Here is a 72,089-nt window from a genome sequence, read left to right as displayed (position 1 = left end):
ACAGTCGGCCGAAATCAAGGAAGGACTCCCCAAAGCGGGGGAAGAACTGTGGCTACCCCTGGGAGAAGCCGGCCTCCGAGAGAGAAAAAGGCGGCGAGAGGTATAATTTATTCAAATCTCCCAAGTTTCATCAAGCAACCGACTACTCTGAAATCAGGCGGCTTGTTTTCTGTTTTTATGCCGCGTATTAATTAGGGTCTACTTTGCAGATGCCCCTCTAGAGCCGGACCTGGTTCAAATGGCCAAGTCCATGCTGAAGGCCATCCCTGTTAAGGACAGGGAGTCTGTTAAGGGAGTCGGCACCCTTAACCTTGAAGCCATCCTGGCTCTCCTTGCTGAGGTATACTTAGTAAAAAGTTTCTCTCTTTTTTTTATTTAAATATTTGCCTGGTCGCCAATAACTGACGACTGTTTTTGGCCGAGTGCAGTCTATGCTGCGAGTGTATGGTCTCCATAAACCCATCTCCGAAAAGAACACAGAGGTAAAAACTGCGAATGCCATGACCGCCTCTGATTTTGACAAAGCTATGTTCTAGATAGCTCAAAACGAGATTATGACCAATGACATACTGTATCACCAGGCGTCCGCCACTTTGTAGGTCAAAAAGGACTTAGAGGCTGTCAAGAAGAAGATCTTAGAGCTAGAGAAGTCTGTAAAGGACCTCCAAGCTGAGATAGCGCCTCTTAAGGAGGCGGACAAGGAAGCCGAGGGACTCCGCGCCCGGGTAAATAAACTCAAGGGCAGCCTGCAGAATCAAGAGGCTGACCTCACTCAAAAGCTTAATGAGAAAGCTTGCTAGGAGAAGATGGTCATTATCCAGGACATGATGGACGATTGCAGCGCCATTATGAAGATGACCTAGGCGGCCCTCTTCCCAAAGTCCGTATATGAAAAATGAGAGAGCCAATTCGCCGCATGTACTAATCAATACAACAAGAAGATCATGGAGCAGGCAGACGGCGAGGAGGATGCAAAGGATGAGGCGTCTGACTCCACTTCTGGGGAGTCGGACCAGGAAGAGGATGACAAGGGGAGGCGAATGCCGAGGAAGAGCCGCCGCAGGAGGAGGCGGATGACGAGGATCCAAACCAAGCGGCTACCGACACTGAACGTCCTCCAACTGCTTGAATTCCCATTTTTCTTATATGTCAACTTTCTTCGGCCCGTGTGCCGCTTGTTCTGTATCATTACCCGACCAAGGGGTCGGGGTTTATTGACAATTTCAATTTTTAACATTTCCTGTTGGTCTCCTGGCCGATTGTTAATATTAAACATCCGGTCGTTTTTGCTGGTTTCTCCAAATTTTGAAGTTTTTGAATTTTTGCTTTTCATGAATTTTGCCAAGTGTATGTAGCTTGCTTCTTGTTTTCATGAATGCTTTATATACCGACTGTTCTTGGCCCTGGGCAACTAGCACCTGGTTTTCAAAGGTGAGTTGATTGACTTGGAATTTTTGATACTTTGGGTATTACTAATTCTAGGTCAATCAATCACTATGGTGATTGCCCCAAACCAGGCGGTCAGTCGGCCATTGCCCAGGCGAATACCTAGCATAACTCGGCTTTCGGCCTTATAGTAAACCATAGTATACTAAGTTTGTACTTAGTTTATTTTATTGATCCTAAATAGTCCGTCTGCTTGGTGCTTGTACAGAACAGGCGCTAATCTGGATGTTTTAAATCAAAGTAGCTTCCACGGTGTTGCTAAGCTAAATAGGATTAGTGGCCGAATGCCGTCTGTTTATTACAAGGACAGGCGGCTTCATTCGTACTTTTTAGATTCCATTGTAGGTTGGGTGAGTGACTATGATTTAACTTTTTGAGGTTAATCAGTCTCCGTCACTTGAACTTGAGTAAACAAAAGAATCAGTCGGCCGTGGCCGCATGTTGTTTTTCTGTTTACAATTTTTAGGCCATTGATCGTTTCTCGTATGGAAACAGGCGGCGCTTGGAATATTCAGCCGTAGTAGTCGCCTGTAGGTTTACAAGCGGTTACGGCTTGCTAACCTTTAGAAGGAATAGTGGCTGAATACCGTCTATTTGCCAAAAAAAAAAGCGGTTTGGTTCGCATCGTTTAGGTTCATTCCAAGGTTGCCAATGTGACTATGAGTTAACCCTTTGGGTTAATCAATCTCTGTCACTTTGATTTGAGTGAGTAGAAGAAACATGCGGCTTTGGCCACATGGTACCTCTTTATTCGCCAAGTTTTGCTTAGCTATTTACTCAAATTATGCCAATTGTATTGTCCCAAGCAATAACAGGCAGTTTCTGACTTAGATTTTAACTGACTATCGCGTGTTCGCAGTAAAGCGGTACGTTTATCTTTGTCTCAGGTCAAACGACTGCGAGGTTGTCTTGGAGACACTCGGTAGGGCTGTTTGTTTTAGGTTTATAGAGTATTGTGCCACCCAAATGGGAGATGCTCTCTGCGACGAATTCACCCAGATGGATGTCGCCGGACGCCTGCTCTTTTTTGGGACAGACGTATTAGTTTAATTTCATAAGGATCATCCGGCCATGGGCCTTAGGTTGATCATCCGGCCTATGGCCTCATTAGGTTGTTCAGAGAAGAACAGTTTGCTAAGTTGTCTAGACTTAACATTTTTACTCATGCGAGAGTAAGTGATTAAAAGAAATAAGGCCGACTGTATACAGGCGGCTTTCCCCATTGAGGAGACTTGCAAAAAACTGAGGAGACTTGCAGGAAATAAGGCCGACAATGTACAGGAGGCTTGCCCCAGTTAGCTTCTTCGTCATAAAGCATGAGTCAAAGAGTCGGCTCATAGTGCTCAATAGGCTGAACAACCTCTGCCCCATAAACCATGAGAAATGGAGTTTCACCAGTCGCCCATTTTTCAGTCGTCCTGATGGCCCATAGAACATGCGGTAGCTCGTCAGCCCATAGAACGCCAGCTCTTTCAATCTTCTTTTTTATTCCATCAGAGATTAACTTGTTGAAGGCTTCAAACCTGGCCGTTTACTTGGGGGCGGCCAACTGATGCAAAACAGTGAGAGATCCCTTGGTCTCCCAACCAGTTCTTGAGAGCAGGCGTCTCAAATTGAGGTCCATTGCCAAAGACCATAGACATGGTTACCCCATACCTAGTGATGACATTTCTCTAAATAAAGGAGATGACATCTTTTATTTTAATGCCTTTGACTGCTCCGCTTCTACCCACTTGGTGAAGTAGTCGACTGCTACCAAAATATATTTCCGTCCACCTGTAGCAGGCGTATAGGGTCCCAGAATGTCCATGCCCCATTTGGCGAATGGTACTGGGGCTATGGATAGCCGTCAGGTCAGTGGCCGGACGATGGATGAGCTTGCCAAACCTTTGACATTTGTCACATTTTTTCACCATATCCATGGCGTCTGCTTCTAGGGTAGGCCAGATGTAGCCTTGCCGTCTGGCTCTCTTTGCTAGGGTCTTGTCGCCTATGTGGGAAGCACAGAACCCTGAATGCAAATCTTCGAGGACCTCTCGGCCCTTTTCTAGAGTAACACACTTCAAAAGAGGTTGAAGATATCCTTTCTTGAAAAGTTTCCCTTTATGAATTTTAAAGTTGGACGCACACTTTTTCATTATGATCATCTCTGGGTAAGTATCCGGCAGGGTGCCGTCTGTTAAGTATGCCCGGATGCCATCCATCCAGGTTGAGCTTCCATCAAGGACTCCAATGGGTTCCTCCTCAATGCTTCTTTTTTCCATCACTTCCCAGAAAACAGACCTTGGTGTGTCACAAGAGGCGAATGATGCTAATTTGGAGAGAGCATCCGCCTGATTGTTCTCAGACCTGGGCACCTGACTTAGATGAAATTCATCAAGTGTCCCATCCTCTTCTTTGACCGCCTGTAGATACTTGATCATAGCTGGATGTGTGGCTTCATAGTCACCATGGTATTGGCTAACGATCAATTGTGAATCAGAACAGGCATCCACTCTCTTTGCCCCAACCGCCTTACACATGCGGATTCCGGCTAGTAAGACTTCATATTCAGCCTCATTGTTCGAGGCCTGGAACTTAAAACGCAATGCATATTCATATTTGTCCCCTTCAAGAGACTGACATATGACGCCTGCACCACAGCCGTTCATTGTGGAGCTCCCTCCACATATACCTTCCAGAGTTGGTCAGGATTTTCTAGATCAGCCGGCCTAGTCATTTCAACAATGAAGTCGGCAAGTGCCTACCCCTTCACTACTTTCTTTGGCTCAAAAGACCATAACCGGATGTGCCAAGAAGTAGAGTTTTAGCTTCTTAACTGCCATGAAGAGGGTCAGGCCAAATTTTTCAACCATGGGGTACAGTAACTCAGCATTCTTCAAGACATGGCTGATGAAATAGACAGGGAGCTGGCAGCCGTCTCTTTCAGCAAGAAGAACGCACTGAGAGCATGATCAGAGACGGCCAAGTACATGTATAACATTTCCTTTGAAAGGGGGCTGACTAGCCTTGGCAAAAAGTGCAAGTGTTCCTTCAACTTTTGGAAGGTCGCCTCTGCATCCGTCCCCCATTCAAACATAGTCTTCTTCTTGATTGCTTGGAATAAATAGAGGCACTTATCGCCTGACCGACTGAGGAATCTCCCCAATGCCACCAGACAACCTGTTAATTTTTGAACTTCCTTTACAGTACGGGGCGACTGCATGTCTATGACCGCTTGTATTTTTTCTGGATTGGCCTCTATCCCCCTTTGATCAATTAAAAATCCGAGGAACATCCTAGACTCAACACCAAAAACACATTTTTTGGGATTGACCATGACCTGGTGCCGCTTGAGTGTGGCGAATGTTTCTCGGAGATCTATAAGATGGTCCGTCTGAAGTTTGGATTTGACTATCATATCATCAATGTACACCTCAACATTCCTTCCAATTTGATTAATGAAGACTGTATTAATCATTCTCTGGAAGGTAGCAGGCGCATTCTTCAAACCAACCGGCATCACAGTGTAACAGAATAACCCCTGATCAGTGACGAATGCCGTCTTTTCTTGATCTTTCTTCCATAAGGGTATCTGGTGAAAGCCTGAATAGGCCTCCATGAAGCTCATCAAGGCATGGCCGGCTGTAGAGTCGACCAGACTGTCGATCTTTGGGAGAGGAGAGTTATCCTTCGGACATGCCTTGTGTAAGTCTATGTAATCTACACACATGCGCCAGGTTCCATTCGGCTTCTTTACTAGGACAACATTGGCAACCCTATTAGGGAAGTAGCATTGCCAAATGAAACCAGCATCTAACAATTTTTTCACCTTGGCGGCTGCCGCCTAGCTTCTTTCTTCACCATGGTTCCTCTTCTTTTGCCTTACCAGCTTCTTTTTGGACGGCTAGATCTGGGCTAATGCCTGGCATCTTGTCTACTTCAAAGGCAAAGATATCTTTGAATTCTTTTAACAAGTGGTGCAAGTCTGCACCGAGTTTAACAAAAGCAATCGTCCCAACCTTAGCAGTTTGGTCAGGTCAAGAGTCATCCAGGACGATGTCCATGTGTTCACCAGTCGGCCGGGGACGGAGTTCATCTGGCCTTTGACCGGTTAGTGATTGCTATTGCCTGTTTTTTTTTTCTCGGCCACCATTTGGTTGGTCTTTCTCTTCTTGCCGGCAACTGTTGCAGCAGGCGCGGCTTCCTTGACTTGGTCTGGGTCAGTAGTTTCTCCATTGGGGCCGGTTGCGACCACAGTGGGCTTAACATCAGAGAGGTAAAACTCCCTGGCCATTTTCTGGTCTCCTCGTAGGGAGCCGACTGTTGTATCATCCTTCTCAAACTTGAGAAGCATGAGAGACGGAATGATAACAGCCTTGGATTCATTTAGGGTAGGACGCCCCAAAATCATGTTGTAGGCCGTCAGTTCTTCAACAACTAAGAACCGGGCCACCATGTGGCGTCCTTCCCCTTTCTCGCCTAGACGAATAGGTAAGTCTATTCGACCTACCGGATGTACCACACCACCCCCAAATCCTACTAAGGGATGAAAGACCTTGTGCATACTCTCGGGCTTGTACCTGAGCTTGGTCAGGCAGTTGTGACTGATGAGATCAGACGAACTCCCGGTGTCAATGAGGGTCCGGCCAACTCTTTGGTTGGCCACTTTCCATTCGATGACAATAGGGTCATCATGCGGCCTTCTGATTTTGCCCCTATCATCCTTAGTAACTACAACTTCAGGGAAATAATCCTTGGACGCCTGCCCCTCATCGAACGAGTTGATGTCGAGCTGTCTGATGTAGTCCTTGTTACCCCGGATTGTTGGGCCGCCTCCAGCGAAGCCGCCTGCTATTCTATAGATCGGGGTTTCATTAGTATCCGAACTTTTAGCAGAGTAGGGCTTCTTTTTGGGCGGCTGCCCAGTGTTAGTTTGTAGGGTAACTTTGGACCTCAGAACATAGGACTTGAGTACCCCTTTGTCAGCCAGGTGATCCAGCAAATGCTTGAGGCTATAGCATTCGTTGGTGTCGTGGCCAATCCTCATGGTAGTGGCAGTATTTGTTTTTGTTCCGATTTTTGGCAGAACCTCTCATGGGGGCCGGCTTCTCAATAAAGCCCCGGTCCTTAATCTCCATGAGGATGGAGTAACTGTCTTTATTGAAATCATACTTCGGGGAGTACGTCTTTGCTTCTTTCTTTTTCTTCTGGGATGGCTGTTCAGTAGCATCAGCCACTCAGACTTCTTTTCTTTTCTTTCCTTCTTTCTTAATCGGCTGTGATGGCCGACTCTCTCTCTTGTCAAACCTCTTTGAGTCTGACTGCTTACTGATGTTACAGAGCTCAGTCGCCTGTATATAGGCGTCCGCCTCCATCAGTGCCTCTTGGAGGGTAGCTACCCTCTTTCTGACGAGGTCGAACTTGAAGGTCGATCTGTCTTTCAGACCTTTGAAAAAGCCTGTATAGGCCGCCTCATTAGACAGTCCTTGAATCTAAATTTTCACCAGATTGAACCGCCTGATATATGAGCGTAGCCCTTCCTTATCTCCCTGCTGTATGGCTCCCAAGTCAAGACTTGTTTTCTTTGCAAGGATATTCATTGAGAAGTTTGACGCGAACAAATAGGCAAGCCTCTTGAAATTATTGATGCATCCGGTTGGCAGGTTGCCGAACCATTGCTGGGCGACGCCCTTCAACGTGGCTAGGAAGCATCTACACCATGTGGCATCGTCCAACCCTTGAAGATACATAAGGTTGGTGTATGCCATCAAGTGGTCTTCTGGGTTGGAGGTACCATCATAAGTGCCTACCAACACAATATTCATCTTAGCCGGTTGTGCGGCCTCAGTTATATCCTTGGAGAAAGCTGAAGGTTGTTCCCTAAGTCTTAGCAGTCGGAGCTGTCAGTCCAAGGGCTGGACATTATGTGCCGCCTGCCCCCCGAAGAGGGTAGGCTGCATATATGGTTGTTCATAAAGCATGTATGGCTGTTGAGGTGCATACGGGGCCGCCTGGAACATCTGAGGACTAGAGTGAGTGGACATGCCGCCTGTCTGGTCCTCTCGGTTTGATTGAGAATACCTCATTGAGGTATTCTGAAAGCTGTCATTAAAGTTCGACGTTGAGGCTGACTCTGACAGTTGCATATTCTTCTTTTGCTGGATTATCATCCGTGCATCGGTATACGTTTTCTTGGAACCATCCGACTGTACATGCCGGATGGAATTCCTCTTCCCTGGCTCAGGGAATCGAAGTCTGGCCAAGTTTATCAAGGGCTTTTGTCCCTCCCTTGGTTTAGGGTAAGGAGTGGCCTCTCGGTCTTTGACCGGCTTATTCCTCCCAGAATTAAAGGGCTTCTTGGCTGACTGTTCCTTGGTAGGGACAGCCGTCCGTTTATCAATAAGATCCTTTATCTCCCCTTTAAAACTTGTCATGAGAGTCATTAGCTCGTTTCTAGTGATGGGGGTGGATCCTTCAGCCACCTGGAGCTGACCATTCGGCTGGCCAACTGTTTCACTGGGCCCTGCCTGGTCAATGTTTCGTTCCCTTCGGTAGGACAGATGCGCCGTGTTCTTAGGGACCCGTCAGGGGCCGTGTGGGTGGCGACTTCATATTCGTCATCTGTATCCTGGTCTGAGTAGACCTAAGCATCGGCCATAGGCTGTTTCTCATTAAGAGGCAGTACAGGTTCTTATGAAGTCATCTCAGAAGTACTCTCCCCACATACGGCGCCAAATGTTTCGGGGTTTTTTGATGTCTTGCGGGAGAGTTACAATTCCAAGACCGACCTTTTGGACGCCTGTACCTGCAAAACAACGGAGACTCCTGTGGGTGGGAGTTCCGCCTCCAACGATCAAGTTACAACGTGTTTGAGGAGTAAAGTGCGGAAAGTAAAGGGTCTCTCTTGGACTCCAAGAGAGTATCTACAATGCGTAATTGCTCAGTTCGAGGTGTCAGGTGTCTGACTTTCTTTGATTGTGAGTTAATGTGTATGTGAATTAATTGTTTCTGAATGATGTTCCTCAGAGGGAACATCTCCCTTTTATAGGGTGTTGGAAAACGTGCCTAGTACTAGGTTTTAGTAAACCTAGGACTGACTGGGCTTTGCCTAGGAATTTAGGCCGTTAGAGGCTAGTTTTCGGGTTGGCTATCTGTCTGCCATGTGTCGTGGCCTGATTGGTCCACCCTTGACCTCTCATGAGGTGACACGTGGCGGACTCTTGTTGGTCCACATAGCGGTCACGTGGCAGAGCTTAAGTGGTCCACGTGGCGGGGAAAAAATCCCCTAATCACTTCTAGTAGAGGTATGTTCACCTCAACCTTGCGAAAAATGTCTAGGGTCTTTTTCTCCTTTTCATGCTCTTTTTCTTATTCTTAGATGATAACCTGCTAGGAAATGGAACAGAAGAAGAAAACTGATTAGTATTAGGAGAAACAACATCACTTACCTTAGGGAGCTGCTTATCTTGCTCTGGAACAATAGTTTCCTATTCCTCTTGGTGTTCTGCCAGCCCTTCAATCTTTTTCGCTGGGATCTCTAATTGCTTGCCACTTCTAAGTGATATTGCACTTGCATTCTCCTTTGGATTTTTCTCTAGTTGACTTGGCAACTTGTTAAAACTCTGAGCTTGGAGCTTTCCTACTGTGTTAGCTAACTAAGAGACTTGGTTCTCTAAGTTCTTTAGACCACTTCTTGTCTCTTGCTGAAAATGCAAAGTGTTGTCAGCCATTGCCTTCACGATATCTTCGAGAGACATGCTACTAGATTGTGGCTGGGAAACTTGCTGATTTTGAGGTCGCGGCTGATATTGTGGTTGCTGATGAAAACCAGGTGGAGGATTAGATGCTTGTTGTTGCTGGAAAGCTGGTGGTCCGAGGTTAGAGTTGCCTGCCTGCTGCTAAGCATTACCATATCTCAGGTTTGGATGATCTATCCACCCCGGATTATAAGTCTGAGAAAACGGATCTTGACGTCTTTGCTACTCCTGACCACCACCAATAGAATTCACTTGTTCTTCTTTCATAGTAGGGCACATATCGGTTGGGTGTCCTACCATTGAACAGAGGCCACATGCTTTTTCTTGCCCTTTTTCGATCATTACTCGCTCCACTAAGGAAGTGAGTTTAGCTACTTGTTGCTCGAGGTTAGAACTCACCACTTCATTAACTTGACGTACAGAAGTGGATTTGATATTTCGACCTCCTCGATACTGAGATTTTACAGCCATGTTTGCAATCAGTTTCTTTGCATCTACGGGTGTTTTGTCAACAAGTGCTCCACCACTTGCTGCACAACTAAATTCCTGTCGGTGTCCCTGAGTCCTTCGTAAAACTACTGTACTGATAATATCTCACTGATCTGATGGTTTGGACAACTATCACATAGTTTCTTGAAACGTTCCCAGTACTCATGAAGTGTCTCTACATCGTCCTGTCGAATCCCACATATTTCATTCCTGATTTTGGCTATCAAAGATGCTGGAAAATATCTTTCTGCGAATACTTTTAGCATTTGATCCCAAGTTGTGATGGTTCCAGCAGGTACTTCAAACAACCACTCCTTAGCAGCATCACACAAGGCAAAAGGAAATACCTTTAACTTGAGTTGGTCGAGGGTGACCCCAACCGATTTCATCCCCGCACATGCTATGTGAAATTCCTTTAAAAATCTGCTAGCCTCATTCATGTGAACTGAACCCAAGGAGTTAGTATTACAGAAGCCTGAAAATGTGGGAAGAGCTCTAATCAACCCCGGCTTGATCTCAATTTTTGCATCATCATCTACTATGCACAATAAATTTGGATCAAACGTTGGAGCTGCAAGCTGCTTTAGTGTTTGATCACCCATCTCAAAAATATATTCACCCTCCTCTTCCGAAAATGAACTTTCACTGTGTGGTAACGGAATATGACGAGCTTGCTCCAATATTTTAGCACGAGCCCTTTTAGCTACAGGAAGAGTAGAAAAAGGATGAATTATAAGTCTCTGAATCCTTGCTGCAAAATTTCTCAATCTTTGATGTTTCAATTTTCTGTCACACATATAAGAACAAGGAACTAGGTGACAAGTTAGTAAGAAAAGTTAGAAAAACACAAGAAATAATAAAATAAAACGCCAATACCCTGGCAGCGGCGCCAAAATTTGGTACGACTGTCGCGTGTCTACCAAAAATAAACCTAACTTTGACCTCCTAAAAATGTAGTAGGGTAAGATAGGGTCGATCCCATAGAGAATTAGATATCAAATTATTACTTGTGTGTTTAGAAACCCCTGTTTTGAACAATGACTATGATCTAATATATAAAACTACGAACTTGAAAATAAGCTAAGTACGGAGATGTAAAATTAACAATAGGAATAAATATTAAAAATCAAGAATGACAAAATAGGGATCGGGAGATACAATATAGCATTGGAATATCGATTGATCATCGAATTATATAAATCATGTTTTATCTCAATGTTAGCCGATGAACACAAACAAACATTCAACACTTCCCTTAATTGCAAATAAACCAAACAAGATGTTGGAGTATTGTCTAACTAACTAACAATCAAGAACAAGCTCTATAGACTCGACTAATTAGCAGCATTAATAACTAGGAAGTAGCTAACTTAAGCCACAAATCTCACGAGCTCGGATTCGTGCAACTTAAAGGGCTGATAATCATAGGCATCGGACAAGCTTCAATCACCCATCAAACACCTAAGTGCTATTAAGGAATATTAATCCGGACAATTACATATCACAAATCAATATTCTAGCAATTAAACTAGCAAACTATACTAAAGATGGCCGGTCTAAAATATAACTCAACTAATTCATACCAATACAACAGATTATCACTCCAATCAAGATATAAACATAATAAGCTCAAATCATAACATTCTTATTCTCACAATACAATAATCCAATGTATATTATATCTCCGTACCCACGACTAATCTAGCCTGACATACTGAAAAATGAAAGTATAACAATGGAAGCTATATAAATCATATTGCTTAAAGAAAATAAGGAGATAAATATAAACAAGTAAATGAATCTAATAATACTTGAAACAACTCCTTAATCCGATAATACTGAAATGATGAAAACAAAATTAACTTAGTACCAAATCACCAACTATTGAAACACTGCATGCACAAATCATAAATTCACAAAGGAATCTAGAGTAATGAATACCAATTTTTCTAGAGTGAAAATTAGCGAAACAGCCACGAACAACCAGCCTTAAAAGCCGAAGCAAAGCCTCTGAATTCCCATAGCAAATGAAGGTTCTCCGTCCGCTGCTTCATTCCACCGCTGCTCTGCTACTTTGCAGCAGCTTCGCTAGCCCAGAAAACAACCCAACCACCTCCTTCGCTGTTCTTCGCTATTCTACTGCCCTGAGTTCTTTTCTGATTTGTTGTTCAATTTCGCTGCCCAGAATTTCCCTCATGAGCTTAATAATCTCCTCCCTAAAAATCAGATTGTTCCCCCAAAAAATACGGAACTAAATTCCTTCTAAACCGAAATCAGCTTCCTCCTCCCGATTCGACCGCCCTTTGGCTTTACTCTTTAGATCTTCTTCTATCCCGAATTTCTTTCCCTCATCCTCATCTGATTTCATCCTTATTTTCTATTTTCTTGATAATTCAATCCCCAAATATTTTGCAAGGTAGTTGCTTTTGCCAGTTTTGTGGTAGAAGAATGCTGAGGTTATTTGTTTTGAAATATGGAAGTAGTATACAACTTCAATGGCCCACGATTATTTGTCTCCTTTTGGCCCAAGTATTTGTAATTTGCAATTTGATATTAATATCTTCCTTCCTACAGACAAATAAATAAAATAGTAGTAGTACGTGTATCGGGAAGAAAATTACTTAATATACCATTAAACCATTAAATATCAATATAAAATCGAGAGTTTAATGACATAAAATAATATACTTTTATGACTCTATCATAAACCTATCTATTACTAGATTATTTTTTTGTGGGAATATCCAGTAATAGATTTGTATGTTTTAATATTATTTTTGTTAAAAATAAGATAATCAAATATTAATATACGAATTAATTTTTTACAACAAAAAACCCATGCATTGCACAAGCTAAAAACTAGCATTGGTTAAAGTAAGTGTAATGAATAGTGTCAAAACTCCCAATGAGACACTAAAAAAAACGAAGAAAGTAGATAATAAAAACCAATGAGTGGTTTTTCTTGGTAAAAGTCAAATTTTCATTTTTTTTTAATTTTTAAATATTAGCATATGTGAAAAATAACGACACAACGTGTGCATAACAAACTAATTACAAATTTACGAAGAAAAAAAAATCCATTCAAATTTCTACCTTTCACATATTTTGTTGGACTTTTTGGAAATAACCACCTACTCCCTCCGTGTTTTAATAAGTGCTACACTTACCAACTGTGGCCGTGTTTTAATAAGTGTTGCACTTCCTTTTCTTGGAAAAAAACTACATTTTAATATTATATATCTCTCTTCTCATGGTCCCACCTAAACTCACTAATACTTTTTTTTTATTATTTCTTTCCTATCACATTCATCACTTTTCAATAAAATATTAACCCCATTATCTGTCTTTTACAATTTTTTAATAACCTAGCTACACCACTTACCACTTATTTTATTTAAGTCAATTAAATTGCCTAAACCTATGTGCCGGTCAAAGTGTAACACTTATTAAAACATAGAGGCCGGGAGTACCATTATTCTCGTTTTAGTAATAACCAGCACCAATTTTATTTTATTTTTTTGAATTTTACCAACAACTATTTAAAATAAATATTGTATCTTCCTATCAGATTGCCTAAAATCTCCTACATGACGTCATTGTGGGTTCCACCTATGGATTTTTTCGATTTTTTTCATTTATCTACCTTATGTTATTCAGTTTCTTAATTAAAAATCCAAATTATACAAATAAAGCAAAAATGAGGTACCTAATTTATGAAATTGGGGCTAGTTGTATGATGGCGTTCTTCACTTAGGGTTTTTAAATGGAATTAGAGTTTTTTTATTTTATGATTAATTCACAAAATTGGGACTAGTTTGCATCAATTTCATGTATTATGTCTTTAACAACACCAAAATAGATATTATTGTTTAAAAATTATACTTAATTATTGTTATGAAGAAATAGGGTTCATATATATTATATTGGGGGTTTTCATAAATTCAATCGTTTTCTTAATTATGAATTATAATCCTAAATTGAGCATATATATTAGTTCAATATTTAGTAGTTAGTGAATGTAGATATCGCATAATTTTGAAAATTATATCATTTTGAAAAACTCCACAAATTTGAGATAAACCCTAAACCGAATTTGAGATAACCACAAGTTATCATCGTGAGCTTGGATTATGTTGAATCAACTAAAAAATGATTTCCCCTAACCCAATTTTAATGTTTATTGAAAAAAAACGCAATCGAACGTGAGAATCGAGGCCTCAATGGATAAGAGCAATACAATGACGTCATGTGTGAGGGATTGGGCTATTTGGTGGAAAAATTTAATGTTTTTAGAAATAGCAGGTGGTAAAATTCAAATAAAATAATTAGTGGTTATTACTAAAACGAGATGAATAGTTGGTAGTTATTTTCAAAATAATCTATTTTGTTAGCGGTGTGGTTTGATTAATATGAGAAAATACAAGTATCTCTTCTTGATATACATTCAATGTATCTCAAGAGGTTAAAGTTATCTTTTCAACTAATAAAATAGGGACTAAATGTAGTTTTACTTTCTCTTTCCCTTTTTTTTTCCATTCACACCCATTCCTCAATCTTTTTCTCTCTCTTCGCAAGTACTTCCATTGAAGCAGCCTTTGAGTTTCCTCTCCACCTATTGAAGCAAATTCTAAGGTAAGATGATTGCAATTTTTTTTACCATCGTCGAATTAATTGTCAAACGCCCAGTTAATTATCAAATTTCAATTTCACAATTTAGTGGTAATCGCTGATCATAGTATTTCAATTTCTTTATCTAGTATATAGCAACTTCAATGGATGAGGGAAAGCACAAGAAAACGAAAACCACCTACCCTTAGGGTTAATAATGCCCTTAATTTCTCCATTTTTATTAGGGTTTCATTGAATTCGACGGTGAAGCCGCTGAAAATGATGGGATGGTGTTGGTGTATGTTGTTGTGTTGGGTTGTTGTATGAGATCATGGTGAAGAAATTGTCATTGTTATGTTGAGAATGCATGAAGAAGGAATGAGGGGAGGAGGAAGAAACTTAAGAAAGGAAGGATGAAGAGGGATGCAGTGGGTCCGTGCGCATCCAAATAAAAATAATAAAACAATTAAATAATCAGTGCGCACGAATTCATAGGCACAAAATAGAAAAATATGCCATTTGAGATACAAAAAACAAGCTCAAATAATGTGGAAAATAAAAACCTTTTATTTTAGTTGAAACTTGTTAATAGTGCGCACGAATTCATAGGCACAAATAACAATCTTGTTTTATTTTAATTGAAACTTTATCTCTCTCTAGTTTTTTCTCTCTACCTCTCTCTTAGTTTTCTTCTTTCTTTTATAGTTTCCATGGAGGAGGAACCTCCTCCTCCACCTTTAACTCCATTTACCAAAGATCTAGATAAGATTAATCATTCAATTGTGGATGATGTTTCTTCCCTTAGTTTTAGGGAAGTTGTTGCCTCCTCTTCGCAGTGGTTTGACCAGGCCTAAAAGATTGTCGAATCGGCAAAAATCTGGGATGATATTGAGGATATACCACTAGATGAAAATCTAGCGGTTCAGTTTTAGCAAAAAAAAAACTCTTTCTAAACTAAGACAACCATGGAAACTTACTCTAATGGGAAAATCTCTTGGAATCAATGTTTGCCTAGGATTTATGGCGAAACAAGCTCAAATAATGTGGAAAATTAAAGGAACTTTGGAGACTATTGGGTTCCGATGTCTTCTTCTTCCGTTTCTAACTTCAAGATGACTATGAAAGAGCTTTCTTTGGTGGCCCTTGGTTCATTTTTGACCATTATCTAATGATTACCAAGTGGAAACCCAATTTTCGTCCTAAGTTGTCAGAATTTATTACCATGACAGTTTGGGTTAGAGTTCTGGAATTACTGATGGAATATTATGACAAATAAGCCTTTTCTGACATAGCTAAGGTGGTTGCAAAACCTATTCAGGTTGATTATGCAACGGACGGATTAACTCGAGGCAGCTATGCTCGAGTTTGTGTGGAAATTGATCTTCAAAATCCCCTTATCACCAGGATATGGGTGGGCGGTGATTGGCAAGCGGTGGTTTATGAAAATATAAACTCCCTATGTTTTGGGTGTGGTTGTGTGGGCCATGATAGAATGCATGTAACACATTTGGTCCTATTTCATCTGCTACAGATGACAAGTGTCATCCTTCTCCTAAAGTGCAAGATAAGAATTCCAACTCAATTGTTCATCTCAAATTCAGGCTAATTCTACTTCCAATCTAAACTTCAACTTAGGCCTGGCCCAAGCTCAAATGGGTGAGCATTCTCAATTTGGGCTCTCTTTGCAAGATTCTGATGAGGTCAAACATGGTCCTTAGACCCTTATCACCAATAAACGAAATAAAATAAAATAAAAAAGCTAATAATAATAGTAGAAAAATTGATAATAACAATGTTAATTTTTTTTCAGAAAAAAACAAAAACAACAATAATATTGGTAATATGTTGGCTGAAGAGTCCAAAGCAGGAAGTTCAAAAGTTTTAAATAATGCTAGTAATGAAAAGGCTGAACAAATTATGGTTTGGAAACCAAAAATAAAATTGACAATGTTGTGCTTGGAAAAAATAAAGAAATTTAAACTGTCTCTACTATTCCCAAAGAGGGTAATGATGACTCTGATAGTTCATTTTCAAAAGACAAAGATCTTTTAGCTTCTTTAAGTGAATTAATCAGACATGCAAGATCCTTTTAGCTTCTTTAAGTGAATTAATCAGACATGCAAGCTCTTCTATTGGTCAAGTTAGTGATATGGCTATTAATATCCCAACTTTCACCCCCCATAACACCTCCTTATATTCTTCCATTCGTTCCTCTTCTCAAACCCATTCCAAAAATTCTCTTCATATTTCTTCCTCTTCTCAAATCTCCTCCAGCCATGCAACCTCACAAAATTCCCACATCTCCCTCGAAACAGCCCAAGAACGCCATGATTCATTTGAATTAGATGCTGGAAAACTCAAACACTATCCTAACCAAGATTACCCCAAACCAGCCCCACCTCCAAGCCTCCAATTCGCTCCCTCCCTCTCAACCCTGATGAATCACATTTATATAGGATTTATAGGCACATTTATACTAGTTTTATAGTTGCTTTTTGGGTCTTTTGTCGCTTTTTAGGTCGCAAATGCATAAGTTGTTTGTTTTATACTCTATTACGCCCCGTTTGTGTTTTTCTTAATGTTTCAGGTGATTTAATAGTCACATGGTGATGAGTGGCATTTATGCCACCGTTTCACCCTCTTTCATTAGAGAATTCCCCCGATTTGCCACTTGTTTATTCTATTTTAGTTACTTTAGCTCCCTCTCGTGTTTTCCCTTCACTTTTATCTTTTCTTCCATACCTTTTATTTGTGTGTTTTGATAGCTTCTAGCACTCGTGGGCGAATTATGGATTTCTAGATGGAGTGGAGATGCTAAGGAAGCTTGCCAAGGAAGTGGAGATGCCAAAAGGGAGAAGGCGCGCTGATACGCATGGCCGCAAGCGCGGGGATCTTAGCCGCGGGCGCGGACAGGGAGGTCCTGAGCCAACGCAAGTTTCTGGAGATGGCTGGGAGATGGCGAGCCGCGGGCGCGGCGCAGAGGCCCGCGAGCGCAGCGTTAATGTCCGCGGGCGCGACAGAGAAGACCCGCGGGGGCGGCATTTTCCCCCGCGGGCGCGGCTATCTGGGTCTGGCGAACTTATTACCCAGCTTGGAGAGGGCGGGACAGCCTGTTCAAAGAGCCCTCTCCCTTGCCCATTTTCCTCATTATAGTGGAAGACTATAAATAGTCTTTAGCTTGAGTTTTTCAATCATTCACTATTCCATTGGCATCAAAAACACTTGTAGAGAGAGAAAATCCATGTCTTTTAGAGAGAGAAAACATTAGTCTTCAAGATTCAATCTATGTAATCAAATATTCAAGCTTTCCTCTAGATTGTTGCAACAACTTTGATGATTGGGTAATCCTTCAACTTTTATAATAGTAATCTTTTCTCTTATTTCTCTAGTCCTTAGTTTTATTGTTCTTATTCATGTTTTCCTCATAAATATCCATGCTTTATTAGTTCCTTTGATTTCTCTTTGACTTAGAATCATGCTAGGTTGTATTAGGATTGAATACTTGTTTAGTTTAGTTGTCATGACTATTCCCTTCTCTCTAGCTTAGCCTTTTAGCTGGGGAAGGGGGCGAAAATCATGTTTATGCGAGTCCCTATTGATTATTGTTTGGATTTCACCTTGAGTTGATGATTTGTGCTTAATATGCTTGGAGTTATTGTGTGCACCTATAACCCCAATGTTTTAATCTTAGATTAGATGCATGAGAATGATCTAGTTTAGGGTTGATTGATTTCGTCAACTTGCTTTGAGTAGTTGCATGAGAGTGAATTGCTTCAAGTAGCTCAGAGTTTGAATTCCTTGGTGTATTTTCTTATTGATTTTCATTAGTGTCTTGTTGGTCATGATTGGAACCCCCTCTCCCTAGTGCTTTTTGCCATTGATATCACTATAATCTTGTCCTTTGTTTTCATATAGAGTACCTAGTTCAATCCCTTCTTCTTTAGTTTAACTTAGTCTTGTTTTTGGTAATTAGATTGATCATAGAAATCTTCAACATCAAACCATAATAACCCCTTTTTGTCACTAGCAATTTATCCTAGACATCGTGTTAATTGTGCTCAACCCTTGTTTCCTTGGGAATCGACCCTACCTTGCCACTATCTAAAGTAAAATTGATAGAGTTAGGTTAGGAGATATAAATTTTAATTTTGATCTAGGATAGTAGACCAACGACCTATTGTCCCCCGATCACATGGACACTTTTGAAGTGTTTAGAGTTGATTCAGATGATATTTAGATGGAAGTTGATGAACTGAGTTTATTAATCGAAGATCCCATGTTCGTGTATGTTGATTTTGATTATTATGTGCATGAGGAATGAAAATAGCATCCACAAGAGTCGCTACGCACCTTTCGAAGATGAATTTGAGTTAGAAACGGAGAAAAACAATGGTTTATAAAGTATCAAAAATGACCACTTCTCACTCTTTTGATCATAACTTGACTTCTACAGATTTCATTGAAGCGATTCAGATTGCATTGGAAACCAGACTTGATGATCTTCCAATGATAGGTCACACGCTCCAAGAAGCCTCCTGGAACAGAAGTTATAGGTGTTTCAATCCAAGCAATGCAATCAGCGACAAGGTGTAAAACCGCAGAGCTGGTTGCGCCTCTGTCTCGCACCCACTCGAAGCTACCTGATTCTACTACCAGGCCGCAGCTAGGCCTGCGCCTCCAGGTCTGGTCAAGCAGCCCTCAAAGCCTCGAGTGCTTTGTCGTCCCACATCATAACAAGTATTCGTGCCACACATCTTCTATCATCCATAATATTATTGCAGCTTGTGTAATTTATATTTTTTTATTTCTTTTCTTTAATTATTTTTAGATTAATTTTAGGATAATATTAATACTCAAGGGATTTTATTTTTTCCATTATGCCTTTTATACCTTTTATTATTAGACATTCGTGAGTTTTCACTTGAACCCTTTCTCATGGCATCTCCATGGATTTTTCAATGGATAATTCTTGGGTTTATTATTTTAATTCATTAAGGTATTTTTTTTACTTTCTTTTAAGTATGGTTTCTTTATTAGATTTAGTTTTAATTATTTAGTTCATGCTAGAGTAGTTTATTTCTAGGGTTTGGGAATTCATGTTTATGTGACGAATCTTGATTGATATTTTTGATATTTTAATTATTGATTTCTCTAATTGATAGTGTTTTATTGTTAATCTTGCAACCTGATCAATTGTTTGATTAATTATTATTAATGAGAGTTTGAATCGAAAGATCTCACTTTTAGAGACTTACCTACAATTAGCAATTCTGATTATGTTAGCGACCGAACTACATATGTTGAATTGAAAGTGTTAAGACCTGGCCGTAGGCTTAGCAATGGATCTAGATACTTGATTGATTAAATTGTTAATGGTATTTTGATAGATTTAGAACTATATGCATGGTGAACCATAACCCTAGGCTTTTTTTTATTGATTTTTATTCTTATTTCAATTTAGATTATATTTTAATCCCAATTTCGTGACATAGTTTAGTTTCTTCAAATCCGTAGAAGTCAGATTGAATACCATCTCCCTGTGGATTCGACCTTACTTGCCCTACTACATTGTTACTTGGTTTTGTTAGCAATTTATTTTTGACAGGTGTACGACAACCTATCAAATCCCAAGCACCGAATCTGAGCATCATAGCAGTGGGTTCGGAGCTATTGAAACTTTAGTACTGGAAGCAGGTTCCGACCTCATCTCTCTTCTAGATCTCTTTCCAAACAAGGGCAAGAAAATAATCACCAACCAACCGACATGTGCACTCAAAAGGCTCCCTTCTCCTCCCTCGCCTCCAATAGAGAACTATCCTAGAGTCACTTCTAATCCCAATAAAAATGGAAGTCGCACCTTTAACCCTAGAAACACGAGGTCCCGATATGGGCATTCCCAATCGAAGGCTTGTGATGTATGTGACAAAACAGGGTATGGTGGGTGTCCAAGTAGGGGTGACATTCTATAAGAACCACAACTAGTTACCGGAAGTTCACGCCCTTGTGACTCCGATAAGGTTGGAAAATCTGGGTCTAATGGGTCATATGGAGCATTGGAGGGATTGGGATGTTTACTTCCTACCCCCGAATGCCGAGTCGAATGATATCCCTTGTGTTACTCTGCAACGTCCACTCCCAACCCTAAATATGAAGATTATCATATGGAACGTTCGTGGAGCCACTAAGGATGAGTTTGTGCCACATGCAAAGCATTACATTGACGTTTATCATCCTTGTATTTTCATTTTACTCGAAACAAAAACTAATTCCATTCGACAAATACAAGTGATGATCCAACTAGGTTTGTCTGATTTTAAGGTGATTGAAGCTAACGCTTCTCGTGGTGGTATATGGTTGTTTTGGAAAAGCACGGTTGATCTGATTTTTTTTTATGATAAGGGGAACCTTTTTCACTCTCTTTTCCATTTCAAGAATCATCTTGTTGTTTCTGATCGCGAGGTTTTAATTACCGGAATGCATGCTCCGAATGTTCCGAGGGAGCGTCATGCTCTTTGGAACAACATGCAAGAGTCGATCCCTCCACCTAGTACTCCCTAGTTACTACTAGGAGACTTGAACGAAATGACTTCGTAGAGTGAAAAATCAGGAGGTAGGGTGTTTTGGCCAACCCAATGCCGTGATTGTGTGGATTTCATGGATGCGACCGGTTTGGTTGATTTGGGTTATCATGGTAATCTTTACACTTGGTCCAATGTTAGAGAAGGTATAACCCTAATTCGTGAGCGTCTGGATCATGCCCTAGCCAACATCTCTTGGTTGGATGCCTTCCCTCACACTACGGTTCATCATCTCCCTGTAGGACTTTTTAGGTACCATAAGCTGAATTTCATGAATCACATTCATACGCACCTAAATCAGGATCATATGCATAATACACAAGCTAAGAATCACATAATTATACCTTTGAAGCATGAATTCCACGTAGCTATTCGATCGGCAAATCAGAAAGAGAGTAGAGCCCCAAGCGTGACTCCTCTACTTGGTCCACGGGATTCGAACAAGCGTCCACCAATACTATATTGGTTGAGTGAAGGGAAAAACCGCGATCACTACCTTTGACGGACAACCGACCACCACGACGAACCACCACCACCTTGCACACGCCGGCGCCGAGAGGGGAGGAGAGAGTTGTGTGAGAGAGGGAGTTTTAGAGGGCTAGGTTTCGTGTTTGCTAATTAGGGTTTCACAAACTAACAGTCAGATTGTTCTCTTGGAAAAACCTAGGCACCTAGTCTACTTATAATCCTATTATAATTAGACTAGGTTAGGAAGCCTATAAAGCTCCAAACTCCTCCATATGGCCGACCACCTAGGGGTTGAGGCCCATCATGGGCCTCGTCCTCTAATGCTTGATCTAGGCCCTTTGTGTGACCTTATAGGATCCGTCCGATTAGGCTTTAGCCTATTTTACTAGCCCAAAGATCGTTAGTACCTCTAGCTATGATATAACGACGACCCAAACGGACAAACTTAATTATCTCCATAATTTGATTCATTTATATATCTAGTAATTGCACTTGACGAAGACATAAATCCTTCACTCCCTCTTACTCATTCCAATCATTGTCCTATCATTGTAGATATTTCTAATTCCCCCTTGCATGGCCCCTTCCCCCTTAGAAGTAAAGAGGTGTGGCTTTAGCTAGCATCCATCTTTCGCCGAGTTCTTTGTGAAAAATTGGACTAATCCTAATACTGATTTTCTGCCGGGCCTAGATAAATTTAGTTTAAATATCCAAAATTGGAATAAAAATATTTTTGGTAGTCTAAAAATTCAAAAAAAAAAAGATTGTTGGCTAGGTTAAATGGCATTCAGATTTCCCTAGGTAATCGGCACTTGGATTTTTTGTATAATCTTGAAAAATATTTATTGGCTGACCTTAATAATATTTACAAAAAGGAACGTATTATTTGGGCTCAAAAGCCGGTATTAATTGGTGAAAATATGCGGATCATATACTAAATATTTTCATATTTTAGCCAAAATTTAATATATATATATATATATATATATATATATATATATATATAAAACAAAGGGTAAAATTCTTTGCTTGAAAGATAATGATGGGAACTGGGTTAATGATAACAAAGAGCTTAAGAATCTGGTAGTTAGTTATTTTCAAGATCTGTTTGAGTATAAACTCACTATCACTGATTCCTCAAAAATTTTCTTCCTAATTATTATCTTTCTGATCGAGATAGGGCTAGTATTTCTAGGATTCCTACTTTAGATGAAATAAAAGAATGCCTCTGCTGAATGAATCCCATGAAATGTCCCGGTCCCGACGGTATTCAACCAAAATTCTTTCAATTTTTTTAGGAGGATCTTAGTTCAGTGATAAGTAACTTTGTCATTGATTGTTTTTCTAAGTCTAAAATCCCCACAAACATCAATCATTCGTACCTCTCCCTAATCCCAAAAATTGATGTTCCTTCTAAAATCTCTAAGTTTAGACCTATAGGTTTGTCTAATACTATTTACAAACTTATCACTAAACTAATTTTTGACAAGTTCAAACCCTTTTTGAGTAAGCTTATCAATCCACTTTAATCTAGATTCATCAAGGGTAAGGGTATTGAGGATAATGTCATAATCGTTAAAGAAATGGCTCACATCTTTCATAAAGCTAAAAAAGGAAAAAACATTGTTGCCCACAAGCTTGATTTATCCAAAGCCTATGATAGCCTTGAATGGAGCTTTATTCGTGATACTCTCCATGGTTTCGGTTTTCCATCTCCTTTTATTCATCTTATCATGAATTGTATTTACTCTCCTTCAATTTCAGTTATTTAGAATTGTATTTAGAATTGGATTAGACAAGGCGATCCCATGTCTTCGTACATTTTTGTCCTTTGTCTAAAGTGACTTTCCCTCATGATTGAAAATAAGGCCAGTTTGGGAGCCTGGAAACCTATCAAAGTTAGTACCTCTGTACATCTCTCGCATATTTTTTATGCCGATGATGTGTTCTTGTTTGGTAAGTCTCTCCTTCTAATGTGCAAATAATGATGGATGTCATTCACGAATTTGGTGCTCTTTCGGGCCTTAGGATTAATGACTCCAAATCCTCTATGATTTTTCCAAAGAAAATGTGTCATGTGATTAGAGAAAGTGTCGTTGCCCCTTATTCTTTAAAATGCAGTACTAATTTTGGGAAATTCCTAGGAATAGATATTCTTCCTAACAAGCTCAAAAATTGCAACTATCTTTCTCTCCTTGACAAGACTATAAATCGTATTAAAGAATGACAGTAAAAACTTCTCAATCTTGCGGGTAGGTCAACCCTTATAAAATCAGTTCTAAACTCCTATCCAGTTTATCATATGCAAACTAATCTCATCCTGTTTGCGGTTCTTGATAATCTAGAGAAAAGTTGTAGGAAATTCCTTTGGAATAAATTTGATAATGTTCATTATTCTCCTAGAATAAGTTGGTCTCATGTTACAAAACCTATGGAGATAAGAGGTCTTGGCATTCGTAGACTTAGAGAATGGAACTTGGAATTTATGACAAAGCTAGGGTGGTTTATTTTAGCTAATCCAAATAAGCTTTGGGTCAAAAATTTTAATGAGAAGTATCATAAAAATTTAGCCTTCCTTGATCACATTCCTAGTACTTCTCATACTAAAATTTGGAAAGACATTTTAAAGGGTAGAGAGCTTCTAGCTTCGGGTCTCAAAATTGGTATTGGAAATGAAATATCTGCTTCTCTTTGGTATCATCATTGGATTGGTACCAAACCTCTCTATCTTCTCATAGATAAGGAAGTTCCCAATTCAAAGGCTCATTGGTTTGTGGCTAATATTATTCGTAATGGAGCTTGGTACTTAAATGATGTTCAACATTTAATTCCAAATTCCATTATTAATCAAACATTAGTTGTTCCCATCTCTAAACATCCCAGGTTTGAAGACTTCATTTAGTGGCATCTTTCCAAGGATGGTAAGTTTAATATCAAATCAGCTTATCATTTGTTAATTAGGAACAAATGTACTCCTTCAAATGGCTGTCATTCCTGGAAAGGTATTTGGAAAATTAAGTGCCCACACAAATATAAAATTCTTGTTTGGAATTGTATGAAATTTAACTTAGTCATTTTATCCCTGCTATTGCTTCCACTTGCTCTATCTTTGGTCTAGCTCCGGAGTCTCACTTGCATCTCTTTCGGGACTACCCCTTTTCCTTGATTATGTGGAAGGAGATTTTATCTAAAGTTGGATCACTTGCCAATTTTGATCTCAATCTCTTCTCTAATGTAACTTGGACAGATTGGTTAAGTTATAACCTCAAGCAAAATGATCAGTGGAAAATGACCTTCTCAATAGTATGTTAGCATATTTGGAAGGCTAAAAACTCTGCGGTCTTTGATCATAAAGTTATTTCCTCTCATATAGTGTTTAATGGTTTTATTTTGGATCATCAGATTACTAACCATGTTTTGCAGGGAAAGGGAAGGACTAGCGCCATCACAGCTCCTAGACTTAACCCAAGAAGGTGGCATCCACCCCCTTCAGGCTATGGTAAGGTTACAACGGATGAGGCTTGGGTTTCGATCAACAATGCTGCAGGTGAAGGTTATGTGAGAAAATAGAACGGCGCTCGGTGTATGGGATTCTCAAGCAAGTACAATGTGCTTACCCCCCTTGGTTTTGAGATTCTTGCGGTGAAAGAGGGGCTTACCATTGCCAAGGCTTATGAATTTTAGAAAGTTGTGGTTGAAACGGATGCTCTATCTCTCAAAGTCATGTTTGACACTATTGACTACCATGTACATCACGAGCTTTCTGCGCTTATCAATGAAGTGGCTGAGCTTACTACTGAATTTGAGGTCGTGGAAATTGATTACATTAAAAGAATGGATAATGTGATGGCTCATCGCCTTGCAGCATTGGGAATCAAGATGGCAGTAGGCTATATGGATCATACCTTTGTTCCTCTGTGCATCAAGGACCCATTTGATGCCCAAATGCAAGCCCTCGATGCTATCTAAGCTTCTACTGTTATGTCTGCTTTTATTTTTTCTATTATTTTTTGTTCAGCCCTGCTTTTGCTTATCACTTTAACTGGACTTGTTGAAGATTTTCTAGTGAACAAGGGTCACAAAGAAAAATGGAAATGAAATTAACGAAATACTTCGAGGCGTGAACGAGATCACTTTCCCAAAAGTATAATTCCGACCCTATACTACAACCGGGCATCACGGAAATTACTCAAGAGATACAACGAAGAACAATTGTAATAACTTGTAGGATTATTGCGATTCAATGTATAAAAGTGTTGTGATTTTGTGAAAATGAACAGCTGATAATAACTCCCTATGCCAAAGTGATAAGATAGAAATTATATTTCATCTCTCAACCTTCATTCATCATATGAGGAGTTTCTCATATATATTAGATAGTAGTATGTCACTGCATTTTTCAAACGTAACAATGCATTAAGTCATGCATTAAACAATGCTTTAAGTCATGCATTGAACAATGTATTAAGACATACATTAAACAATGCATTAAGACATGCATTAAACAATGCTTTTAGTCGTCAATTAATACATTAAGTTATAATGCATTAAGTAACTGTCATACTAATGCAAGAGATATCGAAATTGAAATCTTATGAAGCGGTACGGTTAAACATAATTAGTGACGAATCAACCACTTTCTTTCTTTCTCTTGATTAGTTGTATACTACTACCTTTTTAATCATATGTTGTCTAAGTCATAATACCTTAACCAAATGACTTAAACTTAACATAAAATGAATAATAATCTACTAAATTCTCCAAAAATCCTCCCCCATTTAGAGTATTTAAAATGATTTATTGCATAAAAACATCATCATCACAAAAACAACATGATGCATACTTGAAAGTGTACAAAGACTTGAACTCCCACTTAGTGCATCATACAATCCAAGAATTCGTATCCATTTGGTATAGTAAAACGTTTGAACCAAAAGCAATACATATTGGATACTTGAAGATATTACACACACAAGATTAATTACTTAACTACATATTAACTTTCCACTTAAATATGTGTCCATAATCTATTCATAAGTACATCGAAGCTATGCCCATAATAACTTCTTGAATCGGCTAAACCTCATACTTATATAGGTAGATTTCCAATACATGCTCCTGTGACAAAGCACAATATTAGGAATTCTATGAAGTTAAACAACCTCTTATACATCACAGAAAATCCAAAACTTTACCTTGGATGAAAAGCAAGTTCCCAATTAACAAAATGAGAGAGTTAATCTTATTGCACTTAAGATCCAACATCTTGTTGGGCGTTAACTTAAGACTCCCTCATTTGTAATTATCTAGGGCTCCAATCCTAAACCGATTGCCATCCTATTGTTAACATCTTTTGCCAATGCCTTTGTGAAACAATCAGCGAGATTAAGATTTGTTCGAACATAATCAATAGTGATCACTATCCTTGATAAGTCCTTGGATGTAACTATACCGTACTCTAATGTGTCTTGACTTACCATTATAAACTTGGTTATAAGCCATTGCCAAGGTAGCATTGTTATCACAATGTATCACTATTGGTAATTTTTGTCAACAAATAAAGGAATCTCAAACATTAGATCCTTCAACCATTCGACTTCTTTACCCGTCGAATACAAAGCATTGAGCTCCGATGTCATTGTAGAGTCCGCAATGTAAGTTTTCTTCTTAGAAGCCCATGAAATAACACCTCCCTTATATAGGAAAACCCATCCACTTGTGGAGGAATGATCTTTATTAGAGATCCAACTTGTATCTGAATAACCTTCTAAAACCGAAGGATATCCACTATAAGATAAACCATAATCCATGGTTTTATTCAAGTACTTTAACAAGCGTCAAACCGCTTGCCAATGTAGCATACTAGGATTACTAGTGTACCTACTTAGTTGACCAACTACATAAGAAATATCCAGCCCAGTACTTGTCATGGCATACATCAAACGACATATTACTTTAGCATATTCAAGTTGTGAAACCGCATTATCTTCATTAGGTATCAACCTTATGCTAGGATTCATAGGTGTTGAATAAAGAGAAGTAGAGCAATCACTCACATTAAATTTCTAGAGCACTTTCTCAATGTAATGAGATTGTGACAAGATCAACTTTCCTTTTTCCCTGTTTATCCTTATGCCCAAGATGACATCCGCTTCTCCCATATCTTTCATGAAAAACTGAGAACTAAGGAAGGATTTTATCATTTCAACTTGTGACAAATCCGTTCCAAAGATCAACATGTCATCTACATATAGACAAATTATGACACCTTGACCGTTGTCATTAAATTTGCTATAAATACATTTGTCTGAATTGTTCAACTTGAAACCATTAGACAACACAAACTCATCAAACTTTTGATGCCATTGCTTAGGTGCTTGTTTTAGCCTATACAAATATTTAATCAACTTGCAAACTTTTCCTTCTTGACCTTCCACTACAAACCCTTCCGGTTGTCGTATGTAAACTTCTCCCTATAGATCACCATTCAAGAACGCGGTCTTGACATCCATTTGATGGATCACAAGATTGTGGATTGCCGCAAGTGCTATCAACAACCTTATAGTTAAGATTCTAGCAACAGGTGCATATGTATCAAAATTATCGATACCAGGTTTTTGTGTAAAACCTTGTGCCACTAATCGGGCTTTGAACTTTTCAACCGTTCCATCAGTCCTCAATTTCTTTTTGAAGATACATTTGCACCCTATTGGTTTACATTTTGCTGGTCAATTAGCTAACACCCAAGTATTGTTCCCATGATGGATTCCATCTCATCATTAATAGCATCCTTTCAAAATGGAGCATCACTAGACCTCATAGCCTCATCATAGGTCAAAGGATCATCTTCCACATTAAAAATGTATGAAAATTGTGTAGTAAGAGAATTCCTTGATCCCTCAACTAAGTACACATGAAAGTCTAGGCCAAAAGATTTTCCTTTCCTTTCCCTTTTACTTCTCCTAGGTTGAGTTGATAATGTTGTTCGTTGATGCCTCCTCTAAATAAGTTTGGTCATCAATTTCTTGATCAAATTCAATTTGATCAAAACTTTGAACATCGGCATTTGGAGTTACATCCTTTGGTCTAGGAATTGATGAATATCTATTTTCATTAAACAATGCATCTCTAGACTCAATGGTGGTGTGAACCGACCAATAGTTATTTTGTTCAATTACATAAAACCTATAGGATTTGCTTTATTCCGTATATCCTATAACAATACATTCCACTCCTCTTTCACCTAACTTTTTACATTTAGGTTCTGGCACTTTTACAATTGCCCTACAACCCCAAACTTTGAGATGACTCAAGTTTGGTTTCCTTTTATACCATAGCTCATATGGGGTTACCTCATTTCTTTTCATCGGAACTCGATTTAAAATCTAACAAGCGGTTAATACCGCTTCCCCCTAAAATCCATCACTCAAACCCGAATAGGATAACATGGAATTAACCATTTCTTCTAGAGTCCTATTATTCCTCTCCGCTACACCATTTTGTTGTGGTGAATATGCCGTAGTAGTTTCATGTACTATTTCTATTGATTGGAAATATCTTGGATTATAATATTCACCACCTTTATCAGTTCTTAATCTTTGTTTGTTTGCAATTCTACTTCATTCGTGTAGATTTTAAATTTGTCAAGAGCCTCATCCTTAGAATGCAATAAATAAACATAGCAAAATCTTGAAAAATCATCAATGAAAGTTGCTAAATACTTTTTGTTGCCTAAGGAAGGATTGCTATGAAAATCACATAGATCCATCTGCACTAAATTAAGCAATGCATTATTCTTTTCTACAACATTAGGAAATGGTTTCCTTGTGATTTTTGTTAACATTCATGTCCTACTCTTCTCTATCCTTGGATCAAAAGACAGAATTAAATCATGCTTTGACATAAAATATAACTTTTTATAATTAACATGTCCAAGTCTTACATGCCATAGAGAAGAGCAATCATTAACAACATACAAATTGTCTTTCATAGTATTAAAAATACTAAGTTTAAGCATTCCATCACATAAGTAACCAAGTGCTACAAATAAACCACCTTTAGAAAACATAAATTTATCCGACTCAAACACCATTTTAAATCCTAAACGATTCAAGCTAGCACCGGACACTAAATTCCTCCTAAGCTCAGGAGCATACAACACATCCCTTAAAACAAGAGATTTGCCCGAGCTAAACATTAACTCAACTTGCCCCTTGCCTAGTACTTTTGCGGTGGAGTCAGTTCCCATGTAAAGAATCTGTCCATTGGTTACCTCAATGAAGGATTCAAACAACAAACGATCCTTGCAAACATGTCTCGATGCACCCGAATCGATGTACCAAGAAGTATCACCCTTGCTTGTCTTGGGATTGGCTTGACCCGCCTTTCCCACATTGAGCTTTCTTGTTGCTCATATTTTTCTTCCAAATGGTACAATCTTTCTTAAAATGTCCGGGTTTTCCACAAACCCAACAAACTCGTGAATATTGACCATCACTTCCCACTTTAGGCTTTTTGCCTTTATTTTTGTTTGAGTCATTTCTTTTCTTCTTCTCTAAGACTTAGAATCCTCCACCACATTCACCGTGGTAGAACTAGGATTAACATCCTTTTGTCCCTCTTGCACTCGGATTTCTTCCTCAATCCGAATGTGAGAAGCCAAGCCCTCAAGGTTAATATCATCTTTCTTATGCTTTAATGCATTCTTAAAATCTTTCCAAGATGATGGTAGTTTATCAATTATAGAAGAAACAATAAAGGTCTCATCAAGATTGATATTGTGTTGCCTAAAACTCCCTAAAATTCTTTGGATTTCATGAAATTGTTTCATAACCGGCCTACTATCAATCATCTTGAAATTATTGAACTTACTAACAAGAAATTTCTTGCTAGATGCATCCTCGGCCATATACTTAGACTCTAATTCATCCCAAAGCAATTTAACGGACTCATGAAATTGATAAACATCAAACAATTCATTAGACATACCGTTAAGGATGTGACCACGGCATATGTAGTCATCATTCTTCCACTTCTTCCTCTTTCTAGTAGCCTCCAATGTCTCGTTTTCCTCCTTTGATGGCTTAGGGGATGTGAGAACATAAGCCACACCGAGTGATGTCAGCAGAAAATGCATCTTCTTTTGCCACCTTCGAAAATCCACACTCTCGAACTTGTCCAATTTCTGAAAATTAGTCATCATTTTCTTCACATTTGCCATCTTTGTAATAAATTATACTTTTGGACTGTTGGGGATTTTCTAGTAAACAAGGGTCACAAAAAAAAAATGAAAATGAAATTAATAAAATACTTCGAGGCGTGAACGAAACACTTCCCCAAAATTATAATTCCGACCCTATACTACAACCGGTATCATGGAAATTACTCAAGAGATACAACGAAGAACAATTACAATAACTTGTAGGATTATTGCGATTTAATGTATAAAAGTGTTTGTGATTTGTGAAAATGAACAACTAATAATAACTCCCTATGCCAAAGTGATAAGATAGAAATTATATTTCATCTCTCAACCTTCATTCATCATATGAGGAGTTTCTCATATATATAAGATAGTAGTATGTCAATGCATTTTTCAAACGTAACAATGCATTAAGTCATGCATTAAACAATGCTTTAAGTCATGCATTGAACAATGTATTAAGACATACATTAAACAATGCGTTAAGACATGCATTAAACAATGTTTTTAGTCATCAATTAATACATTAAGTTATAATGCATTAAGTAACTGTCATACTAATGCAAGAGATATCGAAACCGAAATCTTATGTAGCGGTTGCAACATAATTAGTGACAAATAAACCCTTTTCTTTCTCTCTCTTGATTAGTTGTATACTACTATCTTAATCATATGTTGTTTAAGTCATGATACCTTAACCAAATGACTTAAAACTTAACATAACATGTATAATAATCAACTAAATACTTCAAAATTTTCCAAGAGGACTTGTTGTAATATATTTCGTACTTTGGGCTTTTGCTTTTGCTTTAGCTGTAATTGCTATGTAATTTTACCTTCTTTGGAGGTTATTAATATATTTCTTCTAGTTGTGTTAAAAAAAGAGATTCAAAAAACGTATGTCTAGTTGAGTTACTGGGTCCTCAAGACTTAAGTTAAGACTCTATAAAAATAAAAGGATATGATAATTAAGGAGATTCGAACACCTGACATATTGTAGGAAAGATGATTAAATAGAATTCCAGAGACCAGAGAAACCATCGACAGTAACCTTGATTGCGAGCCAAATGGGTGGCGCCACCTTACGTCTCTTCACATTCTTATCATCATCACCTTTACCTCTCCTCCACCATCGCCACCATTCTTCCCTCCGCCACCTCCGCCGCCTCGCCTCTCACCGCTCTTTCCTCTTTCTCTCTCCTCCTCCTCCTCCGCCCTCCTTTCTCTCTCCTCCAAAATCTTCCCAAAAACTTCACACCCACCAAGCTCATCCTCTTTGGGATGAAACCCCATCTTTGAATTCGACTGGGTTTTCTAATTCTACTAGTAGTTTTCGTCATCCTTGGGCTGAGTTTTCGGGTTTTCTTGATTTGGTTTCGCAATCAGAATACTGTAATGCACCCTTTGATGTTCATCAGTTTGTGGGGTTTCAACCATTTGATGAGGGTTTCTTGAGGGTTGCTAATTCTTGTTTGGCTTTTGCTAGAGATAATCCTACTATTTTGTGGTTAGTAGTTTTTGGGTTTTTTTTGGTTATTTTTGTGTTCTTTTTATTTTCGTGGCTCATTTTGTTTGTTTGTTGGTGAAGGTCGCTTTCGAGGGAGGATGTAGAGGTGGTTGCTGAGAATGGTTCACCGTTTTTGTTTGCTAATGCTTCGGCGGCGGTGGCAAGGATGAAATCTTTCTGTGACAACGGCAATGATAATGTAAATATAAGTTTATTTCTTTTATTTTAGCTCAATATTCATTAACTTATTGAGATGAAATTTGATTCTTACTTTATTGTATTAGAACTGGTGTGAGATTAATTATGTAAATTGAGCATTTTTTTTTATAGGCTTATTGTGAATTATTATGAGGTTAATTGGACTTCGAACATGTGATTAGTGCAATGCATTTTTTAACTAATTCAGCGAATTGCCGAAGTTAGTTAAGTACCTACATTATAGGGTTATTTGGTGAAAATTCTCGTGTTACCTGATCGAGTCTTTAGAGGTGAGGCTCTTGCATGTCATTGGAGGATAAAAGAGGATGGCTTTTTTTTTTTGCTAATGCGGTAGTGCCCCTTAGTCAAGGAAACCAGGAAAAGTTACTAGTGATTTTCCAAGTATGTCTTGTGCATATAGAATGGTAGCGTTGCTACATAGTAGAGTGGAATTTGGTTCACCTAGTTGCTTGCTTCTATGGCTATGACATTATATATGTGTAATATGTTAGGCTTAGAAGCCTAATTCCTAATGTAAGTGTTTGGAGGAGGACATCGTTACGCAGTGATTTTGGAATGAAGTAAATTTCAATGATAAATATACATCAACTTTATCTCAATGTATAGTAAATGGAAGTCATGATGCTCTGTTTCTTCTTATTTGTTCAAGCATGCATGTTAAATATTTTACCATAAAAATGTGTATGGACACTAAAATATTGACCAATAAAGGGTAAATATGTGCTTTCATCTTATCTATATGTACCCACAATAAACTGAATTTATTTTCTAGTCTCTATGTCTGTATTATTACTTTAGAGCCTTATAATTGTGTCTCGATGAGCCATGTTTGGAGCATTTCAATGTTTGACAATCATGCCAACCAAAACCCTTACTCTCAAGCTATCTAGGAGAAAAGCTAACGTATCTCTTAGATATGAGACCAATTGACTTGATTATTTGGCCCCTTCCTCCCTAAGTGGTACAGCAGAATTAAGCATTAAACTGTAGGATGTACCATAATGAGTTTCTGTTGCTAATTGATTACTACTATCATAGATTACTTGTTGGATAATCACATCTTAATTTCATCTGACATAATTAAGTCTTACATATTGAGTTTTTTTTTTTTTTTTTTTTACTTAATGTTGAGTAATTGAGCTGAAGGAAAAGTATTGGCGCATGGGACCTATTTGTTGGATGGCTAAATTGTAAATATTAACATGAGTATAAAGTACCGTTAAATAGGTAAATATTACTATTAAATGCTATAGTGGTATAAATATTTTTCTAATGGTACTAATAAGTATGTAAATTGTACATCAAATATTATACCACTGTGAGATATAATAATACTACTAAGATAACCTATACTCTAATGGTATAATATACATGCATAATAGTGCACAAAAAATATCACTGTAACCATAAAAAATACCTTTGTGTATGTCAAATGACTATTGTATCCTCCTTGTGTTTTCAAAGCACATAGGAGCTATGCGCCAAGCTGCACTCTCAGCTGCTTATCAAAAGACTTTACCTAATACTCAAGTAGCTGTTATATGTTAAAAGATAGTCTTATTATTATAGAAAAGAAAGGTCAAAATTTAGTGGTTCCATTTGTTACATTCTTTTGATGTTTTGTGTTATGTGATATTTGTGGTTGACTTTATTCTTCTAATGAAATCAGAAGCGACATCTTGTGGAATGATTCATCAAAATTTACCATTGGAGGGTTAATTTGTGTGAATGTGGTGGTTAAGTTGCTTCTAGTTAAGGTGGGCTATCTGTTTCCGTCATTTAGAATAATGATTACAAGACCATGATTCATAACCAGTAGAATACGAGTACTTTTTCATACTATATTTGTGCCAATTCCATCTGAGTTAAGGAGCCTGATTCAAAGTGTTTGTATAATTATGACTCTTAAAGTTTTCAAGCATTTGCATAGGATGTGTTTTATTCGCTGATTTTCTCTTATCATAAATCAATAAACTCTTTCTAGTTGTGAATTGAACTTTTATTTCTCCCGAATTAAACTTATTGTAACTTGTCTTAACTAATGTTTCCTTAAAAAAGTGGAAACAAGGCAAACACAGTCTTAGTATAGGTTTAGACAAGGATAATATAATAAGATGTAATCAAGTGGTGAGAATAACTAAAGTGATTTTTTTTTTTTTTTTTTTTTTTTATTGCGTGTGTGTGTGTGTAATTTAAGGTTTTAACAATATCAGGGGCTACAACCTGCATACTTTCCACTAGTTGCTCAGACTTTGATTACTTTCAGGAAGTGCACACCTAGATTGGACAAGGTTACGAATGTGGCCTGGATTTTCCAAAGAATAAAATGCCCCATTAAGACTGAAATTCTAGGATGAGGTAAACTCACAACATCTTCCTTGCTCCATTGTCTTTCATAAAGTAAAATGGGTGTATAAATATTCTGCGTTCATTCAGTAGTTACCCATGATTATATGATATATTAAGGACATCTGTACCCTTGGACTCCCTTGATTTTTCTATATTGGTTATTCCAGTGCCAGTAAGGAGAACTAGAACTTTCATAGCTAAATCTTCTTCCAATAGAGAGCTTGACTTCTTACGGAGCTTGGCATCTTTCATAGCTATATCTTCCTTTTGTTTACATCCCCTGTTGGTCCTTCTCAATTGAGGTTTGAAGGGTGACAAGGACTGACAACAATGTTAGCCTGTCAAAAGATTACATTTTTATAGAACTATATATAGATAATATGTTGCAATGTCTTACAAAAGTTCATAGATTGTGGGAGGAAAAGCAAGACATCCTATATAATTTGACTTTCTTACTTTTCTTAATCATATTTTGGTAACCATATCTTAATGGCTTTTCTTTTCCGCCTGTATGTTACGCAGAACTCTGTTGTATATGTTTCATACTTTTCTTCCACTTCTATGGATTATGCACTTGTGCTTATGTATTAGATTTCTTTCACCCTTTATCTTTCTTATTTTGTTTAGTATTTTGACTTTAGCTCAATTCTTGTTTTATAGGTATTAGAATCTGATAAACCAAGCACAGTCGATCTCATGAAGTTTTTATTAAGTTATGCCTACAGTGCTATTGGCTTTTCAGAAAACATTGAGATAAACAGTAGAGTTGAATCATCTACCAGAAAATTGTTCAGTGAATTGGTTAACTTTAATGAAAGTTCTGCGGAGCCTATTGTGACAGTACAGAAAGAGTTTTCTGAAAGATGTAATCAAGCATCAAGTTCTTCTGGAAATAATATCAAAATGAAGAAAGGAGACTGGATATGTCCAAGGTAGGTCATGATGATTTAGACTACAAGTTCTATCTTGGAATGGTTTGCAATTTTATGCTCTCGGGTGTGTAGGTGAAGTACTTTTAGTTCCACTGAGCAATTTTCTCATATGGAAGTCATATATAAGTGATAAACTAAACTCTTCTACTGTTTCGGAGTAGATATTTTCTAAAAATTGAAACATTTTCTTGGTCTGACAAATTAGTTGGAAACAGCAAATAATGTCTTTTCATTATCTTTTTCCGCCACATGGTTTATTTATTTTTCTCTGGAGTCCTAACAATGCTTTGTAATCTTGTTCCCAAATGAGTGCCTTTTCTTGGAGGGGTGGGTGATTTGGAGGAGATCAGTACTTTTGTGAACTTTTAGCTTTGCAAATGATGAATAACTTCTATTCTGCTAATGAGCAGGTGCAGTTTTATGAACTTTGCTAAGAACTCGCTGTGCCTTCAGTGTGAGGAGCACCGGCCAAAGAAACTTTTAACTGGTGGGGAATGGGAATGCCCTCAGTGAGCATCTCAACCTTTTTAATCTTATTTTCTTTTCTTTCTTTCCCCTATTTCCATTGGATTTTGGCATCTGTTCATATTAGAATCACCTTTTTTGCCCTTTCTTTTTTCTCCAGATGTGACTTCTTTAACTTTGGTAGAAATGTGGTATGCTTAAGGTGTGATTGCAAAAAACCAGGAGTCAATCGATTCCTCAGCCCCACTTCGCGTTTGGGAGCTGACACTGCCTCTGCTATAGGCAATATTGAGGAAATTATAACTGGGACTGAAGAGATGCAATCATGGTTCACTAAGATAGCTCAGTTGGAAAAATCATCTGACATGGGCAGTGTTCTAGAAGATGAAGATTTGCCTGAGACCATGAAGGTAGATGATAATAAGTTTACATGGTCTGCTGCAAGCACAAAACACTCGGGCACTGTTGACAATCCCAGTCATAGTTATTTCCAGACAGCTAGTGACCAGGATAGTATTGATATGAAAATCAGCCAAAGTCTTAATGAACTTTCTGGCGACAAGTCTCCAAATCAGATGGGAAATAAAGATTATGAGAATGAACAAGCTGATGAATCTGAAAGATGGTTTAAGAAGGTGGCTGAACTACATGATGTAACAGACCTGCCTAGTGCTATATCTGATGATGATTTCCCAGAAATAATGCCAATGCGCAAAGGAGAGAATCGATTTGTTGTTAGTAAGAAAAAAGACCGTTCTTTAACTTCTCCGATGTACAAGAGACGTGTGGCAATGGAGCAAGCGGGCAATAATAATTATGTCCCATTTGTCCCTTTTCCACCTGATTACTTTGCCAGGAAAAAACCAAAAGGGTCAGAGTCAATTCATAAAAATGAACAGACTGGTGCAATGAGATCAGATGCCGCAAAAACAGGAGAGGAAACGGAAGATAAATTTAGCAAACCAGCTTCTGAGGTATCCAATTATGTAGACCAAAACTCCAAAACTATTGATTTGCCAATCAGTACTCCCAGTAATTGTTCTGAATCTCAGAGCACAAGTGAGAATGCAAATGTCAAGGACTCTTGGAGAGAAAAGAGTTTGGAGGGATCAGCAGTAAAGGAACCAAATCCACTGGATATGTCTGAGGAAGCTAAGGCAGAGAGGTGGTTTCGGCGTGTTGCTCAGATAAAGGACATCTCAGAGCTGAGCCAGGTTCCTGATGAGGATTTTCCCTCTATAATGCCAATGAGGAAAGGAGTGAATCGATTTGTGGTGAGCAAGAGGAAAACACCTTTGGAGAGACGGTTGACATCTTCACAGTACCGAAGGAACCTACCAGTTGTGAACTCTGAACCTGAAAAGAAGGAAACAGACTAATTGAGAATGAAAACAAGGACTTGCTGAGTTTTGTGTTTATGCACGAGTTTGATGATACCTCTGTATGTATTTCTATTTGTAAGCTCTGATAGGCTAATGCATGAAGCTGAACTTTTTTTTTTTTTTTGTTACACAAGCTGTGGGGATAGTGGATTATTCAGGAGGCTAGCAAATGAAGTTTTGAACTAGCTGGTGCTTGTGATCTATGGAATTCCAATTACAGTTTAGGCTAAAGTAATTAGTTTTTGGTCCAGTCTGTTATTAGAGGGGGCCTTTGTATACTATTTAATTAAAAGGGAAAATATTGCAATTATCTCAGAAAATCTGTTTGCCATTCTTTCAATGATTTCTAATTGTTACACTCTCTTGTTGATGACTGCACCTATTACTGATTTGCTGTTCCAAGTAGAAGTTCCGTATAGCCACATAAATTGTACAATGTGATGGTCAGTTTACGCAGGCGCTTTTCTGGGTTGATTTTGCTTGATCAAGTGTTGATGCTTTCAACTTGGTGGCTTTTGTTTTTTTTTTCCTTTTTCCTTATTAAAGTTATTTTTTATTTTACTTATTATTTTGCATTCTTTCCTAATAGCTGTTAATGTAATGCCACACAGGAATGTGACTGTTGGGTTCATCAAAGCAAGCTTTGGGTTTGTCCGTCCAGATGCACAATTATTATATCAATCAGGGGAGTGATCTTGATTTGCATTTACTCGTCGTTTGTTTTATCCAGGCTTGTGTGCATCAGAAGTTTATCAGAGATACTTGTTTGTGTAGCTTTTAAAAACTGGGCTACTCCGTATGTTATAGCCTTATAGGCTTGTTTGTGGGATACCGACATGCATTGAAATTAATAGACATTGACATGTATGGATTAAATGGAAGTTTTTGACATGTTGGAACACGATGGATTCGATTTTCTTACAGCATGGATTGGTGCATTGAAGCCATAAGACATTAGTACTATACTGTCAAATGAAAGCTGCTGGTGTGCAGTCCCGTTAGTAAGTGATTTCCTGTATTGCTCCCTCTTTTAAAATAAGCTAGTAACTATATGAGCTACCTGAAAGGTTTCTTAAATAATCAGAGCGTTGATTAAGGCTTTTAGCCATTGCTTCTGGACTCTCAATGAACAAATGAATCTGCTGAGGTGTTGGAAAATAATAATAGTGCATTTGCAAAAAGACCCATTTTAGGGATTCTCCTCTAGATTGAACTGAGCGTAATCTGCCAACCTACCATCTTCCAACAGCTACTTCCCATCAAAATTTTAATTCGTCATTAATCCTAGCTCGCTGGTGGCCACCTCACGGCTGTGGTTGCCGGGGAGCGTACTTCTCGACTTCCCGACTTCCCAGAGCTCCTTCCTTCATCATCAGCTGGTTTTTCCATTTTAATATCTGGTTTTCTGTTTCCTTGTTCTTCTTTTAGAGATTTAGCCGCCCTATTATTTACAAAAATGTCTCTAAATAAACAATTTTTGTTTATCATAATGATAAACTGAAACTTCCTCCTCTTAATATCATCAACAAATATACTCCATTATTAATTGTCATACAAAATTACTTTGGGATTGGGATAAGACTATAAGAGTAAGGAATATATTCATATCTTTTGGAACCAAAGTGATTCAACTTGTGCATTGGCGCATTGCTAGCACTCTTGTAGTCGACGTCCAGCTAATATTCGTCGTACTTGACGTTATTATTACCCAATTTTCCATATATAAGAGTGAGCACTTTTGAGTTAAGACAAAAGGCCCACCTTTCTGCAACGTGGCAACAAGTTGATCGCTCTTTCATCTTCCCGTTGTCAACAGAATCATCTTTGCTATTCTTTTTAGACCTCAAACTATTCATGCACCGTATATAAACCTCTTTTCAACCTCTTAATCTTCCCGTCATTTCCGTCCGCAATTAGTTGTCACGTTTAAATTATGCAACAAAGAATTTAACGATCCAGAAAAAGAATAAATAGTAATGGGTGGTAAGAAGCTAATCCAAAGAATACACAACATTCTAAGCTTGATAGTGTTTACATTCTTTGATTTACTTGATTATGTTTTATGCATAGTTTACTCATACCTTGATGAGTTGTTTGAGAAGACTGCGTCATCAACTTCTTGCTACTGTTCTAGGAGAGAACAAGAAAAAAATAATGATAATATTGAGCAAGATGAAGTTTCAGAGACATTATATAAGAGGCCAAACTTATTTAGAGATATGGGTTTGTTAAACTCAAGGAGGATGAGGTTGCAGAGAAGTTCGTCGAAACTCATAGCTAATAGATGGTCTGATTGTGGGTGTGAGTCTTGTGTTGCTTGGATTAACAATGGCGACAATCTTCGGCTTCATGTTGTAGTTCATGATCCAGGTAATACATTCTTTGTTTGGAATTAATTCTCTTGTGGATATATAGAATGATTTACATACTCTATCTATGAGGTATTTTAAACTAGTAATGTGACAATGAAAGTAGGACGGCGAAGTATGTTATAATTATATTTCAGAAACCCACATTAATATGTGTTTTTACTTTTTTTTTTTTTTTTTCTTTTACCTATTATAGTTTTAGTGTAGTCACATTGTAGTGTAGGAGTACTTTTTAGAGGGATTGTGCATAATTACTAACCTTACTGTAAAACCAATGTAAATACTAAGTATATATTTTCCTTGGAAAAAGTTAGACAATTAGAGTCTAAAGCATAGAAAACTTAAGACCAAATGATTTCATTCTAACTAATGTTATTTTCTTACAATGCTTATGGAAGATTTAGACGACAAATTGAGCGAAAATGTGATATTTTTGCACGGTTTCATCTCTTCATCCTCATTTTGGACAGAAACAGTTTTCTGTAATTTATCAGAACATACAAAACAGAATTACAGGTTGTTTGCTATCGATTTGTTGGGATTTGGAAGAAGTCCGAAACCAAGAGATTGTTTGTATACAATACGAGATCATATAGAAATGATTGAGAAATCGGTGATCTTTCCATATAGATTGAATTCCTTCCATTTGGTTGCTCACTCCATGGGATCCATTATTGCATTCGCTTTGGCTGCCAAGTATCCTCAACATGTCAAGTCTATTACTTTGATAGCACCAGTAAGTATTATTTATCGCAGAAGATTACGCGTTGAATTGAATCTGTGATTAATTTGACTCGTTGAATGTGGCCTATCATTTTGAAACATTTTATAATCGACATTCAAGTACATTATATGTAGCCTTGTATATACATGAATATGCAACATGTCTATGTTACGTTTAGGTAATTAGGTGTATGTGTACCTGAGTGGTATGTCATCTCATATTGTAAGTTATGATCATAAAATCTATTACAAGAGCGATTTTATCATAAAATCGTAATCTACCATATCAATTCAATGCGATTTGATTTCCCATTTTATTTTTACTCATGTTAGGAGGAAAATAAATATCTCTGTATCAGATGCATGAAGCCAATTCAAATATGATTTGCGACAAATTTAACAAATTAATTTTGTTTATTATAAATTAGGCGAATTCCCCCATTAATTTTCATAATGTGAGTTTATTATATTGTGATTTCTAGCCTTACTTCCCTTCGGACAATAATAAGCAAGATGCAAGCTTATTTACACTCGGAAAAGTTGCTGAGAAAAGGTTGTGGCCTCCATTACTGTTTGGTTCATCATTTATGTCCTGGTATGAGCACTTGGGTCGAACTGTGTGTTTCATACTATGTCGAAATCACAAGATTTGGGAATTTCTTCTAAGGCTAATCACATGGAGAAGGTACTAGTTTCTGGTAATGTCTTTTCTTTTTTGTAAACAGGAAGATAGAGTATAGTATTGCATAGAATGCTAAGAAAATCTGAAAATGCTCTATGTTACAAATTTTCGCCTTTTTTTTAGGGACCTTCATTTCACAATTATGGACATAACAAGGCATACTCATCACTCAGCTTGGCATACCATGCATAATGTGATTTGTGGAGGCTCAAAATACATGGAAGAATACTTAAGTATCTTGCGCGATGCTAAGGTGAAACTTACGATCATTCAAGGCAATGAAGATCAAGTGGTACCAATTGAATGTAGTTCCAGCATTAAAATGAAAGTTCCTGAGGCAGATGTTAGAATTATACCCAAGACTAATCATTCTACTATTGTACTCCGGCATGCAAAGGAGTTCACACAAGATCTAGAGAGTATTTGGATGTCATGTCATTGATCTTGAGCTAGCTATTCACTATTTATTGTCGAAATATAGAGTGTTTATCTAGTCGAGACAAAATTAGAAGTTGAATTTCCTATAAAGTAGATATGTGCACTACATTTTTTTGATTGGTTGCAACGTAGGAAAAAACTTTCAATGTAAGGACATGATTAATTAATTAGGACTCCCTAAGTAAGTGGTACTTTCCATAAAAAGTGAAACTTTATGCAGTCAACCCATCAAAATTTGACTATTATTTTTGGAAATGAGTTAATTGTAGTATGGAACTCCCTTGAATTAAATGGGGATTTCTCATTTCATTCTTAAGCCCACTATTTAGCTGTCTAAGGCCTTTTCTGGTGCTACATCAAACCAGATGAACCAGCAACTAATAGCTGGACTCGAGCCCAGCTAACTCTGGTTGGTCCCTCGTTGAAAAATAAACATTTACTATAATAAAAATGAATATTTTTTAGCTGAACATATTTTACAATAATTTTATATTTCTTAATAATTAAATGTTTATTTTCATGCAGTATAATATTCATTCTTATAAAATAAATGTTCATTTTCATACAGTATGATGCTCATACTTATAAAATAAATGTTCATTTTCTTTTTTAATTAATAAATTTTTTTGTGTTTGTTCGGTTGTATAAAATGTTCGTTTTTATAGTAAAGGATGTTTAATTAATATTAGCATTAATAATGTTAGACTTAAGCATTGTGTTCATTATTAAAAAAAAATATTGTGGATTCATTTAATTGGTATTAAATCATGTAGTTCAGCGAATTGCAAGATATTCATTCAAGCGAATTAGACAAATCAAGGTACTTCACTTGAAGCTTATAAAAATGTTGACGAATAAGCAACAACATTATATGTTCATTATTATTTACAACTGAAATATTCAGTTATATAATATTAGATGTACAATTTATTTTTATTTTTTTTCAATTTTATAATTTCTTTATTTTACTCTTATATTATAAGTGTTCATTTTATAAATTGCAATGTTTAGATATAAATGTTCTGGTCGCGAGTCCAGCTAAAAATTTGCGCAGATGAATACAATATGTGTTATGAATAATGATAATATCTGAGAGGATGTAAAAACTCCTTGTACATGAAAAAATATACTTCCTCTTTTTTTATTTAATTTTTTTCAATACAACCTTATGGCACGCACTTTGATTCCAAGATTAAACTTCCTCTGTTTCTTTTTACTTGCAACACACTTTTTAGGCACGCAGTTTTAGGAGATGAATAGTGAAAGTAAACGAGCAATTTTATCAAAATAATTTTAGCATGAGGATTAATAGAGTTAGGTATCATGTGTAAAAATCATATTGAATAATTTATCCATTTGCATTATATAATTTCGACCTCAAAGCGCGTGCCACAAGGCTGTGTTGCAAGTAGATAAAAAAGGAGGAAGTACAATGTAAACAACCAAAATAATTTTTATACATAGTAGTTAACCCTTCTTTTTTCACAGTGTTAAAATAATTTTGATAAAATCATTTGTTTACTTTTACTAGTCATCTTTCAAAACTGTGTGCCTAAAGATTGTGTTACAAGTTTTAAAAACAGAGAAAGTATATTGTTATTATTACCTACAAACTCTTCAATTCATGTATGGCATCTTGTAGACACCTAAGTGGTGGCTCCTCAATTTAGCATCTAATGATTGAAATTTACTATACCTTTATTTTGTGAATATTTGAATAGGCTAAAGAAATGTCAAATTTCATTCAAAGTCCTTCCATCTCTCCCCCCCCCCTCCCCCCGATTCGTCACAGCACCCCATTCATGTGATAGGGTGGAGGGTCCACCCCGTAGTTTACCATTTAGAAAAAAAAAAAAAAAATTTGCACATTTCCATAACCTTAGCCAACTTCATTCAAACAATTGACCAATTTCCAAGCCATTTTCCATATACCTTAGCCAATTCCAAAACTTTTCCATCCCTTAGTCCAAAATCGATCTCACATGATTCACAAGGCTTTAGAGTTTCTTAGAGAACTTATGTTTGGATAACCCATAAAATAATTTTTCCCATGATACATCATAAGCCTAATTTCGATTTAATATGAAAGTGATATTAATAAAATACTAAATCGAACTCAAAACGGACACACTTGCACTATATATTTTGTCCATATCTCATAATTTACAAATTACATTGTTATGATTATAATTGAATTGAAAATTAGACTTACGCAGCTTTTCAACAATGCATTATATACCCTCTTTAGAGTTCGGGATCAAAAGCTACTAGCTTTGCATAAACGAGCTATATTGGACATCCCATGTCTTCGAGAGCTTCACTCCAAGCACAACAACTTTGCATGTAACGCGAGATTTTTAGTTTGGCACAATGTTTCCAACCTTTATTTTTAGATGAGATTTTCCACCATTTATTTTCGTGTAATGAATTCTTTTTTACTCTGTTTCACACAAAAATCTCACAAATGACAGTACTGACAAAAAATTGAAATCTTCCTTCTCTTAAACCCTTCACGATAACCCTTCTTAAGCAAATCTGGCTTGTTCATGTAATTGTATTTGCCCCTAGTATTTCACTCACGATTTAAAAAAAAATAAAAAATAAAAAATAAAAACAAAAAAGAAAGTCATGTCCTTATTCCTCACTCACGAAACGATCATAAAAACCCTAAGTTACCGAGCACTCACCCGTTCATCAACCGTCCTCGCACCCCCCACGACTCACACTGTCGAACAGCTCGCACTCACTCAAATTTGAAGGTTTGAACACTATTTTAATACTCCTGTTAGTCTTTCCCTATTAGATAGTCCCCAAATATTATCTTAAATTGAATATTTTAATACTCCTGTTAGTCTTTCCCTATTAGATAGTCCCCAAATATTATCTTAAATTGAAAAACTTGTGCGTCCAATTCATTCACCCAATGTAATGCAGATCCTGTCATTAGCTTATTAACATACTATGTGTTGCAAGTATTATCCTTAGTCCCTTACTCGTGCGGGCACAAACTAATTAATTGATTTATCAATAAAAGTTTGGTATCCAAGTATTACAATAACATACTCCGTATTTATAAGTGTTAAAAACTAACTCGATCAACCAACCTGACCCAATCTGACTCGTAAAAAACCCAATTCTGAATACCCAAATTGACACCTCTATTCGTATTGTGATATCAACAAGATTGAAAGGCTCAATTTATCACCCTCTAATTAGATTTATCAAAACCACACCGAAGCTGACCCGATTCGAAACCGACCTTAAAATATCCAATTCAGATCTCGACTCGCGTGGACACAATAAATTAGCGTGAATCAAGTTTAAAATAGATATGATTCGATCTGATCTCACCGAGCCTGATCCGAACACCGAAATGGACACATCTACCTCTAATTGACTCGAAGCAAACCCGATCCAAATGACGAGCACTTGAGAACTTTACTTACCATTCTTTCTCGCGACCCTCGTGGTAGGTGAGACTGGACTGGAGTAGTAGTGGTGGGAGAGAATGAGATCTAACCCCCATACAAATTGTTTCAATGATACATAATTGACACCCACATTTGCTGACCTAATTCCGCCCATTGATTGATTAATCATACCTAACACCATTCTTTTCCTTCAAATTCCCTTCCCCATTTTTTGTATCATCTTCTCCCAAAAACAATACAAAATTAAAAACAATGGATTTGTTGGAATCTCCTGAGATGAAAATGGTAGCCATTGGTATGGCAGTTGTTGTTGTTGCTGCTTCAGCTTCTTGCTTATTCTCTACTAAGAAGAAATCTAGAGGTGGGTTTTCATTTTGATTAGATTCTTTGTAGTTTGAGTTTTTATTTCTATATGAAAAATGATCAAATTTGATTGATTTTGTTCATTGTAGTTTGCTTGGATCCTGAGAATTTCAAGGAATTTAAGCTTGTCAAACGCACCCAAATCAGTCATAATGTGGCTAAATTTACATTTGCACTTCCTTCTCCTACTTCTGTCTTGGGTCTTCCCATTGGTCAACACATCAGTTGCAGGTACAAAATTCTATACAATATGCTTTTTTTTAGTGGGATTTTTATAAATTGTATTTTTGGTGAATTTCAGAAGATTTTTTTGATTATTTAAACAAATATTTAGAATGTTATTTATTTGGGTTGATTAATTTGTGATAGGTTTGACTTTCAATCTTTGGTACTATTATGATTATTTTTGGTGGGGTTGTAATAATTTGTAGTTTTTTTTTTTTTTTTGATGAAATTCAGTAGATATTGCTGATATTTTGATGCTAAGATTATATTGTTATACTGGGTTGATTTATTTATGGTTGGTTTGATTATCAGTGTTTGGAAAATTAAGGAATTTATCATAGGAACGTTATTAATGTATGACTATGATCTGCTTGTGCTAACATTATTATTATGATTATGAATTTAGTCTTATTGTTATACTGGGTTGATTTATTTTTGGTTGCTTTGATTATCAGTGTTTGGAAAATTAAGGAATTTATTATAGGAACGTTGTTAATGTATGATTATGATCTGCTTGTGCTAACATTATTAAAATTGATTATGAATTTAGTCTTAGTAATTTATTTATAATTTGTTTTCCAATGTGTTGATATTAGGGGAAAGGATAGTCAAGGAGAGGAAGTCATTAAACCATACACTCCAACTACATTAGACTCTGATGTTGGGCGCTTTGAGTTAGTCATCAAGGCAAGCCTGAATTTTTTTTTGAGTTGGTTTCACTCCCTATTTTTGGTACTTTGTTATATGATATTGCAGCTTTGTTCTTGCAATCATGGAGTTGATGTCGCGTTTGGTTTTATTCTAATTAGATGTATCCTCAAGGAAGGATGTCACACCATTTTCGGGAGATGCGTGTTGGTGATTATCTTGCTGTTAAGGGACCTAAGGTATGTTCTTCATTTCCCATGACAGGATTTGTATGACTCTTAACCGGTTGTCATTTTACGTAGAGTGCATGTTGAGATTTGTTATGAGTTTACCATCAAATGCAATAACACCAGGACTCTAACTTCATAATTCTGTTTCATTGAGTTTATAGGGGCGCTTCAGATACCAGCCTGGTGAAGTCAGAGCTTTTGGAATGCTTGCTGGAGGTTCTGGCATCACTCCAATGTTTCAAGTAACTATTTATACTCACCTTTTTCAATTTACTCGTTCATCAGTCTTCGTTGTTTATATGGAATATTTATATGTTTTGACAACAAACACATTGATTCCTTTCGTTATGTATGAATCAGGTAGCTAGAGCCATATTGGAGAACCCAAAAGATAAAACTAAAGTGCATCTAATTTATGCCAACGTGACTTATGAAGATATTCTTTTGAAGGTACTGATGCTACTTTCATATTTACTAGTATATAAATTTGAATTATGTAAGATAGTAAGCGTTCTTTTGAAGCTATAATTTGCGTTACTTCTTCTTTCCTAGTAATTTAATGCTATTCCTTACCAGAGCAACTGCCCTGTTTTCTGTCAATCAATTTGGTTTGTCTTGTATTTTTTCTTTTTTAATGCAATGTCAATGTGTTCAAGCCTTTTTCTGGCAAATTAATTTGATGTTTTGTATATATCGAAGTATATACTTGTTTGTATGTACTATGGATCTGCGGGGGTTTCATCTGCTTAATCATCTTATTTGTGGGTCATTATTGTCGGTGTTAGCTAAACATAATGTTTTATGGATTTCTAGAAATAGATGGATTATAGATGCATGAATGGTACACATTGTGCTACAAGAATAGATGAGAATGTTAGCTATCAACTTAGTTGCCTGAGGTTTTACAACTTTATCCGATCAATTTCACTATGAGGTTTCAGGGAAGAGTAATCTGGATCTAGTGATCCAAAGTGTTGAAATACCAACTCCCTACAAAATGGTGTGTGTTAGATATATTAACAACTGTACCACTTACATTAGTAACTTAGGTCAATTTGAATAAGAAATGCTCTTAAAAGGTAGAATCTGCTTGCAATCTCTCTCTGTACCATAAAAATCTAGATTTTAATAGGCTGCCTAGGTCCACAGCTTCAAGGAGGGGTAACTAATTGAAGGGATTTGATTATGAGTGAATAATAGAGAAAGAGAGAGGGAGAGCAAGGATTCCCAGCAGCTACTAGGGATAGAAGATTTGATTATGAGTGAATAATAGAGAAAGAGAGAGGGAGAGCATGGATTCCCAGCAGCTACTAGGGATAGAAGAATGCTTGAATAGGACAGGTTGTGTGGAGCTCTTTTATAGCCTTCTGATATGAAATGTGAAGAAAAATTTCAATATCTTCAACATCCTTTTTGACTGCTTCATCTATGATGACCAGAAAAGAGGATATAGGATTCAAGAGACAGAATTTTCATTGGCTATTTGTGCCGTATGATCAAGTCTCAGGGGGAGATAATGAAATTTTCGAAAATCAGATGCAGTTTAGACCTTTTGAAATCCGTCTATGGCTTAGAATTTAGTTATCAAACTTCTTGATTTGATTAGCCATGCTTGGTAGAATTGTCAAAAGCTGACCGACCCGAAAATTTTACCCGAATCCGATCATGACTTGACGTGTTTGAACCCGAACCTGAACCTGAACCGGATATGACGCAACCTGAAACCAACCCAAGACCCGAGTTAACCTTAGGATTCGTGACCCGAACCTAAACATAACCCGACCCGAACCGAACATAACCCGTCAATTATTGACCTGAATCGAACCCGACCCGAACTCGAGATTGACCCAAATCCGTTTTGACCCGTTGAAACCTGAAATCAACCTGACCTGTTACTAACCCGACCCAAATTCAACCTGGCCTGGATTCAACCCGACATGTTACTAATTCTACTTGTATTCAACCCGACCCAAATCTAATGTAACTCGACCCGAATAGTAATGCAATTAATTCAAATTGACCCAAACCGAGCTAACTTGACCAAACACTCAAATTGACAAATCTACCTTTAACATTGGTTACACATTGATTCCTTAATTCAACTTTCCCACACGGCCACACCACACACATATCTTAACTCTTATACTCTTATCTAATATAGCTAGTAATCTAGCTTAGCACATTAATGCATGAAAATGTTTCCCTTAATGAAGCTAGTTAATTGAGAAGGATTGTAATCCGAATCATAAAACTAATAATAAAGAATGGAGTATTAAGTTGGTACAACCCAATTAATGTCAACACCTTACATTTGATTTATCAATGTTGTCAAATTTTAACTATGTAGTATGTACCACATTGCCAAACTATCCAAACTCACATTTGAACTTATATGCAATTATTTATCCTAAATAAATGAAAAAAAAATGTATTTTAAACTTATTAGCTCGAATATGAACTTATCTGAAATTATTTCTTTTACAATAAATGAAGAAATTGATAATGATTAAACGTGAATGTTAATACATGAACTGTTAACAAACCGATCGAAAAATATACCCGAACTCGATATGACCCGACCTACAATCAACCCGAGATCCAGATTAACTCAATATTTGAGACGCGAACCCTAACATGACCCGACCTGATTATAACCCGCAAATTATTGACTTGAACCGAGCTTGACTCGAACCCGAAAATGACCCTAACTCGTATTAACACGTTAAAACCCGAATTAAACCCGACCTATTATTCACTTGACCCGAATGTAACCCGACCTGTTATTGACCCGACCTAAACCCGAGCCAAACCCGATAAGATGTATGACCCGACGTGATCCGGCTCAAGCATGACCCAACCCACATAGGTTACGACATCAACACGAATTGACCCGATCCGAGTTGACCTACCCACACAAACCCGACTCAAACCCGACCCGTTTACCCGATTTATCTCATATTGTTCCCTGTATTCTATATTCTTTTGTGAGCTGCTCTGGGAATATTTAAGGTGGATAGAGATTAGTTTATCCTTGCCAACATCTATTGGAAGCAATAATAGCTTTTCAATTCTCTTTCCTTTCTTTAGATAACGTAGTACTTGTAAATAGTTTCTTATGGAAGAGAAACATGCCATATCAGAGAGTTGACCAAGGACTCAAATTTGAAACCTTTGCTTTTTTCATGGTGAAGGCTAAAAAATAATTGAAGAGCACAAATTTGAATTTCTGAAGCCCCTTAAATTCTTGTATGAACTTGATGTCCAAATATTGTAGTAGTTTGGCAGCTGATACAAAATTACAAAGGAGAAAAAAAAAAAAAAAAAAAAAAAATCTAATTTCCTCCTTTTCTTAGCAGTTACCATAGTATTTGACATAAAAAATCTGATTTTGAATTTAATCTTTTTTTTTCCCTATATTCAGAAGTTGAATTCCAATTTAGTGTTGAATTTGTATTTTGTTTGACCACCTAGTCCCTGTAAGTCTGGACAGAGTCTTCTTATCCTTCATTGTCTCAATCCAAGTACTTCACTGGCTCCTCTGATCTGTAGCTGTGTTAAATATGCTACACCTCGTCTGAGTGACGTAGAAGCAAATTTAGGAAATTATAATTCTCTTCCAGTCTACTGTTGTTACATGTACTTTCTAATTTCAACTATAATCTTTTGTACTGAAAATATCAATGCTGTAAGACTTAATTATGGAAGTCTCTCTCTGTGTTACTCGCCATACTTTGGTTGATATATAAGTACCATTGACATGAATTGGTGTTGACAGATCTTTGAATTTCTGAATTGTGCAGGAGGAATTGGATGGGCTAGCGGAGAATTATCCTGACCGTTTTAGTATTTACTATGTCCTTAATCAGGTTCGTAGCATCTCTAATTCTCATCTTGTATGAAATTGGTATTCTTCTATTATATTTCTATATTTTGGAGGTTGAGGGATGGGAGGGAAGGGGCTATGATACTGCGTATTACTTCCGAGGTTTTAATATGTCCTACATCTGGAATGGTCCTGAGTCAATTTAGAAAGGTTTCTGCATGAATTTGTAATTGTTATATGCATATTATCGTGCTCTAACTTATAAGTGTAGGTTATTTTCTCTTGTTGTACCTTCTGAAAAACTGCTGACCTGCCCCACCAATAAGTTGTGCCATCTTATTCTCACATGCTTCAGTCACCAAAAAAACCTCAATTGAATAATCATTCTATCTAGAGGTCACAAAATTGGGCCTGGATATGTTATGTTGCGTTAGCCAAACATCTTTTATACAAGTCATAGAGTATAGCAGATTCCCATGAACCCATCCAAACATGATTTATATTCATGTATTTGCTAAAGTTGTTTATGAAGCATAGTGGGTTAAACCTCTTAATTAATGAGTGCAAGACAAACTTTTTTCAGTATTTAGTATTTTTACATATACTGATTTTAAAATCCAAGCATGGCTTAGGTATCATGAATACTTAAGGAGGGTTTATGAGATCTGAAAATAGCTTGAGAGTTGAGACTGCTCTGATAATGGTAATGGTTCAACTTCTTTTGACAGAAATGGGAGGGGTGAACTGCTTATCAAATTCCCATTTCCCTTTTACTAGGAAATCCCTCCACACAAAAGAGGGAGTAGACTGGAAATTGTTGGTACAACGTGCTGTTAATATCGCCAATTTTCTTGTTGAATACAATTATAGTGCAAATAATGTCTTCTTGCATCTTGTTTATACTTGGCCCTTAACCATTACGTTTTTTTAGGAATGGAACCCTATTTATGTCACCAAATAATATATACTCCGTACTATCTGTAGTATCCTCCTCTCCAGCAATATTTTCTGTGGTGTGCTATAATCTATGTTTTGCATCTCCTCTCACCTAAACTAAATCATTTGGACTTTTGTTTTGGGATTACTGGTTCCTCTATACAGCCTCCTGAAGGATGGAAAGGTGGTGTTGGATTTGTAAGCAAGGAAATGATCCAAGAATACTGCCCTGCACCTTCATCAGATATACGGGTATGTTTGATAGCTTACTCCCTTCTGAACCTATAATCCTATGTATTACTGAATGACTGCAACTTGTGTACAAACTTTTATATCCATTTTATTCTTCCAATGAACCCAAATTACAAATTTTACAGATATTGAGATGCGGCCCTCCGCCTATGAACAAAGCTATGGCTGCTCACCTGGAGGAACTGGGCTATTCCTCTGACATGCAGTTTCAGTTCTGATCTCACTGATCCAGTAATATCGGGCTTCATATAAAACATGATATTGGGTTATGGAGTGGCGTACTCTTCGATTCACTGGCTACCATGAGTCCATGACTGGCTGCTGAACACCTTAAGTGGGATGTGATTTCTGCGGGTGTTTATGTTGATACCAGAAAACTTAAGATGCTTGTTCACATTGGTATTAGGATTAGACATTCGTCCGAGTGTTCGACTCATAAAGTTCCTGTTTAACTGTTTTGCTTGATTAACATTTAGATAATTGTTTTAACAAGGAATTAGCAAAAGGGTTATAAGTTTGCCTAATAGAACACCGCATGCATTTCATGACGTCTTAGGCCCTATTCTCTTCACCTTAAAATAATGATAGTCAGTTAACATAACTTCAGTTAAGTGAAATAATTTCAGTTTTAGTAAAAAATAATTTCAGTTTAGTTAACAATAATTTTGGTTAGTAAAAGTAATCTTTTAATTAGTAAAATCAGTAACTTTTAAAAACAATTATAATAGAGGATTTGTAAAAACAAGTTTAACCTGTGAAAATAATTTTTGTTTAGTAAAATTAATTTAAGTTCAGTTAAAATAATTTCATTTCAGTAAAATTAATATCATTTCAGCAAATATAAGTTGAAGAGAATAGGATCTTAGTGGGCATTTCTCTTGCTTTTTCATGTCCAATAATCCAACTATTAGTTTATTTGGCTCAAATTATTTTTACTATTATTAGCCTATTAGAGGTGTTCTATCTGCTTTATGTTTGGATTTAGACCAAATTCGATCTGATTCGAAATATAATTCAATTTTTAATTTTCCAACTCGATATGATTTCTCTCTCAATCCAATCTGAATTAAAATTCGATTATTTGGATCTGATCCAAATTAAAAATACGTCAATTTTTAGTGCCTAATACGAATATAAAAATACAAATGCAATTATAAAATTAAGATTTGACAAGCTCTTAATATTAATACTACCTTTGTTAATTATTATGTGCAAATTTTAAAAATTTTAAATCTCACAATAATTTCCAAAAGTTGCATATAATAAGTACTCCCTCCGTTTTAAAATATTTGCTCCATTTCTCTATGCGCGGAGTTTTAGGAGAAATTGAAAAAAGTAATAAATTATAAAGGTAGTGGGATTAGTGGAAGGTAAATTGGAGGAGAAAGAATCTAAAGGTAATAAAGTATAATTATATTGGGTCCCACTCGTTGAGAAAAATGAATTAAATATTGTAAAAACTTTTCAAATAAGGAAATAGAGCAAGTATTTAAAAACGGTCGCAAATGAAAAATGGAGCAAATATTTAAAAACGAAGGGAGTAACTGAGATAATGCAAGTCTTCAAAATAATATTGATTAAAATAACACAAACTATTGGGTGCGGCTATGGTTTGTGCGGCAACGTTGGTGGTGCTTGCTACATCTCCTCCCTTCTCTTTCTCTCTCCTTCTTCTCTTCCCTTCTCTCTCTTGCGATTTGGTGGTGTATTTCGATGGTGCTATTTGGGTTCGATTTGGTGGCTATTTGGTGGTGCGATTTGTTGGTGGCGATTGGGGTGCGATTTTTCTGGCGATTTGGTGGCTACTTGCTGCATATTGGTGGTGGCGATTTAGCCAACAAGAGATACATATCAGCCAACAAGAGGAATATATCAGCCAACAAAAGGTACTTATCAGCCAACAAATGAAGCATATCAGGCAACAAAAGGATGAAATCAGCAAACAAAAGCAACAAGTAAGCCAACAAAAAAAATATGTCGGCCAACAAAAGGAAACATATAAGCCAACAATTATAATATACTTCCTCTGTTCTTTTTTACTTGACTTGTTTTTTTTATCACGCTTGTCAATGCAAAACTTAAATGATTAATAACTTTAATTCTCCATAAATAAAAATTATAAAAGTTATATATTATGATAGTACTTATATATTAAAACGAATTCAAAAAGATCCCACATGATTATGTTTTTCCTTACATATTATTTACAAAAGACGGTCAAAGGAGAGAATAGTGTAAAAGTCAAAGCGGGTCAAGTAAAAAAGAACGGAGGAAGTACATATCAGCCAACAAAATAAAGATATCAACCAACTAAAGAAATATATGATAGCAGCCAATAAAAGTAACATATCAAAAAAAAATTTAAAAAAAAAAAAAACATATCATCCATCAAAAGGAATATATTAGCCAACAAAAAAACATATCAGCCAACAAATGAAACATATCAGCCAACACATGAAACATATCAGCCAACAAGTAAAATATATCAACCAACCTGCCGCACGCATAATTTGGTGTTGCAGTCCACACCCAATACCTTCTCTTAAAATAGATACATCAACATCAAATCTTTAATCTAATATCATATCATATAACTAATATATAAAGCTAAACTTTTAGCCAGGATACGAGATAACGACACTTGCGTTTCAATTTTTCGCCAAGTGTCATGCCACGTTGGATAAATTTAGATAGACTTCGTAGGATAAAAAAAGTTAGTTTAGAGTTTTTTCAATCAAATTTGGATGGAAATTTAAGATAAAAAAAAGGAAATTTTGACTTTTGCTACCACAAAAAACCTTGAGTTTCATTTTTGCTACCCCTTAATTTTTTTTTTATTTTACTACCACATAAAAACACCTTTGTTAAAATTCGCTACCAGTTGACGGAAGCTGTTAGTTTTTCCGTTTGTGGGCCCCACTTCACCCCTGCCCCTCTCTCTCCTCCTTCCCCAGCCACCAATCCCTTGCCCCTGCCTCTCTCTCCTCCTTCCCCAGCCAACAATCCCCTTCCCCTGCCACTCCCCCTCCACCCCCTAGCCACCTGTCCTGCTTCTCCCCTTCCCCTGCCGCTCCCCAAAATCGATGCACTACCCCATAACCCCAACTGGCGACAGTGAGAGTTTCGAGGGTGGGGTAGTTGGGGTTTCGAGGGTGGGGTTGTTGGGGTTTCGAGGGGGTCGCCGGAGATCGAAAAGGTTTAGGGTTAGGGTGGCCGAAAAGGGTAGGGGAAGGGAAGGGGGGGTCGATTTCGGTGGGGGAATGGGGAGGGGGGCCGATTCCGGTGGGGCGAATGGGGAGGGGGGTGGTTTCCGGTTCAGGGTGGGGGTCGGGGCAGCAAGAGGGGTAAAAGCGAGGGGGGTGGCTGCGTAGGTGGGGGAAAGGGATTGGGGGGTGGCTGCGTAGGTGGGGGTCGCCGGCGTTGGTGGGGGAAAGGGATTGGGGTGGCTCGCCAACGTTGGCCCAAGTTTTGGCTGCCGGCCGCCGGCAGGGGGGAGGGGGGAGGTGGCTGACGGGAGGGGGGGCAATTAAGGGTGGTTGGGTTTTTTTTTTTATACATTTTAATTTATTTTTTTTTTGAATAAACTTAACAGACTCTTAACGGATTCCGTTAAGTGGTAGCAAATTTGAACAAAGATGTTTTTAGGTGGTAGTAAAATAAAAAAAAAAATTTAAGAGGTAGCAAAAATGAAACTCAAGGTTTTTTGTGGTAGCAAAAGTCAAAATTTCCTAAAAAAAATTGGATAAAAATGTTAGTTTAGAGTTTTATTTTCGATAAAATACCAATATTTCATATGTACAAATTGATGAATTATAATTTTATTCAAAAAAATATTAGGTTATAACTCCCAATAATTATCATAAATATTTATTTTTTATAGCATGATATTTTTTGGAGCGAAAGAAGTAGTTCAAAACGTATAACATCCATTTGTAATATATTCTAATCGATTAATTAAAATAAATATACTTCACAGTCTAATACTACCTCCGTTTTTTGTTTAGTTGACACGCTTTGACTTTAGCACTTTTAACACACCCCTTTGACCATGTATTGTGCTTTATACGTAATGAAAAATATAGTCACGTGGAACCTTGTTAGATTCGTCATGATATATATTTTCACAATATCAACTTTTCGTAATTTTTGTTTATCGGTAATTAAAGATATTAATGGTTGAAAATGTGCATTGACAAACGTGACTAAAAAAACGTGCTAACTAAAAAGAAACAGAGGAAATTGATTATATTATTGTATGTAGACTTGACAATCGGGTCGGCTCACGAGTCATTTCAGATCGGGTCATTTCAAGTTACAAGTAATGAAATGTTCAACCCTTTCCCAAAGTGTTGGGTTCGGGTCAACCCAACAGGCTTAGAACAATTTTTATTTAATTTATTTTTGGCTACTTTTTAGAAATTTCTAATATTTCATGCTTACTTTGCTATTTTTAATGTATTTAATCAAACATTTTCACTAATATTATTATTAGTCATTACATGCCTACTACATATTTTAAATCGTCTCTAATCATATCAATTCCTAACTAATTTTGTATCAATAATATATTTTAAAATTTGACATATAGATTAAAAATTTCATAAAATTCGATAAACTAGTATATATATATATAAAGGAGATTTTTTTTTCCCCGAGTTTTTAGAGAGCTACGTGTAGGATCAAAATTTCTTAGCGCACCATAAGATTATAAATTTTAGTTATAGCCAATTAAATAAGAGATTTTTAATTTTTTTATAAAAATAAATAATTCAAATGTCACATAAGCAAAATTGATTTAATTAAATATAAAATATTATATATAAAACTTTATTTAAATATATAACGAATGAGTAGTGAAATTCACGATTTTATTTAAAATTAAAATATTAAATGATATACTACGTACAACGAATAAAATAACAAAATATATCATATATATATAAAAAAATACAAACAAACAAACAAATGTTGTATCGCATGGGTTTCATCTATTAATTAATATAAAGTAACAGCAATACAATAGTGACACCAAACAACTTCCGCAACTTGGCTTGACATTCAAAAGCCAAGCGTACAACAGAGCAATCTTACATATGCGTATGTATAAGGTAATAACAAATAGAGGAATCCTTACTCCATCCTTTTAGAACATCATCTCGTACAAGTTGTTCCTTTTCAATCAAAGAGTATGGAGTTTTCAAGTATTTATTTAGGTCGGTTAAAGATGAAGTTGTTCAATTAGCTTTGCAGTTTCATCGCATGATCCTGCTTAGATATTTCATAATTTCGAAAAAAAAGTAGTTAGTTCAGCAAGGGGTGCTATTTGGGTTGATATTTACAAAATTTTCTTATATAAAAACAAGTGCAACATTCATATTGAGGCGAAGATAAATGAAAAGTGTGACGATTAAAATGATTCAAGTAGTACATTATATATATATCACGTAGAGTGTATATAAATACGAGATGAATTTGAATATTTGATAGTATCACAAAATAAAGGATCAACTGAAGTTGAGTTTTCCATATTTTGATTGTGTTAGGGTTTACAATGATTCTACACAACAAGAATCAATAAAAAATGGTGGAACAAACCCTAGAATGTGTATAAATTTTAATGAAACATACAACACCAAATACTTCAAGTAGCATTACAAACCAAGCACTAAATTAACAAAGTAATCCAGAAATTACAACAAAATAACACTAATGTGAAAGTTTCTTAAACTTGCCTCACTCCAAGCCGAACACCACCAAGAACATGAGAAATTCAATGACCACGTGAGTCTTCTATACCGGATACTTGTCTAAGGCGTGTATACACTTTCCTAAAGTGATCATTTCCCCCACCACGGTGCTTGGGTTGTGACCGGAAACTCACTTTGAGATACAATAGACAACACCACACACTTAGCACAAAGATGTGTGATAAGATGGTTAATTCTCAAACAATAAACTTAGATGATAGAGAATTAATGAAGAGGTTGCAAAGTTCTTCAATAATGGTGTAGAGAAGGAAAATTTTCAGAGAGGAAGAAGTTTTCTGTATATCGAAAAACAAAGACCCCAAATACAATATAAAGGGAATAACCGTAAAAACCGAAGACGAGCGAGGAGGCGCGGGCGAGCCACCACAGATGCGCGGGCGCGCCACCCCCTGCGCGCGGGCGCGCCACTTGCTCGCGCGGGCGCTCTTCCTCGTTCTTCCAAAATTCCAAATTTTTCCAGTAAGGGTCGCGGTTTAAGCGCGGACTGGAGCGCGGGCGCGCCATCAGAAAGAGCGGGCGCTCCACCTTGAAATATCAGAATTTTCCAGTAGCGTACGCGGTTTAGGCGTGCCTCCAAAGCGCGAGCGCTTCTTCATGGTCGCGAACGCAACCATCAACACTCTAAATATCTAACAATCCTCCCCCATTTAGAGTGTTTCCTTTAAAACTTTCTCTACTTCTATCAATTAAGCTTCATCTCATGCATAAAAGTCAATGTCCCTACGGATTGAATTGATACTTAGTATAGCACACTTAACGATGATCATATCCCATGATTTCCATATGGATTGAATCACACGGATATCTCTAATCATCCGAAGGTGAAATACACACAAGATAACTCGAATTTAACATCACTTGACACTTTTATACAGCCATGTGTCCGTATCTTTCATAAGTTCATCAAAGTCTATATGTCCATCTAGACTTCTTGAAGCGGCTAAACTTCGAACTTATATAGGTAGGTTCTCATATACGTAAGTGTGTCCTTGTGACAAGACACTTTCATTTAGAGCTTCTCCACTTAAAATCTTTGAGAACTTTGAAATGACGCTACCTTACCGTCACAAGTAACATAGCAATATGGGTCATCAAATATTGCTAACAAACAACAAAGTTGTAATTCAACCACATTGAATCTAAGACTTGATGTTTCTTCAAGCGTTAGATTGGGTTTCACAAATTTGTGCTTTAGGACATAAACCCATTCCAATCAAAGCAAATAGGATGGAATGTCTTGGCATTGCTTTAGTGAAGCAATCCGCCAAATTCATTTTCGTAGGAACATAGTCAAGACTTATGACCCCATCATTGATAAGCTCTTTCACTAGGCTATGCCTTAGTGAAATATGCTGAGACTTACCATTATACACTTGACTATATGCCTTTATCAAAGCCGAATTCGAATCACAATGGATTGCCACCGGTGACATTGGCTTAGACAATAAAGGCAACTCTAACATGAGATTTCTCAACCACTCAGCTTCCTTACTAGCTGAGGCAAGAGCTATGAATTCTGCTGCCATAGTGGAATCGGCAATGCAAGTTTGTTTCTTGGAAGACCATGAAATGACACCTCCCCCAAACATGAACACCCAACCACTTACAGAAGAGTCATCCTCTTTGTAAGTGATCCAACTTGCATCAGAATATACTAAAATCGAAGGAAATCCACTATAAGACAAACCATAGTCTAATGTACCTTTAAGATACCTCAAGACCCTCCGAACTGCAAACCAATGCTGTGCACCCGGGTTACTAGTAAATCTACTAAGTTTTCCCACAACCAATTCAATATCTGGTCTTGTACTTGTCATGGCATACAACAAGGATCCAATTATCCTTGAATACTCTAATTGGGAAATCGTTTTCCCCAAATTCTTAACCAATTTTACATTGGGTTCCATGGGGGTGTTCACGGGACACTTATCAAACATATTGAACCGTTTGATCATTTTCTCAATGTAATGAGATTGACTTAATATAAGTCTTCCATTGTCCCTAATTATCTTGATGCCCAAAATGACATCCGCCTCCCCCAAATCCTTCATCTGAAAAGATGAGGATAAGAATTCCTTGGTCAATTCTACTTGTTGTAGACTTGTACCAAAAATAAGCATATCATCAACATATAGACAAATGATGACACCATGACCTTTGTCATCAAATTTTCTATAAATACACTTATCAGCTTGATTCACCTTGAATCCAAAGGACAAAATCGTGTCATCAAACTTTCGATGCCACTGCTTTGGTGCTTGTTTAAGTCCATACAAAGACTTAACCAATTTGCACACCTTATTTTCCTGTCCTTCCAAAACAAATCCTTCGGGTTGTTTCATTTACACTTCTTCCTCTAGATCTGCATAAAGGAATGCCGTTTTAACATCCATTTGATGAATCACTAGATTGTATACCGAAGCCATTGCAATTAACAACCTTATTGAGGTTATTCTTGCAACTGGTGCATATGTGTCAAAATAATCGACACCATGCTTTTTCCTAAACCCTTGGATTACCAATCTGGCTTTAAATTTCACTATGGAGCCATCAGGCCTCCTTTTCCTAGTGAAAATCCACTTGCAACCAAGTGGTTTGCAACCGGGAGCTAAATCCTCTAAGACCCAAGTGTCATTTCCCATGATGGAATCCATTTCATCAATTATAGTTTCTTTCCAAAATGCACTATCTTAGGAAGATATGGCCTCGCTATAAGTTTTCGGGGCACTATCCACATTAAAACAATATGGAGTAGTCGAGCTAAGGACATCCCTAGATCCTTCAACTAGATAGATTATAAAATCATCTCCGAAGTTCTTAGGTTTCCTTTGTCTCATACTTCTTCTAATATGAGAAGTCTCACCCTCATCATTAGATGAATATTCATGAGAAACATGTTAATCATCATAATCAACAATTTCCTTTCCTTTGGTACTAACTTGTAGATCCTTTGGTCTACTCATTGATGAAAACCGATTTTCATCAAAAATTGCATCCCGTGACTCAATAATCGAATGTTTCGAAATATAGTCACTTTGTCCTATCACATAGAACCTATAGGTTTTGCTATGCTCAGCATAACCTATAAAAATGCATTCCAAGCCCCTTTCACCGAGCTTTCTTTTCTTGTTGCCGGGCACTCTTACGACTGCCCTACAACCCCAAACCTTGAGATACTTCAAGTTTGGTTTCCTTTTGTACCAAAGTTCATAAGGAGTGGAATCCTTTCCCTTAGTGGGAACACGGTTAAGTATGTGACAAGCCGTCAACATAGCTTCACCCCAAAACCCTTCACTCAAACCGGAGTAAGATAGCATGGAATTAACCATTTCTTGAAGAGTTCTGTTCTTCCTTTCAGCTACACCATTTGATTGTGGTGCATAACCAGCTGTAGTCTCATGAATAATACCCAAAGATTGGAAATAAGCAGGATCATAATACTCTCCTCCCTTATCTGTTCTCAATCTCTTAATAAAAGATTCTACTTGCACTTCTACCTCTTTCTTATAAATATCAAAATTAACCAAGGCTTCATCTTTGGAATATAAAAGATACACATAGCAAAATCTTGAAAAATCATCAATAAACGTAACTATGTATATTTTATTTCCCAAAGAAAGTGTACTATAAAAGTCACACAAATCACTATGAACCCATTCTAAGATCTTAGAACATCTCTCAACTTTCTTGAAAGGAGTTCTAGTGATCTTATTAAGCATGCAAGTAGTACATTTATCAAGAGCAATATCACATGGTGGAATAAGTTCTAGTTTAGACATGAAATTCAACTTATTGTAATTCACATGACCTAATCTAGAATGCCATAAAGAAAACAAATTCGTACCATTGTCATTACCGACATTAAAACAAACATCATCCAACATAACAGACTTCTCTCTTAATGAGAGTTTAAACAAACCATGAGACAAATAACAACGTTTGATAAATGTGCTACCCTTAGTTATAATACATCTATCTGCTTCAAAAACTAGTCTAAATCCAAGTCTATTCGGGGTTGGGCCTGATACAAGATTTCTAGAAATACTAGGAGCATATAATACATCCCTAAGGATGATACTATTGCTCGAACTAAACATCAGCTCAACTTGTCCTCTTCCTTGGACCATGATGGTAGAGTTGTTTCCCATAAAGAGCTCTTCTCCATCACCAACCTTGTGAAAGGTTTTGAACCAATGCTTCACCTTGCATACATGCCTTGAAGCCCCCAAATCCATCCACCATGAGTCATCATCCTGCACCATAAAAATGTTAGGATCCGTTGCATTTAAATCCATACCGGAATTAAATTCAACCTTATGTAATAAATTACCTTTGGTGGGTTGGTCATTGCTCTTAGAAGCTTGACCATCCTTAGATTTCTCCATTTTCTTCTTGAAAATGTAGCAGTCCTTCTTGCGGTGTCCAGTCTTACCGCACTCCCAACAAGCATACTTGTTGTTGTCCTTTTGTTTCTTGGACTTGCCCTTAGAGGAATTAAACTTCTTCCTCTTACCACTAGTTGAAGCACTAGATTTGCCTCCTCCACCACATTAATGGTGGAAGAGCTAGGATTTCCATCCTTAGCCTTCTCCATGGCCCTTATCCCTTCTTCAATTTGAAGATGGGTAGCCAAATTGGACAATGATATGTCCTCTTTTTTATGTTTCAAGTCATGTTTTACATCCTTCCAACTATTGGGAAGCTTATCAATAATACTCGAAACAACAAACAATTCATCAACATTGATACCATGTTGTTTCAAGTTACTATAAATACGTTGTATCTTATGAAACTGGTCCATAATCGATCTACCATCAACAAATTTAAAGTCATTAAAGTTACTTACAAGAAATTTCTTGCTAGAAGCATCCTCCGCCATATACTTGCTTTCTAACGATTCCCATAGCTCTTTAGCCGACTCAACATGTTGATACACGTCAAACAAATCATCCTCCATCCCATTGAGAATATTGTAGGGTTTCGTAGTGACCCGACACTACGCGGAAAGAAACCCACCAAGACCCGCCCCTTAATTAAAGCAATTAAACAAGCATAATAAACTTAATCAAACAAGATTAAGGACAAGAATTATACCTTTGACGCGTGCTTCGCTCCTAAAGAGCTCTTACTTCAAAATCCCGAAAAGACGAGATCTCCGACGGATCGTACCCTCGACCCGACCCGAGCGTCCTAAGTCTTGAAGGTTAGTCAAGACCCGGACAAAATAACTATGAGTTTTACGAATCAAAGGTTTACTCTTTTTCTTTAGAGTTGCCTTTTTAATTCCACTCAAGGTTGTTTCAAATCCCAATACCAAGCTTGGTATTTATAGGGAAATGATCCCTTGATATTTCATCCTCCAGCAATGTGGGAGAATGAATTTTGCTAATTAATTTATTTCTAAAATAAATCAATAAACAAATGCAATCACAATTTGACAAGTGTCAAGGAGGGAGAGAGTGTTAGGTGAGGACCATGGAGAGGTGGGGGGGACCAATGCCTTGCTCCCCAAGGCTTTCCCAAAGCCTTGGTCCCCACTCTCCTCACAAACCGCCTCACCCTAGCATGCTTCCCAGCTAAACTAATGTGAAAGTTTCTTAAACTTGCCTCACTCCAAGCCGAACACCACCAAGAACATGAGAAATTGAATGACCACGTGAGTCTTCTATACCGGATACTTGTCTAAGGCGTGTATACACTTTCCTAAAGTGATCATTTCCCCCACCACGGTGCTTGGGTTGTGACCGGAAACTCACTTTGAGATACAATAGACAACACCACACACTTAGCACAAAGATGTGTGATAAGATGGTTAAATTCTCAAACAATAAACTTAGATGATAGAGAATTAATGAAGAGGTAGCAAAGTTCTTCAATAATGGTGTAGAGAAGGAAAATTTTCAGAGAGGAAGAAGTTTTCTATATATCGAAAAACAAAGACCCCAAATACAATATAAAGGGAATAACCGTAAAAACCGAAGACGAGCGAGGAGGCGCGGGCGAGCCACCACAGATGCGCGGGCGCGCCGCCATGAGGCGCGGGCGCGCCACTTGCTCGCGCGGGCGCTCTTCCTCGTTCTTCCAAAATTCCAAATTTTTCCAGTAAGGGTCGCGGTTTTAGCGCGGACTGGAGCGCGGGCGCGCCATCAGAAAGAGCGGGCGCTCCACCTTGAACTGTTAGAACTTTCCAGTAGGGTATGCGGTTTAGGCGCGCCTACTTCGCGGCCGCGCCTCTAAAGCGCGAGCGCTTCTTCTTGTTCGCGAACGAAACCATCAACACTCTAAATATCTAACAGATTGTTGATTAGGGCTAAATAGCCCAAAATGACGCTCAGTTTCACTCCTTATTTCTGATGTTCATTAAACATTGCAAACAAGTATGTTTCGATTATTTGCTTGGGTTTTAACGTAGCCTCCTTGTTCACATGGTTGATCAAATTCCTATAATAAGTTTCGACATTATCAGTTGTGGTAGAGTATTCGCCAACTGATGTAATTCTCAAAAACACACTCCATTGTCTGGTGAGATGTATATATATTTATTAACTTATACATACGCAAATATAGTACTGATGAGAGGAAACAAATCTACAACTTCAAAATTAAAACCGCAGAAATGTCGATTTTTATATCAAATTCAAGTTGACTTTGCAAGCATTCTTGTAATACTCTGTATTTTATAATATTTTATACATATAAATTATTTATTTTATAAATTAAAATGATTCATTTCATTTTAAAAAGAATTAATTATTTAAATATTGTGTAAGTGTGTATAAAATAATATGAGTCATTAATTGAAGCAATAAAAGTATTTGAATTGGGTCATCTTTATTTAAATAGTTGGATCAACTTGTTGGGAAATTGAGGACACTTAAGAGTCCAACAAGTTGGCCCCATATAAAGAAGTTAAGGGGAAGTAGGATTTAGTAATTGCAGCCTTCTAATTACGAGTTTTTGTTTTAAAAAGGGATTATAAATACTTTAAAACCTCAAAAATTTTCACTCTAAAATCATAATTGTCAGATTTAACAAAAACCCCAAAAGTTCTCTTTATTTTCTCTCTTTTTCCTCTCTTTTTCTCTCTTTTTCCCACGCCTCTCTCTCTTCTTTTTCTTTCCCACCGGCGCCACCGGTGGACAACCAACGCCACCACCGACCACCGATCACCGGCGGCCAGCAACAGCAGCCGGCGCCACTAGCCGGCCACCGTTTTCTCTCTGCTCCTTCCCTCTTTTCCATTCGGTACAAAAGAAAAAAAAAAACTCTTCTTTCTTCCTAATTTAATTCTAGTTGTTTTAATAATTTAAAGCATGATTTTGATATTGATTTTGGGTATTTGATGCTGTTAAATTATTCATATAAATTTTAGATTTTTATTCAATCAAGAACCCTAATTTATAAACCCTAGAATTTGGGAATTTATTGTTTATGGTTAGTGTTTGATCATAAGTTGTTGTTGTTGTTTTATTAATGGTTTAAACATGTTTTTAATGAGTTTAGAGCCCTCAAATTAATGCTGGAATTTAATTATACACACTATTTTTTAATTATTGTGTTAGGGTTTGATTACACATAAAAGGGGAAAAAGTTTTAATTATTTAAATATGATTTCCTAGTCTATTAGTGATGTTTTATATTAAATAAGTGTGCTGGAATTTTATTTAAGTCATAAAAACTAAGTCTTTTTGAAAGGATTTAAACTACCCACTTAAGGAAAAGGTTTTATGGATTTTATGTCATTAAATTGGGTTGATTAGTAAGGTTTAAAATGTATTATAGTTGCTGGAAATTTGTGAGAATAGTGGATTAATTATAGTTATGTATTCTTATTTGCATGAAGCTTCGAGCTAGGTGATTTCTAGCGAATGTGGCCGAGTTTAGGCACTATTCAAGGTATGTATGTGCACAAGAATATTTGTGTATGCGTAGTATTATGCTGGGATTGTAAAGTATGTTTTGGTGATGAATTAGTAGCATGTTTGGTTGATTATATGCTTGGAATTGATGTTGGTTAAACATGAATAATTATTATGCAAGCATGTGAATATGTTATGTGAAGCATGATACAAGTTGAATATGTATGGATCATGGAAGTATGTTTTATTTTCAAGTATCAAGGAAGCATGAATTTAATAAGCAAGGCTTATGTATGTTTAAAAGAGCTAAAATTAGAATTATTAAGCATGATTCATGAATTTATTTCTCACCCTTTTAGTATTGGCGGTGTTGAGTCAAGAAGTTAGTTTATTTATTTACTCGTTCATGTAAGATGAGTTCGAGTCAAGGAAGTTGAGTAGTGAATTTTATGCACCAAGGTAGTAATCGTGCAATTTTGAGCACAAAACTAGGCAAGGAACCTTAATTAAAATAAATAGTATGTGCTCACTAGTTAATTCAAGAATGAATTGGAAGTATGTGTTGATTGTTGCAATGTTTGTTCTTGATTGATTGTTTAGAGTCATCACAAGTTAAATTGGTAAATCACGTAAAGTGTAAAAGTATATGCACCAAAACTCTTGGAACGTATATACCTTGAGTATGAACCTATGGGGGGAGTTATGGGGTTTTATATTTAACCATAGCTTCTACAGGGGGACGGAACTCTGTACTTTCTTTTATTAATATTATGCACTGGAATTCCGTCACAAGGTGTCACTAGTTGGTACTCGCTTGGTTAGCTCCCAAGTGAGGGGTCCCTTATTATTAAGGGATAGTCAAGGAAGGAAACCTGTTTGATGCGTAATCCAAAGCTATTAATTAATAATTAATATTGTTAGTTATGAGTCAAAGGTAAGTTGGCTTGTGATTGTGTGGCGAGCATGATTTATTTATCTATTGCTAGGATATTCATGTTAGTGTGGTGCATATGTACTCAGCTTTTGCTGATTCGTACTTTTTTGTTTGTGTTTGGCTTTCCTTTGGATTGGCCCTACTATGACCCATTTATATGGTGAGTAGAGAAAGTAACAGGTACTTGAAGCATGAAGAGCATGAAAGGGATGAGTACAGAGAGTTACTTGTTATGTTTCTTAGTTTTGATATTTCTGAATTATTGGTTTGTTTGTGGACTAACATTATTGTGTTTATTTTTAAGTGGTTTTTAAGAAGGGCCATGTTTGGATTGGTTCCAATTCTACTTTTTTTTTGAGGTTGTGAACTCAAGTTTTATTGTAAAAGTTGATTTATGTTTTAGACTTCTGCTGTGAGACTTTGAAAAATAGCCTTAGCTGTTATCGCGGTGGCGGTAATATTTTGGTTATTTCCTAAAAAGGGTTTTATTTAAAGTAAAAGGAGTGTTTTATTAAAAGAAGGAAATTTCCAGGGCATTACAATTTTCTTCGTGTTCTACATCTGAACAATGTTACTTACATACAAAAAGATATATCTTGAAAAGGTGGACTAAGTCAGTCATGTGCACTAAGGTAGTTGACCATGTTGTTGAAAAGTATGGTGTGATACCTTCAAGTGTTTGGAAACTGCAGTATGTAAGGACTTTCATTCGTTATTGATCGTGGGCAGCAGGATTTAAGCTATCGTAATGTAATTGAAGAAGCTTTTAATGAGTGTTCTAGTAGAATTGAAATCTTATTGAGAAAAGATGGAAATGAAAAAGTCATGGTAAAGAAAATGATGAGAACATATATAGATGCTCAAGCTGCTGCCTAATGCTCGGAAAGTGGTAATCTATTGGAGCCACAAGATGTGATTCAAGTTGATAACGTTGAAGAGCCACCAAAAGTTGCTGAAAATCAAGTTGAAAATGAGAAGGAATTTATAGTCAAAGACCCCATCAGTAGGCGGAAGAAAGGACAAAAGAAAATCCGGCTTAAGAGCACGCAAGAAAAAATAAGCAATAAGCTAAAAGGACAGAAGATTAAATCATGGAAGAAGAAAAGTGCAATGGGTGTGTCTATAATGAAAAAGAAAGCGCATGGTACAATAAAGGTAATTTATATTTTTTTAATAATGTTCTTTATTTTTACACATAATGTTTTTTATATTTTTAATAATGTTCCTTACATGTATATACTATGTTCCTTACATTTATATTTGTACTTTATGTTCTTTTAATTTACATTTTATGATCTCTATAAAGTATATTTGATTTGGTTTTTTCACCATATACCCCTAAGTTTTTTGTTTATTCATCATATACCTCTGAAAATTTTCAAATTCACCATATACCCCTGAGTTGTTACAATAATTCACCATATACCCCTAATGACAACAAGATGAGTGGAATTTGGTTAATTATGCATCGAAACCATCTTAGATCTCTCCCCCATCCTCGAAACTACTCCTCTCCTTTCTCCAACCCTTGAAACCACTTCAAATCTCCATCACTATATCCGTATGATTGATTTTGAGGATGAGAAAAGGAAATTTAGGGTGGTTTTGGGGATGGGAAAAAGGAATGTGGGTAGTTTTGGGGGGGTAAGGGAATGTATTTAGGGTGGTTTCGGGTCATAATTAACGCTAATGATTGACAAAGTTAACAATTATATATTAGTCATCAAGGGTATATGGTGTGAAAACTTGGAGGTATATGATAAATTTAAAAAAGTTCAAGGGTATGGTGAATAAACAAAAAATTCAGGGGTATATAGTGAAAAAAACCATTGATTATATGCACTGTGTAGGATTCCCTGACTATTCCTGAAGGAAGTACACTAGCTCATTCTTCCCTGTTTGGTGGTTCAATTGAGTGTTTTGAATCTGATGAATATATTGGAGTACATGTTGCATCGTTTACATAGTAACAGGTAACATTTTGTTACTAAACTTATTTTATATTAAATTTAATAATTTTATTATACATTACTATTTATTTTCTTTTAAATTTTTCATAGGGTTTATGCCAACATGTTTGGGTATGGAGAATAAATTTTCGTAGGCATAATACTTCATAATTCATTTAAAACGATTCCTTTTTTTTTTAAAAGTATATTACCTTAAAATTCTTGTAATGGATGACTTTATTCCTTCAAATAAAGCAATATACAATTTTTGTTTGTTATATTTTTAATTTTTTAAAATTCGCCTATTTCTGACTTTCATTATTTTACAATTTCTTTTGTAATTGACTTTAAAATGGCATTATACAACAAAAAACATACTATAAAACATGTTGATATATAATACACTACTTAATATAAGGAAAAATACTATTAAACATTCTGTTATCGTATAAAGAACATATTGTTTAAATCAAAACAACATACTTTCTGAATCAAAAGAACATGATATTTAAATATAAAGAACATATTAGGCAAATCCAATATGTACATCTGTACATATATGAATCCAACACAATTACACCAACATCAACATCAAACATAGTTGTGTTTCTTAGCAAGGCAATGAGTCTCTGGTTTCATCTTATTCTTTTCAAGCATCATAATATCATATGTATATTGCGTCCTTAACTTCTTTATGGGATTTTCCAGAAAATATATTAATAACATTAATAAAAGTTCACAAGTCTAAAAAATTAAGAAAAATTAACACATTTTAATACTTACGTTATTGGCTTGTAGCCCACAAGTCTATCTCTTTTTTTTTTTTTTTTTTTTTCTGTAATAAGTCTCCATATGCCTGATTGTGTATATAGCACAATCCATCTTCTTTGTAGTTGTTTTCCATGGCATTGCTAACAAATTTACAGAAAATTTTCGCACCCTATCAAGACTCTTCAAATTCTTTGTCACAAGGATTCTATATAAGGTTTTTGATCAATGAACATTAAATTTTTTTCAAAAGAACATTATAACTTTTGAAAAAAAAAGCATAGTCTTTTGTATAGTATACAGATTACTTACTACTTTATGTGGGTAATCCTTATATATGTCTTCAACATTCACACCTTCGCGATCAGGAAGAGGAATAATGTCGATAATTTCCAAAGATTTACTCTTCTTGTTGATGCAAAATATATAGAAGTGGTCAGATGCATACACTGGAATGAAAGTCTGTAAAAGTTATGATATTAAAGAACATTAATATACAAAATACCAAACATTTACTTGAAAAGTAAAGAACATACATCTGAAATCAAAAGAACATTTAGTTGCAGTGGCGAATCCAGGATTTCCGAATATAGTGAGTCACCATCAATTATTGATCACTTGTGAAAGTACCACAAAAAAAAAAAAAAAAAAAAAAAAAGTCTAGTTCATAATTGATTTCAATCCAAAAATTTTAAAAAAATATTATATACAACCAAATTGTTTTTAATCCAAAAATAGGACACAAAATTCCATAATACAATCAAATAGTACTTAAAATATCCATCTTACTATTACAATTGTTCGAAATTTCATGTTTTGATGTTGATTTATGATATCATCCATTTTAACAACAGAAAACAAATCAATCTATAGAAAAGTAATCAACCAAAAATTTAATTAAATTTGAAAAACTGAGCAAGTGCAATTCAATGCAACACAACAACCAAATACCAATTCGATTGAACTAAACAAAAATTCAATTAAATCTGAAAAAATGAGCAAGTGTAATTCAATTCAACATAACTACCAAATCGCAATTAAATTTTTCAATAGCACTATAGCATATTAGCAAGTCAGCAACAAAACATCAATTCATTATTTATGAAATTATCAATTATGAATATATACTAAATAACAAATTAATAATTTATTAGTTAATACCTTGGTCAGTTGACCTTTGGAGGGAGGTGCTTTAAGGGCAGCGGTCGTCGGTCGAAGCAGGGCGGAGGCCGGACAACTTGTCAGCTTCTTCGAATCTTCGTTGATTAAAAAACCGAAGGATGCTGGTGACGAGTAGGTTGGCTGTCAGATGGTTTGTGAGAATATCGCTGGTGATGAGTAAGGCGGTGCTTGGAGGGTCGCGCCGTTGCTGAAGTGCCGGAGAGAGAATGAGAGATGTGAGAGAAGGAGTGAACTTAGGGTTTTTGAGAATATTGTTGGATAGTCGTTTTGCGTGAAACAAAGCAGAGTGCTTTTTTTTAAAAAATGATTAAACTTTTTTTTGGGTGTGATCACTGGTGATGCACGTGCATCACTGTGCACACATGTAGGTCCGCCCATGTTTAGATGAATACTAAATAACATAAATTATAAAACTAAAGAAAACATAGAGAAAGAGTGAAAGAAAGAACATTCAGTTAATAATAATGGGACATACATAAATAGCACAAAGAACATGAAGCTTACCAATTGAAATTTATTGGTCATTTCAATCTGATCTCTAATGCTACCATGTAGAAGTTGAGTGTCTCAAAGAATTGATTTACCCTATGTTTGTCAATTATATCTTGACTACTATCCTTATATTCATCGTTCATGCATAAGAAATTCTGCCAAAATTTATATATATTAGAATGATCTAAAGTATAATCTAATTGTATCCCAATAGAAACAACACTTACAAATGCATTATTGGGAAAAAAATATTTTGTTCTCGTCAAGTTTAGCATTCCTCCATTTCATAACATTTGACCAAGCATCAACAACTTCATTTTACAAATACACATTTCTCAAGAATATCTTGATCTGGTTGTGATTCAGCATGACTTGCCCATCATCATATAATAAATCACTAAAAAAAATATTTAATACATTTAGTGAAGTTAAATAAAAATTTAGTATACTACAAAGAATATGTAAATTAACTTAGGAAGTTCAGGTGCAAGTGCAAATTTCCACATCATTTGTTGTTCTTTTTCTGAACCTTCCAACAAATGGGCATACTTGTTCAAGAATGGAGACTTGAAGAACATTGGCAATTTTCTCTGCCTTTTGACATTTTTAGGGATTTATCACTATGAAATAACTTGATTAATATATAAATAACATACCGTCTACAATAAAGAATACAATGTAATAATTTAACGAACATAATATTGGTAACAAAAGAATTTAAGATTAAGTGTCCTTCAATCTTCTTTCCTTTGCCTTTTTTCCTTATTTTCTCATCCTTTCCCTTATTCGAATTTTTTTTTAATTCACATCTCTATAATTTAAAGAGAAAAAACATCACATTATAAACATAAGATCATTACATTATAAACAAAATATCATAGTATATCAATTGAACAACACACCGTTGTAACTTATTTTCATTCTTCTTGTTTTGAAAATCCTCTTCTTTTTTACCAACATCAAACACTTCTTCACTGTAGTGCAGAAGATATTATTAAATATAAGAGAATATAACATACTGGATTAAGCAATAATAGAACTAAAAGAAAAGAATGATATATGATTTTAAAGAACATATTATATATGAATAAATAACATACCTCTTTATTTCCTCCTGTTATCTTTTTTTTTTCTTCACAACTTTGTTCTTTTTTCTTCTCTGATAGTCTTGGTTCACTTTAAAACAATATATTAAAACATCAATTTTATACACATTAATAAATATAAAGCAAATTAGAAAGTTATAATAGAACATACCTCTCTAAATCTTTAACAGCTTTAGTATTTTCAACACAACCTTCTTTTTTTTTTTTTTTTTTTTATCATAATCAATATTTTCTTCACTGGTTATCATCAAAGAACATGATATTACACAAAAAAGAACATCCAAATAAATACAAAAGAACACTTGATTTATATGAAAAAAAAACATTTAACATCAAATAAAGAGCATTACATATTAGTCTAGAGGACATTTCATATTACACTAGAAAACATACTACAAACCATTAAAGATTATAACGTATTTTTTACACTAATACACTAATAAATAACATATAATTTATTACAGACCAAAACACGTCAAATACAAATAAGAGGTCAATAAGTTACATGGTCTTTTCCACATCATTTT

The 72,089-nt window shown here is 36.4% G+C and overlaps 5 protein-coding genes across 7 annotated transcripts; 3 read left to right on the top strand and 2 right to left on the bottom strand.

The window, feature by feature from the left end:
• Positions 1–8,251: 8,251 nt before the first annotated feature.
• LOC110709508 lies at positions 8,252–11,724 on the bottom strand. The gene is made up of 2 exons (XM_021887730.1): positions 11,616–11,724; positions 8,252–10,377 (listed from the first exon to the last, which is right to left on the bottom strand). Exon 2 carries the CDS (start codon positions 10,274–10,276, stop codon positions 9,761–9,763), a length of 516 nt encoding a protein of 171 aa, XP_021743422.1. The 5' UTR covers positions 10,277–10,377; positions 11,616–11,724; the 3' UTR covers positions 8,252–9,760.
• An 18,158-nt stretch (positions 11,725–29,882) lies between these two features.
• Positions 29,883–30,548, bottom strand: LOC110709492. The gene has a single exon (XM_021887714.1). The coding sequence runs from the start codon at positions 30,546–30,548 to the stop codon at positions 29,883–29,885; it is 666 nt and encodes a 221-aa protein (XP_021743406.1).
• A 929-nt stretch (positions 30,549–31,477) lies between these two features.
• LOC110709507 (zinc finger protein VAR3, chloroplastic-like) lies at positions 31,478–38,349 on the top strand. Of its 2 annotated transcripts, XR_002508959.1 has the most exons (6): positions 31,478–32,037; positions 32,119–32,236; positions 35,266–35,537; positions 35,948–36,046; positions 36,163–37,443; positions 37,996–38,349. XR_002508959.1 is itself a non-coding variant. In XM_021887729.1 (5 exons), the coding sequence occupies exons 1-5, from the start codon at positions 31,598–31,600 to the stop codon at positions 37,379–37,381; spliced, it is 2,148 nt and encodes a 715-aa protein (XP_021743421.1). In that variant the 5' UTR covers positions 31,478–31,597; the 3' UTR covers positions 37,382–37,740. The 2 variants fall into 2 exon arrangements, 1 of the variants encoding a protein (XP_021743421.1); XM_021887729.1 differs by lacking the exon at positions 37,996–38,349 and having other exon boundaries at positions 36,163–37,740.
• A 754-nt stretch (positions 38,350–39,103) lies between these two features.
• On the top strand, positions 39,104–41,851 carry LOC110709506 (probable lysophospholipase BODYGUARD 4). Of its 2 annotated transcripts, XM_021887728.1 has the most exons (5): positions 39,104–39,367; positions 39,455–39,754; positions 40,152–40,489; positions 40,959–41,161; positions 41,282–41,851. In XM_021887728.1, exons 1-5 carry the CDS (start codon positions 39,361–39,363, stop codon positions 41,598–41,600), a joined length of 1,167 nt encoding a protein of 388 aa, XP_021743420.1. In that variant the 5' UTR covers positions 39,104–39,360; the 3' UTR covers positions 41,601–41,851. The 2 variants fall into 2 exon arrangements, with proteins under 2 accessions (XP_021743420.1, XP_021743418.1); XM_021887726.1 differs by having other exon boundaries at positions 39,105–39,754.
• A 3,207-nt stretch (positions 41,852–45,058) lies between these two features.
• Positions 45,059–52,052, top strand: LOC110709505 (NADH--cytochrome b5 reductase 1-like). The gene is made up of 9 exons (XM_021887725.1): positions 45,059–45,388; positions 45,480–45,621; positions 46,212–46,302; positions 46,425–46,502; positions 46,655–46,735; positions 46,854–46,943; positions 50,294–50,359; positions 51,418–51,504; positions 51,630–52,052. The coding sequence occupies exons 1-9, from the start codon at positions 45,280–45,282 to the stop codon at positions 51,720–51,722; spliced, it is 837 nt and encodes a 278-aa protein (XP_021743417.1). The 5' UTR covers positions 45,059–45,279; the 3' UTR covers positions 51,723–52,052.
• The last annotated feature ends 20,037 nt before the right edge of the window (positions 52,053–72,089 follow it).

Source organism: Chenopodium quinoa, unplaced genomic scaffold, assembly GCF_001683475.1.
Source record: "Chenopodium quinoa cultivar QQ74 unplaced genomic scaffold, ASM168347v1, whole genome shotgun sequence".
NCBI classification, from domain to species: Eukaryota; Viridiplantae; Streptophyta; class Magnoliopsida; order Caryophyllales; family Amaranthaceae; genus Chenopodium; species Chenopodium quinoa.
Note: the sequence above shows the minus strand (reverse complement) of the source record. Positions and strands in the feature narration are given on the sequence as shown.

Coding starts and splice junctions, on each gene's coding strand:
- LOC110709508 (XM_021887730.1), bottom strand. CDS start 10,276: ATGGGTGATCAAACACTAAAGCAGCTTGCAGCTCCAACGTTTGATCCA.
- LOC110709492 (XM_021887714.1), bottom strand. CDS start 30,548: ATGGCAAATGTGAAGAAAATGATGACTAATTTTCAGAAATTGGACAAG.
- LOC110709507 (XM_021887729.1), top strand. CDS start 31,598: ATGGGTGGCGCCACCTTACGTCTCTTCACATTCTTATCATCATCACCT. Junction 32,038..32,118: donor GATAATCCTACTATTTTGTG/GTTAGTAGTTTT, acceptor TTGTTGGTGAAG/GTCGCTTTCGAGGGAGGATG. Junction 36,047..36,162: donor GGGGAATGGGAATGCCCTCA/GTGAGCATCTCA, acceptor TTTTTTCTCCAG/ATGTGACTTCTTTAACTTTG.
- LOC110709506 (XM_021887726.1), top strand. CDS start 39,361: ATGGGTGGTAAGAAGCTAATCCAAAGAATACACAACATTCTAAGCTTG. Junction 39,755..40,151: donor TGTTGTAGTTCATGATCCAG/GTAATACATTCT, acceptor TGCTTATGGAAG/ATTTAGACGACAAATTGAGC. Junction 40,490..40,958: donor CTATTACTTTGATAGCACCA/GTAAGTATTATT, acceptor TGTGATTTCTAG/CCTTACTTCCCTTCGGACAA.
- LOC110709505 (XM_021887725.1), top strand. CDS start 45,280: ATGGATTTGTTGGAATCTCCTGAGATGAAAATGGTAGCCATTGGTATG. Junction 45,622..46,211: donor GGTCAACACATCAGTTGCAG/GTACAAAATTCT, acceptor TGTTGATATTAG/GGGAAAGGATAGTCAAGGAG. Junction 46,503..46,654: donor TTGCTGTTAAGGGACCTAAG/GTATGTTCTTCA, acceptor TTGAGTTTATAG/GGGCGCTTCAGATACCAGCC.